The sequence below is a fragment of the Mustela erminea genome, chromosome 20 (assembly GCF_009829155.1).
Source record: "Mustela erminea isolate mMusErm1 chromosome 20, mMusErm1.Pri, whole genome shotgun sequence".
Taxonomy (NCBI): Eukaryota; Metazoa; Chordata; class Mammalia; order Carnivora; family Mustelidae; genus Mustela; species Mustela erminea.
In genome coordinates, this window is record NC_045633.1 from 24,677,824 (window position 1) to 24,747,278 (window position 69,455).

Consider the following 69,455-nt stretch of genomic DNA (forward strand, 5'->3'; position numbering starts at 1 on the left):
CAGAGAGAGATCACAAGTAGACAGAGAGGCAGGCAGAGAGAGAGAGGGAAGCAGGCTCCCTGCTGAGTAGAGAGCCCGATGTGGGACTCGATCCCAGGACCCTGAGATCATAACCTGAGCCGAAGGCAGAGGCTTAACCCACTGAGCCACCCAGGCACCCACTTGCTTTTATTTTTAAAGAGTGTAATTTCCCTTCTGGTTTCCTTCATGACCCCCCAAATTATACATACGAGTTTTTATTTGTAGTCTTAATCTCCAGGTAGAAAAATTTTTAAAGCTTAGCTCTTGTTTCTGTGAAGCTGCGTTGTGTTCAATGAAGGGACCACAGGTCGTGTGTATCTGCGTTTCTCTGTCAGTGTGTCCATGCACACACACTGTGAACAGACGGTAGACATTTGCCTTTGCAGTTTCTTAACATTTTCCTTATGGTCAACAGATGGTCAGTTTTCATGGCTATTCCATGTATGCTAGAATATAAATCACGTATTTGAACAATCCAAAATCTCCAAAGTAAAGTCAAGCTTTTTTATGGTTTTATTTGTTCATTTTTGGCTTCTTGACCTGTTGCTTTAAATTAGAACAAAGAAGCTCTCTTTTCCAAAGACCCCTCAGGCGATGGCCTGGTGGCTGCGGAATGAATGAGCCAGAGGCCCCGCCTTGTGCCCCTGCTCCAAGCCACCCCAGGAGTGGCTCAAAGCCAGCACAGAGGACGCTGGTGTCAGCTCACCGTCTCCTGCGGGGGCATTTCTCCCGGTGGTGGGCCTTCCCTGTGTAAGTTCTGCTGCCCAGGCCCATGAGCCTGTCCCCCTGCCCACCAAGTCCAGTTCCATGTTGCCTGGTGCCAGTGGACAAGGGTTAGAACCACACACCCCATGACGCCTGGACACGGGTCCCAGGTGAAGACCATGACCTTCTCCCTGCTGCCTGCCTGCCCCCAGCTCCCAGAATAGCCTGTGGCCAGGACTGGCCTGTGGTCAACAGCCCCAGAAGCCTCCCTGCTGGGTCCTGGATGAGTAATCCTTAGGAAAACATCAAGGGACTGAGACATGTCGGTGCCAGGACCTTGTGGGTGGGTCCTCTGGGCCTCCCTCCTGGGCCCTTCTGGAATGTTCTCCAGCCATTTGGGCAGGAAAACCAGTCATCCTCCGCTGCTGGGCCTGCAGCTTCCAGGACAGTCTTTCCCCAGCAGCTCTGCTTTGTCACCTGTTACACCAACCCCAAAGTGTCCTTGTGGTGGGGGTCCCACATCACAGATGACCACTGTTCTGGTTCCCCCGTCCCTCACTCCACAGCCAGCACTGTGTATCTCCTACACTGGCACTCTTCCCTGGCCTCACCTCTGCTCTCCTAAAGGGGCCCTGTATTCAGGGCACCTCCTCGACCAGCCCAGCTGGGGGCTTCGCACACCCAGGGGAGGTTCAGGGTGGGAGGCTCGCCTCCTTTGTGCTTTAACCAAGACCAAGGAGTGACTGGCAGACTTCTGGGTTATCCTAAGCACTTTAGAGCAAGCGGCATCTCCCCGTGCTGCCTGTCCCCAGGGACCAGCCACAAAGAACCTGAAGGCCTTACATCTACATCCAGGCCCCAGGCTGCTTGCCCCCGCCCCTGGAAAACCCCTCCCTCCACAGTCCTCTGGGACACCATCCCCCTCCCTAGCAGATTGCCTCAGATGGCACCCTGGGGACCACACTCCCGCTGGGGCGTCATCAGAGAACCCAGGGGCCCTGAGCACCTGCTCTGCTCCAGGGCAGAGCTGTGAGCAAGGCATGTTGGGAGGCTCCTACATAGTGAGGCCCATGCATTTTAGGGGAGACCAGCCATAGACAAGAACAGAAGATGTTACTTTCAGGTAGTGGTGGATGTTGCTAGGAAAACAGACTAGTGGGTCATTGAAACTATCTGGTCAGCAAGACAATGCCTCTTCAAGGTTATAGTTAAGGTGAACCAAGAACTAGGCAAGGGAGCCATCCAGTGGTGAACAGAAGTCCAACTAACACCTCAGCTCTCTTAAGAATCCATGGGGGGGGGGTTGGGCATGAGACCCCGGGAGGCCCCCTACATGCTGTCCATGATTCATGGGGTCAGGCCTCCCCACGGCCACCCTGAGGCCACGTCCAGGGGAGGGCTGAGGGGGCCAGAGGCTGCAGAACCCCAAGGCCAAGGGACACACTGTGGGGCTCATGGCTCTGCTCTCCCAGTGTAAGGGGGAGGGGCTCTTTCACCAACCTCCATCTCATCTTGGACATCACCTCCTTGGCCTGTCCAGGTAACCTTGCCCAAACTTACCTCTTCCGCATACAAATGGTGCAGTGTGGGAGGGAGGAGGAGCTCTTGCCAGGTCAGATCCGCCTTCCCTTCCGGCCCCCTCCCACCTCCAGCTCTACCTTCAGCTCCGGATGGGGCCCAGTGACCTTTCCACTTAATTCGAATGGCTTCAGAGATCTTCACTTCGCTGGCCAGCTGGGCTGGGACACCTCTCCGTCACCAGCATCTGGTGGGTGCCTACTGCATGCAGGGTAGGGACAGGGCCAGACACGGAGAGTCCGTGAGTCCCAGGGGAGAAGCACCCTGAATGCAGGTAAGAGGAAACTGGCGTCCAGAGAGGGCAGCACAGCAAGTGGACAGGAAAGAGGGGCTCACTCCCATGCCCCCCCCCCAACTCAGTCCTGCCAGAGAGGCTGAACATTGGCCGGGCCTCCAGGGCATGGGGCAGACCGACAGCCTGTTTGCTGGGCCGTGGATCTGTTTGGACTGCCTTCGCTGGCCAGGGTCACCTACCCTCCTCACCAGAACTTTAGACTGACATTCACATTAATATTCTCTACTGGGGGCTGGGGGCCCAGAAGAGGCCACGTAGAAGTGCCACGCCCCTAGGCCTGGGTGGCTGATTTTGGCACCTAGCCAAGCAAATGAGACACACACACACACACACACACATACACACACACACACACAGGCCAGCGAGGTGCGGCCTCCGCAAACACCAGGTACCTCTCCGTGCCAAGCGAATCCTAGCGCGGGGGCGCCCGCGCCACCAGAGTCAAGGCGCAGGCGTGTCCCCTTGGTGGGGTGGGGCCCCAGCCTGGAGCAGGAGCCGCTCGGCATCCCCTCCGGATTTGCTGTTTGAGCGAAATACCGAGTTCCTCTGGTCTCTCCGGCGGCGCGGTGGCGGCCGGTCGTCCCCTCCTCCCCTACGCCCGGTGCGGGGCGCGCAGGGGGCCTCCCGGGGTGGGGGGCACAAGGTCGCCTCCCGGCAGGGAGCTCATCCGGCAGCGCAGACGCCCAGCTGCTCCGGGGAGGGACTTGGCCTGGGCTCCGGCCCTCGGCTCATCTGGGGAGGAGCCCCGAGGCTGCAGCTGGCGGCGGCCGGCCCCAGGCGGGCGGAGGTCCCGCGCCCCGGGGCCTGGCCGGAGAGGCCCCCTCGACAGCGTCCGCGCGCGCTCCCCGTCCTGCCGGAGCCGGCTCGCCGCACCCGAGCCCTCCGGCCTTTGTCTCTTGGGTCTCTCCGTCTTCTCTCGGCCACCAAGGGAAGAAGGCGCCCTCTCTTTAGCCGGCCGGGAGCTGCAGAGGCAACGCGGGGCGCGGCCGAGGGGAGGAGAAAGGAGAGGGAGCGGAGTCGGCTCAGGCCTGGCCGTGACTCGCGGGGCTGCGTCTCCGCCAATCTGCGGGCGCTGACGCGGGGGGCGGCTCCGCGGCTCTCGGATATCTGCCGGCCGGGGCGCGGGGCGCCGAGAGGCTCGGCCGCGCGGGCACTGCGCTCCGGGGACGGCCGCTGCACCTGCCCGGGGACCTCCCCGGCCGTTCCGAGCGCCCCCCAGACCCGTGCCTACCACCTCCTTGTCCCCGCGGCTCTGCGCCCTGCTCCCCCTCCAGGTCCCAGCCTCCGGACCGCTGCGTGAGAGAAACGAGCCTTGCCCGAAGGAGCCGCCCCTTCTCCGCCTGGCCGGCCCGGCGCCTGGCGTGGCCCACGGAGCCGCGGAGGGGACTGCACCGCGCCATCTCCACCGCCACCCACAGGCCGCCGCGCCCTGGCCTAGATGGGCCGCCGCGTCAGGCCCCAGCGCGCCGGATGAGCGCAGAGACCCCAAGCCGGCCGCTGAGTGCGCGGGGCCTCACCCGGCTGCGCACCCAGCTCCGTGGACCAGGGCCTCTGGGCCCGGCCGCTGAGGGCGCGGCCACTCCGAAGAGACGAGAGGGTACGGCCAGAGATGGCCGGGCGAGCGGGCTCTTTGGAGGTGGGCGCCCTACACGTGGTGTGGGCGGGGGGACAACCCTGGAGCTGGTAGCTGTCCGACGCCAGATGGACCTTGACCTGTGCCTCGGCACTGCGTTCGTGCCAAGCCGAGGCTAGTTGGGGCACCGGTGGAGCGCGCTCTGGGAGGGCGCCCGGAGTCCCAGGCCGCGCTCTCCGGCGCGGCCATGAAGATGATCCTGGTGCGCAGGTTCCGCGTGCTCATCCTGATGGTGTTCCTGGTGGCCTGCGCGCTGCACATCGTGCTGGACTTGCTACCCAAACTGGAGCGGCGCGCCGTGCGGCCCTCGGGGGAGCCCGGCTGCTCGTGCGCGCAACCCGCGGTCGAGGCGGCGGCGCCTGCCTGGGCCAAGGCGCGGGGCCGCCCGGGGGAGCCCCCTGCCGCCTCCTCCGCAGCCGGCGACGCGGGCTGGCCCAACAAACACACGCTGCGGATCCTGCAGGACTTCAGCTCCGACCCTTCCTCCAATCTCACATCCCACTCGCTGGAGAAACTGCCCGCGGCAGCCGAACCCGCCGAAAGCGCCTTGCAGGGGCAGAATTCCGGCGGTTCCCGGCCCCGCGATCCAGCCCACCGGCCGCTGCTCCGAGACCCCGGACTCCGTCGGTCGGCGCCGCCCCCTGGCCCCAGCGGGGACAGCTCTCTCCTGGCCCGGCTGTTTGAACACCCACTCTACCAGGTGCCGGTTCCACCGCTAACGGAGGACGACGTCCTCTTCAATGTGAACAGCGACATCAGGTTCAACCCCAAGGCTGCCGCGGAGAATCCTGACTGGTGAGTGAGGCGGAGGGCAGCTCAGGGTGGGTGCTGGCAGGCCCCACACCGTCAAGCAGCTGTTAATCTGTGCTCCCCTTCCCAGGAAATGGCCTTGCACATCCCAGGCCTCGTTTAAAGAGGCCCAGGGGCTCGGGAACCCCCAGGGGGCAGGAACCCCCCTGGCAGAGTGCTCAGCCCCCACCCCAGCACCCCTCTCCAGCAAGGGAGGTTTGTGGAGCAGGAGAGCATGCTGCCTCTTGCTCAGGGCAGTGCCTTTGTCTCCAGAACGACTGCCTCCTTGAGAAGGGCTGCTGGGTGGTTTGGGAGCCGCTCCCTGCGGAGTCCAGGGAGGGTCGGTGCTGACTCTGCGGGAGGGCAGGGTGGCCTGCGGAGTCCCTGCGGGGTCCTGGCTCCCGAAACTAAGTCAGGCAGTGCATGCACAAGCTGGCAAGGGAGTGAATGGGAGGGCCTGTCCCTAACCTTACCCTGGGGAGCTGCTGGCGCCAAGCTTTCAGATGCTCGGGGACATTACTCTGGTGGACACGTCAGGAGAGTCTGCAGAAGCCTAATGAGTCTTGTAAGCTGGTGGCTGAGAACAAAATTAGCAGAGGGGCGTGCTGGCCCCAGTGAGGCATAACAAAAGGGTTCTCCCAACCGGGGTGCCCAAAACAGCTGCCCTTGGAACCCTGCCAGCTGTGTTGGGTGACATCTTCATAAAAGGGGAGAAGCATCCTCAGGAGCATCTCTTTAAACTGTCCTGGCTTAAACCCTTCCCCCTGGCCCTCCTCAGCCACACAGACCAGCATGAGCCCATGCTGCAGCCCGGAGTGAAATATTAACTAGCAGCAAGGCCAGAACAAATACCTGCTGCAGGTAGATATCACCCCTGCCATGCAGGGGGAAGGCCATCGCATAAAAATCCTTTCTACCCTGAAATTTGACCAGGCCCAGGCTTTTCCATCTAAATACACCAAAGTGTCTGGTGGCCTCTGAGCTTTGTGTGCTGGCCAGGTTCAAGGAAATGCTCAGAAACTTGAGAATCAGAGCAGTGGCCCAGGCTCAGGGCTCCTCACAGGAGAGACAGAGCCCAGGACTGGGGGTCCAGGATGTGGCCCCTGTGGGAGAGGACTTGGGGCCAGAAGGATCTCGTCTGCAGGTGGGTTGGAGCTAAGACAAGTTCCACTTTCCGTTTGGCTCAGCAGCAAATAGGCTCTGTCTTCCCCCAGATGGGCCCGTTGCCTCCAGAGATGTCAGGGCCATGTGGGCGGCAGGTCCTGACTTCGGGTCTCAGCTGGAGTGAGTGCCTACCTCTTTCCTCGCTCCCCACCCAAGATTGCTCTCGTTAAAATCAAATTTAGCTTCTTGCATCATTTCTCCCTTTGGTTGTTGGAAGCAAAACAGAGCGCCTGGGGAAGGTTTCTGACAGGCGGGGTGTGTCTCCGGCGTGCACACGGTTCGTGGTCAAAGATGGCTCGCTCATCTGTCCCCAGGAAGAGCTGACAGCCTCTCACACCCCAAGCTGACATCACACTTGTTGGGCTGTTTCGTGACCCCAGGGCAGACGCGGTAGGGCCTGGCACGGACGCTCTGGGCTCGGTCTTGATTTTAGTTATAGCTGTCTGGACGTCTCCTGACGGTAAGTGAGAATTACAGTTTAGATATGTTATTAGTTAGTAGAACAACAGCCGCAGAAAAAGTAGGGACGTTCGCAAGGTCCTGTTTGGGCAGAGGCATCTGTGAACACATCAACGTTTGTCTGGATCCACAGTTAGAACCTTGGCTTTGGAACGACTCCGTTCTTTCCCCGCTGATTCCGGGTCCTCTGCATGTCCTGTAGGCCACGTGAAGGCACTGAAAATGGAGACTTCTTGCCCACGGGGGAAGCGGCTGTAGACTCCTACCCCAACTGGCTCAAGTTCCACATCGGCATTAACCGGTATGAACTCTACTCCAGGCATAACCCAGCCATCGAAGCCCTCCTGCGCGACCTCGGTGCTCAGAAGATAACCAGTGTGGGTAGGTGCCCTCCCTGAGCTTCCCGAGGGCGTCAGGGTGCTGGGGGCTGGCTGTCCTTTGCAGGGCAGCTGGGGAGCCATTGCACCTTGATGGAACGTTATCTCTGGAGTGACCAAAACGGGCATTCTTCTAGAGGGACACGCCTGCAGGGCCTCGAAGGGAGGGGAGGGACACCCTCGATGCTGTCCGTGTGGTCCAGGGGCTACCGCTGCCCTCGCTAGGCCAGTGAGGGAGGGACAGATGCCGCACAGCCCTTCCTGCTACGTTCTGCTTATCCACCCGAGGACAGGCACTTTCCGGAGGACAGGTCTCCCCGCTCCCGGGGTGAAAAGGGGGCTTGTGTCCCTGGAGGCTGGGGCCACTCCCTCAGCACAGCAGGGAGACAGGGCAGAGCTCCACCAGCGGCTCCTTCAACTTACTGAGCACTGGCAGGGATCAGGGCTCAGCTCTGTCTCAGGCGGAGGCCTGTTCGCTTAGTAATTCAGAGGCCACATTGCTGAGCACTTTGAGATCTGCTGAACTGGACAGAAAAAAGGCATCCAATTACTGATTTCAGGGAAATGTGTCCCCAGTGGTTTCAGAGCGTGGAGGTTCGGTGCCATTGTTCCTGGGCCTGTAGGCGATTGCCTGTGAAGGTCCGCATTAGTCACCGGTGGCTTGAGGAGGCAGTGAGGGACGGGCTGTGGAAAGAACAGTCCTGGGGGCTTTGCAGGAAGCTGGCCTAGGGACACACAGCCAGGAGTGGGGTGGACGGAGGCCAGCCGGGGTAACGTGAGGGTAGATCCTGTCCCCTCCCAATGTGTAGAACGGGCAGTCAGACTCCATCTCCTTGGTATTCCTCTAAACAACACTGATGCCGCACGGGTCCCCGTGTCCTGGGGCTTCGTCCACTCGCTGAGACAGGGGAGTGCAGCTGGCAAGTGGGTTTTCCAGACGTCTCTCAGCACTATTTTTGGCTCTTTCTGCCCAGTACTGAGCTGTCTCTGGGGCACCTGCCTGGCTATGTGGCTTCTGTCTAGCGCGTGATCACCCCCCTTCGTGAAGGGGAGTGCGCAGGAATAAGCCGGGGTATCCTTTCTTAGCTGATGCACAGGAGGGGTCTGAGCACCTCCCCAGAGCCCAGGCATCCCCGGCCCTCCCCGTGTGAAGACCAGACTCCCTCCTGGGAGACGCCAGGACGCCACAGCCTTCTGGGGGTGCTGGGAAGCAGTCCGTGTGCACGACAGAGATTGTCCCATGGACAGGCACGGCCGGGGTGCCCCCCTTCACTCCTGAGGGTAGACAGGGCCATTAGAGAAGTATCCAGGGACTTGACCGACTCGTTCACCCGTTCAGCAGCTTTCCTCGGACACCCCTGGCCTTGGAGACCCCTTTCTGGGTGGTGGGTACGAGCATGAATGAGCCTCAGTAAGACGTCTCTGCTGACCTGAGAGGCCCGGGCGGGGGGACAGGAAACAGAGACGCGGTAAGGAAGACTAAATGCCTTGAACACAATTCACGTGGCTCTGGGAGAGGTATGGAGCCCCTTGTCTAAGAAAAGATGTCTGACCGGGGCTTAAACAAAGTGTAGGCGTTAGTCATGCAAGGCAGCAGGGCGGGGCTGGGCTTTCTGGGAAAACGAGAGCAATGTTTGAAACTTTAGAAATGGTTTTCAGGGAAGTACAATGTTACAAGATCCCGCTCCACAGCTGTCCGTGGCTCCCCTCTCTGCCTCGGTTTCCCTATCTGTCAAGTGGGCTTGTGGCTGCTCAGGTACCTTGCATTTGTTCTGATAAGACGATGCCCGTGACCAAGCTTATAAGTAGTAACTAGATCTTTGCACCCTGTGCATGCCGGGTCCCCACTCAAGGGCAGGGTCTGGGGTGGACACGGGGCTGCGGGGATTCCCAAACGCGGCCAAGTTCACCGTAGCGCTCAGGGAACAAACAACCTGCAGCTGTTTGGAAGGTGAAAACAGAGCCCAAGGAGCATCCCTGCCAGTAGGTGTCGGTGTGCGGGGAGGGTGGAGGGTTTCGGGGGGCAGGCCAGGGCCTCCTTGACCGCAGCAGCCTGTGCGGACGAGCCTGTGGAGGCCTTTACCCCGCTCTCCCTGCTGTTTCGGTGAGCTCCCCAATGAGTTTGCGCTTGTGAAAAGGCCGTGGTCCACAGGGAGCAGCAGGGGAGGGGCCAGCCTTGGGCTGGGCTGCGGGCATCTCTTCGCGATGCACGCTTTCTAGGCTGTGTCTGCCTCCGCGTCCAGTCGGATGTTTGACCCAAGCCCCTGCTGGAGACAGCAGCCCCTAGTGGGCCCTTCCAGTTTGGAAAGGGAGGCCCTGCTCCCAGCTCAGGTCTCTGTCCCCTTACCGTCCAGCTGCAGTGGTCCCTAGGAGGGGCGAGCCCAGAAACTCCGTTGGGACCGGGAACGGCGCCTGCAAGTTTTCCAGAGCTTCCTGCCGGAAGAGTCCCACTCACTCTCCCCATTCAGAGCCACTGGATCCGCGTGGCGAAGCCCGTGTGGCCTCCGGTACAGCAGCCGCTGCGGGCAGGTTTATTTATAGCCGGGCTCCTGGCTGCTCTGTAATGGCCGTTCACTGCCTTTAAACAGGCTCGGGACGTTATCTACCTCTGTTCAGCCTGACATCAGGCACGCGGCACCTTCGGCTCCGGCCGGGCATCATTAAGTAGCTCTCGTGCACAATTACGGGTGCAAAGGATAAATGACACAATTAACTGCTTTGTAGCAGGGATTGCTGGAAAGGGAAAAGAAGTCACACCGACTCGGAGAGGACTCAGACGGCCTCTGGCTGAGAGATGCCACCGTTGTTCCCCCCGGGGTTGGGACACAGCTGTGGCGGGGCCTGAACAAAGAAGCTGTGGTCCCCAGGACCCGAGTCCTGGGCGCTCACCCATCTAGCTAGCATCCAGGACTGACGGTCACGAGCTCCCGGGGACAGAGGCTGCGGCTGGGGCAGCCCAGGGTGGGCAGTTCCAGCCCCAGAGAGCTCACAGTCCCCCTCCCACCCTGGGTGGTGGCAGTGGGTCCCAGTCTCCAGGTCCTGGCTCTCCCGCATGGAGGGGGGGGCGACAACTGAAAATGCTCAGTTTGCCGGGAGGAAGGACACAGACCACCCCAGACCGACAGGAGGGAAGACTGCAGGCAGGGCAGGCGGAAGGTGGCAAATAGCTGGGCCCCTCCTCAGTTTTCCCTGCAACCGTCTAGTCTAAGATCGAGAACAAAAGCCCAGTCAAGGGCCCTGGGCACCTGCTTTCTCCATCTCCAGCAGACAACAGCTGGGCTCTGCTGGGTGTGTTCCCATGGTGTTCCTTCTAGCTCCAGGGAGGGTGCCGGATGCCTGCTGGGGCAGTGCCCTCTTTTCTCCCTTAAGTCAGTTTAATTATCATGATAAAAGTGAGCGGCCACACAGCAGTCTTGAGAGGGGCGGGGGGTGGGGGTGGGGGGGGGGGGCAGTGCAGTTACTGCTCCAGCATCCTGGGCGTGCATGTGAGGGACTGACGTCTGGTGGAGGCCTGACAAGGTCTCACAGCAGGCCGAGCAGGAGGACCCCAGCCCTCAGAGTCTCCTCCAGTCCCTGGCTCGTAGCAACCCCCTCAAGGCCAGCCCCGGGTTGTCCCCCGATGATGGACAGATAGACACACACTGTGCTGCTCTCTGAGGGCCCATGTCCCTCAAGGCCCAGGGGCAGGAGAAGGGGCTCTGCATGGTACCCAGGGCTCTAGAACACCGTGATCGGGGGAGGCGTCTGGGGTGGGCAAGGAAGACCACGGCTGACCTAAGGGCTCCTGGCATCACATCCCCCAGATCTGAGCCATCCTGGGCCTGGAGACAAGGCAGGGCTGGGAAAAAATTCAGACCACTTGCCTGGCCATGATCCCTGAGGACAGGCATGGCTCACACTTCTCAGAGGAGGTGACAGAAGCCCCCACGGGTGGCCTGGCAGTGCCTTACACGTGGGCGTGTTTGCGTGGGCCACCAGTCTCTTAAGCAGATTTCTTTCCTTTAAAAGAGGTGGCTCACCAAAACATGGGTTGGGGGTTCCTGTTAGAAATGGGGAGCCTGGCGATGCTGATCCTGGCTTCCACGGGAAACCAGTTGCTGAGTGATTCAAGTGACTTGTCCCTTCCAGCACCGAGGTGTGCAACGCAGGATGAACTAAGGACAGAGCCCAGCGTCCCGTGTCTCCCAGTGCTCACGCCTCCTTGGTGTGGTGCCATCAAGTTCCCCGGCCAGGATGGCACCCCTTTTCCTTTGGGGTCTGTCTCTCTTCTCCTGGGGCTGCTCTTGGTGCTTGGTTTACTCGACCCTTCCTAGGAGGACCCTAAGAAATGCAGTTCCCATTCTGGGTCTTCTGAGGGGAGCTGTGTTCTGGGGAAAGACAGCAAACTCTCCGGTGTCCAGATGTCTTAGTGCTCATGGCATACAAATATGCAAACATTAGCATATTAGTTCTGTTAGTGTGTGTGAGCGTGTGTAACTACTGGTGCATGTCATTAATGATCGGTAGTCCGTGCTAATTGATACCATATATGAACGCGTAGCTGGCAGATATGGCTCTGGAGGGACAGCAGGAAAGACAGAGCTGACATCCGTGGTCTGGATGGTGGGATGTGCCTGCAGGAGGCAAGCAGGGGAGGGGAGAGCGTATATGACAGGTGCCCTCCATGGGGCTTGAGGGAACCAGACCCCCAGTTAGGTGCCCCTCGTGGGTGCTGGTGATTTGAGGACAGTGAGGCCCAGATTTGGGTGGGGCCGTGGAGATGGAGAGAAGTTGGCTGATGGGGCTTGTTTGGGGTGAGTGTCTTCTGGGGACGTGGCCACTGGAGGCCTTAGCGCGTCCTCGAGCCCACAGTGGGCTCACTGCTCAGTCAGGTGCCCCCCAGGGCGGAGGTTAGCCAGGTTTCAACAGGCCTCTGTCCCCTGAGAAACATGGAGACCCAACCAGGTGAGGGAACATCCACCAGCTCTCACACAGGGCCCCTGCCGCACACCTGGCTTCTCCCAGAAGTTGGCCTCCGCTTCCATGGCCTCTCTCCGACACGGGTGCAGGCCAGATTTCTCAAGTCTGACTTCAGGAAGAAACCCCAAACTCACACCCTCCTTCTCAAGGGCTGGTTAGGGTCCAGGCTCTGCCACGGGGCCCTTGGCCCTGACCCTCTCCCCAGGCCCATTGGTGACAGCAGAGCCAGGACATTCACCCCAAGCACAGACCTGTGGGGGCATCTGCCTCCCACCCATCCCAGAGGAACACTTGGCCTTTGCCATGACTGCTGGCCATTTGCATGTGGGCTTTGCCTGTACCTGATTTTCAAATGGAATTCCAGGTGTCTCCAAGTTGTCAACCCCAGCTTGGCAGAGTGAATAGTGGCCCCGAGTGGGAAGGCACATGTCCCCAGACAAGAGAAAGGTGGTGTCCAGGGCCAGTAGCAAAAGCCTGGCCTTTGCAGATGCTAAGGCCCATTAATTTCTAGTTACTTGCTTGGTCCGTGGAGAGGAACTGGTAATGCAGCAGAAAACACAGGTCAGCAGGGCACTCAGATCTGCTTCCAGAACAAGAATGACTCAACCGACCAGATTTGCATAATAATTTATTATTCAAGAAAACCAGGATTGCAGGCCCTGGAGAGAGCTGATGTGCTGTCCCCGACAGCACATGTGTGACCCCAGTTATTACATGGAAATGGGGACATCGAATGGGGCTTAATCAGGCCACTAATTTTCTTAATGATCACTTCTGTTTTCATCTTATTAAAAAACGTAATAAATGTTCATTGTTGAAATTTAGAAAGCACAGATAAGGGAAAAAAGGAAATTAGAACCCTCTGTGGTTCTGCCCGTGGGGGGTGAGCACTGGGCTGCGGCTGGGGCTTCTTAATTTTCTCACGTGCTTGCATACACACCTTCCAGAAAGGGCAGCTCACACAGCACACACGCTTCCTAAGCTGCTCTGCTTAATGATAAGATAAGGAGCAGTTTGCCACATCGTTCAAGAGTCTCTGGTACCGTTACGAGGACTACGTAGCATTCCCTCCGTGGGATTTCCCGTGCATTGTACTTCTCCGTGGGATCCCCCCGCCCCAAGAGCTGCGCCTTTTTACCTTATTTCCAGTGTTCTGGAGCAAAGTGGAATTTGTCGGGGGTTGGGGGTTGGGGGTTGTTTTCTGAGGCTGCAAGAGCCTCCCACAGACCCAAGTCACACACTGGTCTAGGGCACCGGTGCCCTCAGCTCCACCTGCTGGACCCCGAGACCAGGGCGCGTCCGAGGCAGCCAGGCTGTCCCGGCCACAGACGTTGCAGAGGAAGGAATGAGCAAGTGGCTGGGTCGGGAGCGCAGGAGTGGGGCTGGGCCTTGGCCCTCCCAGAGGCCACGAGAGCCACCCAAGATGCTCAGGGAGCTCAGGACGCCTGGTCCTCCTTTGCAGTCCCGTGACAGTCTTGAACAGGCCATGGGCCCTGCCCCATGCCCCATTCTAGATGCTTCACGAGCATTACCCGCTTGCTGGCGGTAGCAGCCGCTCGAGGTAAATGGGATGGTCCCCCTACCCCAACTCCGCTTGCTCTAGCTGCGTATGGTCGACCTGCAGAACTGACAGATTAAGTCATGCATTATCCTTACGTGTCTTGACATTCACCACGGCGCCACGAAGGGGGCCGGGCAGGCACCCACCCCGATGTGGCTCCCGCAGCATGGCGCCCCTCATTCATCGCTCCCTACCTGGCCTCATCTTCACTTCCACGCACGTTCCTCCCCATCTGTCACTGCTCTGGCTGGAGTCCACCCATGTTCCTCTCTTCCCTCCGCACCCCACACCTACCCCCACATGGTTCCTGGACCCCCTGGTATTTCTTTAGTTTTTCCATTTCCCCCATCTCTGCCATCCAAGCCACCGGTGTCCACTCTGGCTGCCTTAGCCTCCTTCCCCGGCTTCCACCTTCCATCCTCGCGGCCAGCCCCCTCTGTGGTGGGGGACGGCATGGGCCTGGTTCCTGGCCGTTCTGCTGCCCAGCGCCGACCACTCCCTCCCTGCGGGAAGGACCCACTTCCTTCCTACCCACTGGGCCGGGTGGACCTCAGGACCTTCCTCCAGGCTGTGAATGTGCCTGGCTCCCTCCTTCTTCAAATCCTGTGTGTTCGGGCCAGCCTCTGTCCTCGCTGAGAGCGGCGTAAGTGTCACCTCCCCAGAGCGGCCTTTCCGAGGGCCCCTCGAGCCTGCTGCCCTCTTGCACAGAAGCCTGAGGTCATCTCCATGTTTACACTTTACAGTCTGTCCTGCCACACGGACGCAGACTCTGGTGGGGATACCTTGCCTGTCCCTTGTTCCTCTGGCAACAGTGGCACAGCTGGTGCCTGGCATGGAGGCAACAGGCCGTGTGGCCCATTTCCCACGGTCTGGAGCCCTCATCATGTGGAGGTGCGGCAGGCGAGCCAGCTCGGCTCCTGAGGGGGCCACAGTCCAGGCCCAACCTCTCACCCCACGGTTCATGGAAACCCTTGAGTGTGCTCCTTCCTTCAGCTCCATCAGCATAAAGGAGAGCCACAGTCTGGGGGGAAGAGCAGACATTTTCAGGAATTCTTTAGCCTCTGAGCTGGCGTGGCAGGTGAGAAGCCACCATGATGCTTCTGGAGTCCTCCACCCCCCAGAGCATCCATGTGGAGCTCCCTGTGACGAGTGGGGGCTTTGGTCTCCTCAGACTAACCCCACTCAGGCTTCCTGTAGAACCCCAGAAACTCAGACTGGGCAAGCAGTGGTGTGGGGTGGGGCAGGTGGGTGAGTAGGTCATGCAGGTGTCTGGGCAGGGGAGGTGTTGCCGGTAGGCGCATGTACGGGGCCAGCCTTCCCAGAGGCTGCCCTCTGGCCGTGGCTCAGACCGTCTGAGAGATTCTGCCCCAGCACCTGATGTCAGGTGGGAGTGTGTATCCGCATTATTGCAGGAAACCCCAAACTTTCCAGGCAGTATGGGGGCCCTCAGGCACACCCAGAGGCCCAGGTGGGGCTGTGGGACCAGGGTGGGAGCTGGTCTCACTTGCCCACAGAGGGGGGAGTCTGCACGCAGCAAGTGACCCCGTGTCTCTTTCCCTCTCCCTTGCAGCCATGAAGTCGGGGGGCACGCAGCTCAAACTCATCATGACATTCCAGAATTATGGGCAGGCGCTGTTCAAACCCATGAAGTAAGTGCTGGGGACCAGTTGGGACGGGGGTGCCTGGTGCCGAGACGGGTCTGTGCTGGAGGGAGCAGCACCAGGTTTCTGGCGGAAAATGCAGCGTTTCCTCCCAGAGGTGTTGTGGGCTGAACTGTGGGGGACTGCTCTGGGCTTTCTCCCCATCGAGGCAAGTGAGCAACCCAGGGGTCCGGCCCCCCAGCCCCTCCTCTCCCTGGTGTCCCCAGTCCTCCCCCTCCCAACCCTCATCAGATCATTCCTACCCCGGTGAGCTTTAGTGTTCTAGAAATACAGACACCAAAGAATGCTCCTAAAGAAGGTGACTTTGGCCTCTCCTGCGTGGCTCAGGGATCAGGCGACTTTTTCTATAAAAGGCCCGCCGATAGGTATTTTAAGTCTTGTGGGCCTTATGGTCTGTGTCTCAGCTCCTTGGGTCTGCTCTCCGAGCCCAGAAGCAGCCAAACAATGGCTGTCAGTAAAGCTTTATTTATAAAACTAGCAGGAGCTGGATTGACCACCGCCCCCCCACCGACTGTAGTTTCCTGTTGCATAAAGTAGAGACCATGCTACCAAAATAATTAAGGCCTTCAGTGGCACATGAAAATCTGTTCCTGGTGGAGGAGTATTTGAAAGCCAGGCTACCTCAAGAAAATTCACGAGGAACATCCATGTTCTTCTTCTTTTTTTTTTTTTTTTTAAAGATTTTATTTATTTATTTGACAGAGAGGTTACAAGTAGACAGACACAGAGAGAGAGAGAGAGAGAGAAGCAGGCTCCCTACTGAGCAGAGAGCTTGATGTGGGGCTCGATCCCAGGACCCTGAGATGATGACCTGAGCCGAAGGCAGAGGCTTAACCCACTGAGCCACCCAGGTGCCCAGCATCCACGTTCTTGATGACCATCCTGATGATGCCAGGGCTCGGGTATCCCATTGGGGCCCAGGTTGCTCCACCATCTCCTGGGAGGGCCAACAAAGCCATTTGTGTGCTGGCTAGAGGGAGTTCATTGCATTTAAAGTGTGGGTTGCACCCTCAAGTGCCCACAAGGACCATGCAAGTTGTGTGAGCCTGCTGGCGGGGGGCCGGCAATCTGCCAGGCACGGACTCCACCGGAAGGGGCAGCTGCCTGTGTTCACCAGATCTTGACCATCTGTCCTAATATGCAATTTTCAGGATAAGCTCTCTTTTCATAATAATGGCTCTCTTTTTCTGCTTAACTTTCAAATTTCAAAAATGGTGGTAACTAATTGAGAAGCATCCCAAATGCCTTGGAGGCCACACAGAATACAACTGCTAGTTGGTAACTTGTGACCGAAGGTATGATCTTGGGTCCAGGGTGTTTCTGGGACTCTTGCTCCCTTTCCTTGGGACCGACGTCCTGCCAGGGTCTTCCCTGAGGATCCTGTCTGGGATTGGGGCTGCCTGGAGTCTGGAGCAGGTGGGGGTGAGAACATCATTCACACAGGCGAGAGGAAGGACAGCAAGACAGGTTGGAAGCCCAGGACTGTGGGAATCTGAGGCAGATGCCCGACGCCAGGGTGCGGTGAAGCCACCCTTGCTACTATCAGGGGTCTGTGAGCACAGGCACCTCCTTCCCCTTGTACATGCAGAAAGGGAGGTTCCCATCTCCTCCAGGAGAATTAGTAGAGAAAAGGGAGCTGCGATGGGCTTGGCGGTCGCAGGAAGACGGCTGGATGCAGGAGTGTGGTCAACCAGCCCTCCTCAGGAGAGATGATTGGGGCGGGGTCCACACAACTGGAGGGTATGCAACCTAGGGCTGGGTGTGGGTTCCTCGTGGAATATTCTGGAAGGAAACAAGGCCTGGGACGGGCATGGGCTCTTTGTAGAACTTTCCAGCTTCCTTGGGCTTCTTTGTGGTTTTGGCCCCACTGTTGAGGGGAGACTGTTGGGAGGCTGCGGCCTCTCACAGGGGGGCTGAGGCAGGAGGGCTGCATCCCTGCCGTGGGATGACCTGTGTGGGCAACCATTACCAGCGGTACTGGTAACGCTGCCGAGAGAGCAGCAGGGACAGTGTTCACGGGCGGCGGCAGCAGTTTCCAACAGGCCCCGCAGAGGCCGGTGCACCCCGTGTCTTCACGACTGGCCTAGGTTCTTGTTGTAAGCGTCACACCTCCAGATTCTTGTGGAACAGGTGTGCTTTCTAGGGCTGAGGGCATGTGAGTGTGTTACACAGGGTCTCCCAGCCCCATGACGACTCTACCAGGGCCTCCCCACTCTTCTAGGCCTTTCTGTGGCCCTCACTCTCAAAGTTTCTCTGGTGTGCATGTGCCACGGGTGTGGTGAGCACTGATGGGGGGAGTGGCCATGCCCCCTTTGCTGCCACAGAGCCCCACAGAGGCTGCTGCAGCTCCAGCAACATGGGTCAGATCCAGAGAGTCTGGGTAGAAGAACATATGCCAGAGGATCTGAATACGATGAGCGTGTTTTACTAAACAGACAGACCCCCCACACCCACACGGGGCCAGAATTAGCAGGAAATACTCAGTGGGCCTTACAGCTGAAAGGTCATGCTAAAGTAGCTGCCAGGGACAGGCCTCTCTCTCTCCCCTTCTAGAACATCTGCCAGCCGAAAACCTGATATTAAACAGCTTAATATATCTCCTTGATGGCAAGGTGGTTGTTTTCTGCTGTGTGAGTGATGGGAAAATTACCCAGGATGGAAGGGCTAATTTTTGCTTCTGTGCCTTCATTTGGTGAGTCAGGGATCTGCTGTGTTCAGGAGGAAAAGGGAAAGCGTTCACCTTGTCTGGTGCTTTGCCTCCCCGAGGTTATCCCTGGAAATGGGAACCAGGGCCCCCAGGATATCGGACCCTGGTCCCAGGAACCTGGGTTAGCCTGAATGCAGCCTTGTGTGTCCTTGTAAGAGGGGAGCAGGGATTTGTCCCAACACCCGCAGCTGGCCAGCTCCTGCCTCAGCCTGTGAGTGGGGCCAAGTCTGTCCTTTAGAGTAGATGGTCAATGGTCAGAGCATTCCAGGGATAACAGTTACATGTAAAGGGCCTGGGGCACCAAAACAGGCTCCCTCAAGTTCTGCCGACTCTCATCACAGTGGACAGATGGTAGAAGTGGGACTTGGGTGGCAGCGGGTGGGGGGGAAATCGTGATCCGAGGTGCGTTGGGGTGCCGTGGGGTGCCCTCAGGGCGAGCAGGAGTGACGTGAGCCACGTTGTTCCTGGTGATCAGGGAAGAGACACTGGTGGGTCGTGCTTGTGGACGTGCCCTGGATGGGATCCCCTTAGGCAGGAGGTCCGGGGGGTTGGGGATCACCCAAGCAGCCACACTAGGTCCTCATCTGGGGAGGTTGTTGGTGGGGAGCCCTGGTGAGCAGGGGGCCCGGCACAAGGGAGCCGTGGCTGCCTGCCGCGTGTGCCAGCACGGACACGCGTGTTTCCCGCTGAGGGTGCTTGCCCGGACACCTGCAGATGGGCTTCCTGGGAGCTCCTCCCGAGCGTTCCCTTCTCTCTGCTTCTGTCCTGCAGGGTTTGGGGGGCAGTGCTGTTCCCTGATACACACAAAGTTTAGGTGTGGCCCTCCTCTGTCTGGGCCTCAGTTTCCCATCTGCAGGGAACTCAGGGGGCCCCTAGCTCTGCCTAAGATGCCTGAAACAGCTGTGTGACAGCTGTCTGTGCCCCGAGCAGTCCCCCAGGGGCCCCTTCCCCAGAGTCCGACCCGGCAGTTGGCTGTCGCTTCTGTTCTGGCTCTGCGTTTGCCTGGTCTCAGTCCCCGTGCTTGCCGTGTGGCACCCACTGACTGGGCCAGCGTTCAGCACCCTCCCACCCCTCCCAGGACTGCACGCCTCCTTCCCTCTCAGTCAGCCCAGAGGTGTGGTAGTGGCAGCGGCAGCAGCAAGGGGGAAGGACCACGGGTCCTTGCTGCTCCCCGAGGCATCTCCCCTGAGCCGCCTCCCCTGCCACGCTGCTCCAAGGGGGCTGGGGGCGCACCTGCTTCCGGCCAGCCTAGAGAGGGCACGCAGGGCTTGCCGACCCCTCTCCACCAGCTGTTCTCAGGCGTCAGTGGAGAGAATGGGGCCCAGCCCACACCCCACGCAGCCTCCCACATCAGAGCCTTTCTGGGGCGCCATGGGGCTGATTCAGGCCCGTGGACCCGAGTGCACAGCCTGAACCAGGCCTCCCACTTGCAGGCTGAGACCTCTCTGACTGGCTGGGATCTGGGGGGGACGGGGACACTTCGCAGGCTGTCATGAAGGTGGAGGGAGTGACTCCGCACACACAGCTTAGATCATAGTAGGAGCTGGATACGGTTGGCTTTGCCTCCCCCGCAGGCTTCGGTAAAAAGCTGCCAATTTCCTCTATTTTTAACCAAGTCCAAGCTTTCTGTTTTCCCACAACTTAAAGAACACTGAGATGTTAATAGTGACGGGGGAACTGGGCGGGGGTGGGGAGCCTGCTTGTAAAGGAGGAAGGGAGGGGTTCTGCTGTGTTGAGGACGAACTTGAGCGTGGAAGTCACAGCTGTTGGGAGCCAGGACCTTTCTGGGGCCCGGGGGACTGTTCCTGCAGCCAGACCTCCAAGCCTGCACACAGCCTCCCCAAGTCCCCAAGAAGCTGGGCACCCGACTGGCTCCGAGTCCCTGGGGCCGTCCCAGTACCCAGAGCTGGAGCCGTGTCTGACCTTGGGAGGGGGAATCCCTTAAGAAAGAACCCAGCGCTGGCCATTTCTACCTGTGTGATTCTGCACCTGCCTTTTCCCCTTGGCTGACCTCAGACTTCCTTGTCATTAAAATGGGGACAGGGATGGGAACCTGGGGCAGGGTGTGGGGGACTCGCCTGCGACTTACTGGATTCCACCTCTCTTTGGCTTCTGGGAAAAGAGAGGCACCTTCTCCCCAAATGTTCTGCGTCAGTTCCTCAAAGTCTCAGAAATATCGCGGGGATGGCATGACCAAATCTGAGGAAACAGACCGGATTTCATAACTGTTCCAAGGTTGCTAAATCCCATGTCCTTCCTGCTGCTTCAGGGCTGCCAACGGCTCCGTATCAGTTCCCTGTGCTTCTGCGGCAGGTTACTGCAAATGCAGGGGTGTGAAGCCACCTGAACCGTCCTCCCGCAGGCTCGGAGGTCAGAAATCTCAACGGGATCTGCCAGCTGTGTTCCTTCTGGAGGCTCCGGGAGATCATGTGTTTCATTGCAAAGGAAGGCCTTAGGCAGCCTCTTGAAGCTGGAGGAGGGGAGGAAACAGCGTGTCTCCCAGAGCCTCTCTTGGAAGCCACCGCTGTGGCCTCTTCAGCCATTAGACCTCCCTCTGCTTCCTTCTTATAAGAACCCTCCAGATGACATTACCCACCCTCCACCCCAGACAGTACAGGATCGTCTCCCCATCTCTAGATCCCAGACATAATTCCATCTGCAAAATTCCTTCTGCCCTTTAAGGAAATTCAGACCAGAGATTTCCTGGGAGAGTCCAACATCGCAGTCATTCTCACTTAAGTATAAAAATGCATGATCAGCTTTATGGTGCTTCCTTCCCAGCAAAGGGACGGAGTTTGGGTGTGGTCAGCTCTGGAGACGGGGAGAGAAGGAATGTGGAAGTCTGGGAGGCCCCCAAAACTGGCCCTGAGCAGCTCCTTGACAGGTTTAGCAGGCCTGGCATAGGGTGCTCTAAGTACCCCTGGGGGCTGCCTCCACTGCCTGCTTTCTCGTGGCCTGTGCGACCCAGTACGCTCGTCTGCCTGGGTGGAGGTGTGAGGTTTTGGGAACTTCCTAGAGAGCAGGACTGAGACCTTCCCGGGATCCAGGCCTCCGGAATTCGCCAGGCTCTGCCCGTCTTTCCACCCTGACCCTCCATCGCTGCTGCCAAGGCTTTTCCCTGAAACCGTGCGCTTGGCTGTGGTTTGTGCCTGAGTCCTTAGCCGCTGTTTTCCGAGGAAAGTGAGTGTACACTTTTCCGTTTCCCCGCTGCTCAGGTCTGCCCGAGGCCGGGGCGGGGCGGGGTGGGGGGCTCACTCTGACCTCAGCAGCTGTCGGGGTGGTGGGTGGCTCCCAGGTTCTGACTGCTCCATGTATGGGGGCAGTGACCCCCAGGAGGGTGACCAGACTGGGAGGCTCCTCCTGCCCCTGGGCCCGTTGGAGAGGCTGCCGCCCGCCCCCCAGCCCTCTCAGTCCGCAGGAAAGGACGGCGACTTGCTGGCTCTGTGCTCCCAGGTACCCAGTGTTCTAGGAAACGCTCGTCCTCAGCCCGGTCTCCCCACCCCTCGCCAGGGCAGGCACATGCTCTGGGTGCCTAGCCAACCCCGGGGTGTCTGATAGCATCTTCTTTCCACATTTCCATGCCCCACACTCCAGGAAGAAGCCCGGTGCCCCAGGCAGGCCACGCCCTTCATCTGCCCTGCACCGCGGCTGGCTTCCTCCACGACACCTGGAGGAAGGAGAGGCTGCCGGGTAACTGGGTTCAGCTGAGTGCAGTCTCCTGCCCGTGCAGCGAGCTCAGTACTTTTCCAAAGGGTTTTCCCTAAAAGGCCAGTCGGCCGCAGCCCCTTCAGCTCTCCAGCACCGCCCGGCATGTGGCAGGAAGCGGGCGGACCTAGCCACCGAGGGCGCCATGTCCCATCTCCTCCTGGTCCCCACTCCACACAGATGCCCCCATGCTGTCCCCTGCTCCGTGGCCCGGGCCTGAGAAGAGTCCCCATGCCCCCTGCCCCATGCCCCCAGCTCTCAGACCCCCCGAGTTCTCCTCTCTGGCTGGTCGGGGCTCCCTGCAGGAGTCCTGCTGATGGCCCATGTCTCGGCACCCGAACATGCAGGTGGCAACCAGCTGGGTGGATCCTGCGCGCCTCCTTCTGTCGCCGGGGGTGCAGAGCTGGCAGATTTCCACTCCCCTTGTTGATCTGGGCATGGACACTCAGCAGGAAGACTAGCAGGGAGCCAGCCTCGTCCTCCCTGAGCACCCCACCTGCCCGTCCCGGGCCTCTTCTGGCCATTGTTCCTACTTCAAGCTCCCCCGTGTGTGGGAGTCCTGACCACTCTGAGGACAGGAGCGGGGTCCGCTGGCCACGCCCAGAGCACGGAACCCCCTCCCAGGCTGGGGAAGCTGAGGGTCGGGGCTGAGCACAGTCCCTCACCACCCCCGGTGGCCTTGGGGAGCCGGGTCTGCATGGGGCTGACCTAGCCCTTTGCTCCGGCCCACAGGCACCGTGTCTGCAACAAGCAAGCGGGGAGGCCCATGCTGGAGCCCACCCTCCCCTTCAGGTGTCTCCTGAGTTCCCTGCTCCATCCTTACCAGCACTGATTAAGCGGGGCCCCTGCCCAAGTTGCTCACAGCCTGAAGGAGCCTTAAAGCCACTCACAGGCGTGTCACACATCTGGAGACGCGCCCAAAGAACACAGAGGCCCCGGGAGCACCTCGGAGCCTCTAGGAGGGGAGACGAGCCCTGAGCGCACAGACAAAGAGCACTTCATCTCCACTTCTCCACCCTTCCGGGTCGTTCTGGGGAGGGGCATTGGGAAGCTAAGACGGCCAAGCCGAGGCCTGTGTGTGGCCTCGGGGCGGAAGACAGAGCTGCTCCTGGTGTGAACAGCTGGAACGCAGAGGGCAGAGGTCGCTGGAAAGCCCTGAGGTGGGAGATGTGAGGGCACCAGAAACTGTTCTGGAACCTGGTCACAGAGCCTCTGGGCTTGGCTCTTCCCATAGCGGCAGGGCCCAGAGCCACCTGCTTTCCAGGTGTGTGACCTGATCGGAGGGGTGGGCTGGCGTGAGGGAGAAGGAAGCAAAAGCCAGAGTTGGCAAATAGAAGTGCTTCCTCTTTAGCCTCACAGCTAACGCCACTGCACGTGGTGCTGGTGGTGGTGCTGCAGGTAGAAACTGAAGACGTGGGGGTGGGAGAGCTCGGGGCCGCAGACCGATTTGTGTCCATTCCCTGTTCTTCCCCTACCTGTTCCTTTGTTCACGTCCGCCTGTTCTGAAGCAGGCACGTGGCTCGGCCCTCCTGCCCCAGGCCCTGCAGACCGTAATTTAAGGTAGCAGTGCCCTGTTCTTCCGCAGAAGGCCCCAGGGGGGGAAGCCCTGCCGGGCTGCCCGGGGAAAGCCCGCGGGGGCTGAGGCCGATCTTGGGGAGCATGGGGGAAGCAAGCCCAGGCGCAGAGCCCCGCACAGGCAAAGGTGCAGAGATGGAGAAGTCCTGAGTGCTGGGTCTGGGAGAGGTTTGTTGATGCTGGAGGCGGCAGGGGTGAGGAGAGAGGAGGGCAGAGCCGAGGAGGGGGCCAGGAGGTGTCTGGTGGCAATAGTCGGCGTAGGGAGTAGGCACCAAGGAGATGGGGAGATGAGGCGTGTGTTGGGGTGAGCCTGGCCAGCACCCTGGGGCTGCCTGCTCCCCCCACCCCCGCCCCCTCGGGGCTGCTTCCTCTGCTTCCCTCCTGCACGGGCCCTCAGCAGGCTGATCTGGCTAGGAGGCCGTGGGACTGAGCATTCAGGAGCCGAGGTCCGGCCACAGAGTGTGCAGTGGGGCTGCCCCCAAAGGCCTGCCTGCCTCTAGGCCAGGAGCGGGGCAGGGGGCGGGGGGATGGGCCAGTCCCGTTCCTCCAGCTTGAGCCTGGAGTCTCTTCCCCCACAAGGAAATGAAAAGATTGCTTCCCGCCCCCAGAGGCTTCTTCATGGGAGGCTGGCTGTGCCAGAGAAAAGGCAGTGGACAGGGTCCTAGTTCTCTCTGAGACCCTTCTGACAGCCTGCGCCGGTGAGGGGGCCCGCACGTGTGTGTGCACGTGTGTGCACATGTGCACATGTGGTCTGCAGCAGGCCCCACCCACAGTGACCCTCAGCGTCATCACTAAGCCCGCTGCTCCCTGGGTCTCGGTGGCCCACATACGAGGACAAGGCTTTGGGGGCCCTACCGGTGTGTGCCTGACTGGGCCTGAGGACCCTAGTTACGTGTGTGTGTGTCCCCACACTGACGGCTGGCAGTGGACCTCTGCCTACAGAGCCCCAAGAAGCAGCTGTTCCCACTCCCCCATTCGGGTATAGAGCTGGGCCTGGGGACACGCCTCTTCTGTGGGGCAGCTGGGGGAGCGGGGATGTGGATGCGCGGTGCCCTGTGGGGCCACACAGGCACAGGTAGGGAGAGGCCTCTGGAAGGACAGAACTATTCCAGAGGGCCTTCCTGGAGGCGGTGGCCACAGATTGACCTGACTGAGAAGGTGGAGGGAGGGATGTCCAACCTGTAGAGCAGGCAGAGCCACATCAGGCCAGGGGACCCCCAGGGTCAAGTGCATGGCCCTGGAGAGGCGAAGCAGAGAGACGGGCCAGCAGAGAAGGATCTGGGCCCAGAGTCCTACTCAGGTGATGACAGACACACACAGAGGGACAGAGGCACTAGAGAGGCCTCATCTGCTCGAGCTGCCTGCCCGGGACAGCGGACAGAGCCAGGCTGGCCTCTTTGCGTTCAGTCAGAACGGAGCACACACTTGGGCACATTTCAAGTCCCTCGTGACCACATGTGGGCTGGTGAGATGGAGAACATGCCCATCCCCACAGAACGTGCTTGGACAGTGCTGGGCAGGGGCCAGGGACAGAGGCCGCATCAAGAAGTAGGCTCAGCCCCGCAGGACGGTACCCGCAAGGTGGGGAGGTCCACGAGGATAGCTGAGCCCACAAGGTGGGGAGGTCTGTGCTGCCCAGCAAGGCCAGCCGCAGGGCCTGAGTGGGCATCATTCAAGCCCCCATCTTGTGGGCTGCGTCCCATGTGAGGCCCTTGGTTGTCCCCATCCTGTGTTTGCAGAGCAGGGAGGATCCCTGGCATTTGGTAAATCCTTACCAGCTCGAGGCTGAGCTGTATCCATGGCCCAGCCTAGAAAGTGCCTCCTGTGGACACTGCCCCCACAAGTGCAGGCGGGGGCACAGAACACACCTGGATTTTGTGCCAGGAGCGTGTTCGCCCTGACACGATTTTGCACATCCCTGGATTGCTGAGGTCCAGCACTTGCTGTCGTCATGGGTCCCTGCTGCTCGGGTGTCTGCTAAGTACCTGTGTTTACAGAATGATAGTCCCCCTTCCAGAGAGTCCTGTCCGGTGGCCAGGGCAGAGGGCCACGTGTTAATCCTGTGGGAGGGGCTGTCTGCAGCTCACTGTGGGGCACAGATGTCAGACTCACGGGGGTCCTAGAGTTCGTTTGTCTCCTGAGGGGGAGACCTGGAGGCAGGGAGGTCGTGGGTCGTGCCAGGGCTGCACACAGAGCCAGCCTGAGGAGACTCGGCTGTGCTCACTGCCCCCCACCTGCAACGTGCTACAGGGGCGTGGGGCAGCGGCTGGGGCTAGGCTCTGGGTTTGTGGTGGGCCATCGTGGGCTGGAGCACAGCGTTGCTCTAGACAGAGCCCTCCTGTCTGCTTGCCGGTCCAGGAGGGTCCAGGATGAGCCTGGACATCTTTGCTGTGGCATCAGGAAAAGTAGTATGAAAGAGTTTGCCTTTGAGCAGGAGCCAGAAATGTGGCCAACCAGCAGTTCTCGAAAGTTCAGTGTGATAATGTGGTTCAAACAAAATGGGTTACTGTAGTCAGTATATAGCTGCAGGCCTTGTCAAGGCCTTTACAGTGCTACTGGGCACTGTTGAGGCCCCAGAAGGTGCTCCAGTATGCACGTTACCCAAACTCCAACCTCTCTGAGGACTCCTTTTGTGCTACAAGTCCCTGGGCAGGTGAGACACACAATTGGGAATGCTGACTTATCCACTGGGAGACACGAGGGGAAGATGGTTCCAGGAAGGTGGAACAGTCGAGCAAAGGCAGTGGGTGTGGGAGAGCAGGAGACAGCAGATGGTGCTCCCTCAAGCTCAGGGGAAGGGGAAGGGGCAGAGGGAGCTGACTGCGGTCCTAACCAGCGGGGGCCCTGATGGAACTTTGGAAAATGGATCACCTCCTGTAGGGCTCAGAAGTGGCCCCAAGAGAGCCTCCCTCGCACCCTCGCAGGGGGGGGCTGTCTGGGCAGGTGGACTGCTAGATGGCTGAGAGTGGGCTGAGGGAGCCTCTGTGCAGCCTGAACCTGGCCCCCAGCTCACGCCCCAGGAAAGTCCCCTCATTCTGTGTGAGGTGGTTCCTGGCTGCCTCAACTCCCTGGGTTCGGGAGCCAGGGGCTGCCTTCAGCCTCTGCCTTCCCGGAGAGCCTGCATCTGGCTGGCGGTGGGGACCTGGTGGGTGGGGGGCTGCGCAGTGTTCAGTAGCCTGCTCCTTCCTAAGGGGAAGCCTGGCCGGAAGAGTTGGCCCATCCCCATCCCGGGGTCCAGATACTTCCTCGCTGGCTGATTTCAAGCTGGTGTGGGGGACACGCATCCCCTCCCTCTATGCTGTTGGCACCTGCAGAGGCGACAGGTGTCAGCAGCCCTAAGAGCACTCAGTAGGGTGTCGTAAAGTAAGCGGGAAGTGATGAGGTTTCAACGTTTATTGCTTTTTTAGGCTGACTTACGTAGTTGTGTGTTTATACAGATTGGTCTTCAAGGATGACTTGGACAGCGGGCTCACAGCACTCTTGGAAGCATGACAGCCTGTTTTCGCTGGCGGCACAAGCCACCAGAACCCGCCTGCTGGAGGGTTTTGACAGTGATCAACCTTTTGTTTCGTCCCGTTTTCTCTAGGCAAACGAGGGAGCAGGAGACGCCCCCTGACTTCTTTTATTTCTCGGACTATGAGAGGCACAACGCCGAGATCGCTGCCTTCCACCTGGACAGGTGAGCCCTCCCGCCTGCGCCCTGGGTCTGAGCACCGTACGTTGGGGGGGGACACCCCGCCGGGAGGGTCCTGTCATTACCCCGTTGTGCAGAGTAGAAACTGAGGCAGGCCGTGCTGGTAACCATTGCCCTGCAGCGCAGAGGTGGGTCTGTCCTGTGATGGCCTAAGCCAGAGAGTCATGCTGCGTACCCCACACCAAGGACGGTGCCGGGCGGGAGAGGACCCAGAGCAGCCAGTGGCCTGGGCGGGCATGGCCCACCAGGGAGAGGGGGAGGAGTACGAGTGCTGGGAGTTTTAAGGCAGGGTGTTTCGGGATGTCAGCCCTGGGGCCACGTGAGACCAGGGGACACGAGTCTCACACCCGCTCCCCCACCACCCGTCACCCATCTCCTAGGACAGCCCTACCAAGCCACATGTGAATGCCCTTTCGGGGTCCACACCACCTCTCACTGCTGGGGAGCTGGGCAGGGGGTGGTGGCTGGCCGTGTCGTGAGCCTCTCAGCAGCCCCCCTGCCTGCCCAGAGCTGTGCACCCTCCAGGGGCGGTCATGGGCCTGGCTCCAGGGTCAGTTCCCAGAGTCCAGGGGATGGGGGACCCCACCTTGGAACGCAGAGAAAGGGGTTTTCATTCCTCACCAGCCCAGAGCTGGCCGGGGCACGGAGGTGAGACCCTCTCCCCGTCCCTTTCCTGCCAGGATCCTGGACTTCCGCCGGGTCCCGCCCGTGGCCGGCAGGATGGTCAACATGACAAAGGAGATCCGGGATGTGACGAGGGACAAGAAGCTGTGGAGGACCTTCTTCATCTCCCCAGGTAAGCTGCCCCTCGCCAGGCTTCCCACACACGTCACCACGAGCCTGCTTCCCTTTCCAAGATGGAGGAGAGAAACTGGGAAGAACTCTTGTGTGACCGAGCCCTCATCCTGACCCTGAGCGTGGTGCGCCCCCTGGGGGCTGGGCCACGCCACAGGACCCCGGGCTGCGTCGCCACTACCATGTCAGCCATTTCTGCAGGTTCTAGTGCACGCTTTCTGGGGATGTTGCTCAGTGTTCAGAAGTTAAGATAAAACATGACCATGTCCCCACACTCACCCCCGGGTTACCTGTCACCAGCATCCTTCCGCATGAGACGGCTGCTCTCCGGCTCTGTCTTGGACTAGTTCAGAGGCTCACTGAGGGACTGGTGTAGGGCCGGCAGAAAGGGCCGGCCTGTAGCTGCCAAGAGCATGTCGTGCCTATGGCCACTCGGGCTGGAGAGCGTCTCTGTAGCCAGAAACGAGCCCATTCCGTGTGGGTCGCCCCCATATCCCGCGGATGGGGCCTGCCCGGAGGTCCCACACACAGGGCACCCTGGGCACTGTGTCATCCCATGGCGGGCAGGCTCTGGGCCATGCTACCACAGCAAAGGGACATACACATTAGTGAGCGCCAGCTGCATACCAGGCTCTACCACGTACCTGCTAGAGGGTTCCCCATTCGATTCCTAGGCAGGAGTGCGGGGGCACACTGTCTCCTCATCCCCCCTTGTGCGTGATTCTGTGGAGGCATGGCTGACACGCCGTCACTAGTAGCCAAGGGCAGAGTTCTGTGAATTTTGATGAGCAGAGAAGCCCCGGTCCCGTCCTGCCCCATCTCTCCAACGATGCGGTCTGTTCCCGGTCTCTGAGGGTTACTGAGCCTTTCCTACCGTTGTGCATAAGTGGGGGTGGCACCCGGGTGTAACTTTGTCTCCCGGTGCCCAACAGCACCATGTCAAGAGTCCCCCGGGTCGTTGCTTGGTGTCCCGCGTGCTCGCTGGAGTCCTGTTGTTGTGGACGGACTCACCGCGTTGGCTTATCCCGTCGTCTGCTGATGGGCCCTGGATACACGGGACTCAGTGACTTGCCCAAATGAAGGGGAGGAGCTGGACTCTGAGTATCAAGCAAGACAAACAAACCAAGAAGCTTCTCTATCTTGCTTTCTTGGTGTAGAGGGAGCTCCCCTCGGGCACCTGCCTCTGGGTCCAGAGGTGCTCACCCAGGCGCGTGGCCGCCTCGCTGGGGGTTCACAGAGAAGGGGCTGTGCACCCTGCAGCGTCCAGAACCCCACGACTGATGTCCCACAGGGGCAGCTGAAGGCTCGTGGATTCCTTCTTAGACACAAACCACAGAGCTGGTTCTCAGTCTGAGCGGGTGACGGCACGGGCCTGTCCCACTCCGGCGGTGTGCCGTTCCATGTGCTGCAGCTGTCATGTTCCAGGTGCCACACGACAATCGCAGGGATGTGTGGTTTTCTTTAAAGCAGCAGAGTGGCAGGAGCTAGCTTTGACCTCGTTCTAGAAAACAAAGTCTGTTCAGACTCACTGGTAGCCTTGGTGCTTTGCCTGCCCTTCTAGAACCCTCCATTGCCACATTGCCCACAGAGCTTTGCTCAAGAACCAGGCGCATGTTGGAGACATTATTCGGCGGCGGACATCCCCTCCACCTCCAGAGGCCCGAGTGGTTCTGTCTAGGGTCAGTCAGGAAAAGGAAACGTGCCAGCAGCTGACAGGGGAGCTTGGCACCGGCCGGGAGCTAGATGGGCGTGTGCAAGGTAGAGATGGCTTGACCCTCAGGCCTCACGGGTGGAGGGTTCTGGTGCAGAGTCACCAGTTTCCTGGGTCCTTGGCCCGTCTTCCCCCGAGGTCTCAGGTGTTGGAGGAGCTGGCCTTGGGGTGTGGGGAAGGCAGATTTTCCCAGCCAACCACCTCAGTTGTCGTCACTGAGATGAAAAAGGGCTCACATTCCTTCCTCCTGCTCTCCCGCTTCTGCCCAAGTGCAGGGCTGAGCCAATGACCGCCCCCTGCACCAGCCTCTGACTCGCTTGCTAGACCGGTGTCGACCCGGTCACCATATTCAACATTCGACCCACGAGCATGTGCTGCTGGGGCCCTGGGTCAGGTGGGGACACTGAGGCACGAGGAGGGGAAGCCCCACACCAAGGTCATACCCCTGGGAAGCTCTTGGGGCCCTGCCCTGGCCGTTCCTTTAAAATCTTTTTTTTTTTTTTTAAGATTTTATTTATTTGACAGACAGAGATCACAAGTAGGCAGAGAGACAGGCAGAGAGGGAGAGGGAAGCAGGCTCCCCGCCGAGCAGAGAGCCTGACGCGGGGCTCCATCTCAGGACCCTGGGATCATGACCTAAGCCAAAGGCAGAGGCTTTAACCCACTGAGCCACCCAGGCGCCCCCTGGCCGTTCCTTTAGAACAAGGCTTGGCTCTCTGGTGAGGACGCTATGCCCTCACAAAGCACCTTTCTGTCCGAGCATTAACCTGTCTCACAGCAGCTTCTGCCCTTAGATGGCAGAGCCCAGGGCTCCAGCCCAGGGGATCAGATAAAGGTTACCCTCCTGAACAAGGAGCCGCCGCCTGGCCTGAGGCTTATGGTGCGTCAGTGGGATGTGGACGAACGTGTCGACACAGGCGAGCTTGTAGACGGGTCCGTCCCACATTGTCCTGCTGCACTGGTTCTGGGATCACGAGGTCCCAGGGAGGCAGAAAGGCCGGTGATGCAGGCAGGGGCTCACTGTGCGCAGGCAGCATGGTGGGAGCCCCTGAGCTGCCTTCCCGTGTTCCCCAGTTGTCTGCTCACCAGCCACAGAGACCCTGCGTGGTCCAGAGAAGAGACCCCTCGTCTGGGAAGCTGGCCGTTTGCACCGCTGGGAAGGGGCCTGAGCGTGGTGGCCACCGCTCTGACCGCCGTGTCCCTACACACTTCAGGCTCTTGAGGGCTCCCCCACGCACCACAATCACAGAGTCACTGACCATGAGGACGTGAACCTCACCACTGTGTGCACACAAGTGCCATAGCGTCCTGGACAAGTACGGGACACCTGGCCAGGCGTCTGGCAACAAATCAGCAAACTAGGCAGCGGGAGATGCACACTAACCCTAAATGACCCATGTTCCCTGCAATCTGAGTCCCGTACCGTAACGTTCACCCTCTTTTTGCGGCAACTAAATGACCAAGGCATTTTTTTCTTGTTTTTTAAGTAACGTGTCCATACCGCGTGCGTGGTTAAATTGAGTAACATTTGTTCTGCTTTATTTATTTTTTTTTTGAAGATTTTTATTTATTTATTTTACAGGCAGAGATTACAAGCAGGCAGAGAGGCAGGCAGAGAGAGAGGGAGGAAGCAGGCTCCCTGCTGAGCAGAGAGCCTGATGCGGGGCTCCATCCCAGGACCCTGAAATCATGACCTGAGCCAAAGGCAGAGGCTTTAACCCACTGAGCCACCCAGGCGCCCCTCTGCTTTATTTTTTTTATGAAGTTCATCATTTTGGAGGGTGTGGTTCTGCAGCTTCTAGTGCATTCACGACATGCCACATCAGCACCCGTTCCAGTACGTTCTGTTCACCCCTGTTTGCCATCACCCCCCCGCCCCCCCACCCCTGAACCCCCAGGGTTTCTGTGTGCCATTGCCTATCTGGACGTTTCACACACACAATGCGACAGCGTGTGGCGTCTGTCACCGAGTGTCACGTTCACATGGATTGTCCCCGGTGGAGGCTTCCTCCTGGGTAAACAGTGCACCCTGGTCTATGGAGGGACAGCCCCAGGGGGACAGCGGGGGGCCCCGCAGCTCTGTTCCCACGGGCCCTCGGTGCTGGGCGCTGCATGCACGCGTGCTCGCTTCCCTCGAGGGCAGCATTGCTCTGTCGTGGGTCCTTCCACACTAGCTTTCAGACAGGCCACCAGCCTGGCTTCCACAGCAGCCACACCGTGTCCAGCCCAGTGGTACTGAAGCAGCTCCCGTGTCCCCATGCCCTCAGCAATACCCTTTAGTGTCTATTCTCCCGACTGAAACTGGCTGGGGGCGTAGGAAACGGGGTCTCACCGTGGTCCCCGCGGCACTCCCCTAATGACCAAGATGGGGTCATGTCCGTGTTGGCTGTTTCTGTAGTTTCTTTAGGGGAAAATCTGCAGAACTCCTTGGCCCATTTACAAGTGGGGCTATTTATCTTAGTGGGTCGTAGGAGTTCTTCATGTGGGCTGCGTGCTAGACCCTTGTCAGAGCGGAGACTGGCAAGCGTTCTCTCCCGCCAGGAGCGTTATACTTTTTTCATGGGGAGAATGCCTCTTTTAAGCCACTGAGCATGGACTCTAGAATTTCGGTAGGTGTCAGTCCGAGATCCTAGTGCCAGCTCCCCCAGTTGTGTGGCCTCGGGCAGGTCAGCGCCCCTCTCTGGGCCTTAGCGTTCGTACCACAGGCAGCACTGATTTGTGAGATCCGGTGGGAGAAATTCAGGGAGCCTGGCTGGTCAGGTGGACGGTGTGGACTGGGCCTGGCCCACTGGGTGGATGGTGTGGACAGGGGCTTATCGGACAGACAGTGCAGACAGGGGCCCAGCCCATTGGGTGGACAGTGTGGACAGGGGTCCGTCAGACAGATGACGTAGTCAGGGCCCGGCCTATCAGATGGATGGTGTGGACAGGGGCCCATCAGGTGGATCGTGTGAATGGAGGCCCAGCCCGTTGGATGGATGGTGTAGACAGGAGCCCACCCCACTAGGCAGATGGTGTGGATGGGGGCCCAGGCCATTGGGCAGACGGTGTGGATGAGGGTCCAACCCAGCGTGGATGGTGTGGATAGAGGCCCGTGGACAGACAGTGTAGACCGGGGACCATCAGATGGACGGTGTGGATGGGGGCCCATTGCACAGATGGTGTGAATGGGGGCCTGTGGGGCAAACGCTGTGGATGGGGGCCCAGCCTGTCAGGCAGACAGTGGACAGGCCCAGTCTGTCAGGCAGACAGTGTGGACAGGGGCCCATTGGGCGGATGGTGTGGACGGGGGCCCGTGGGACCGATGGTGTTGAGGAGGGTCTAGCCCGGATGGGTGGTGTGGAGGGAGGCCTGTGGGGCGGATGGTTGGATGTGGCCCATGGGGTGGATGGTGTGGACGGGGGCCCATGGGATGGACGCCTGTGGGACAGATGCCCGTGGGACAGATGGCCGTGCGACAGATGGTGTGAACATGGCCCATGGGACGGACGGTGTGGACGGGAGCCCATGGGACAGACAGTGTGGATGTGACCCATGGGACGGACGGTGTGGACGGGAGCCCATGGGACGGACAGTGTGGATGTGACCCGTGGGACAGACGGTGTGGACTGGAGCCTGTGGGACAGACGGTATGGACGGAGGAGGTCTGGCCTAGGACGGAGAGTATGGATGGGATGGGAGTTCGGCCCCAAATGGACTGTGTAGACAGGGGCCCGTGGACAAATGGTATGGAGGGGGACCATGGGACGGACAGTGTGGACAGGTGTATGGCCCAGGATGGATGGTGCGGACGGGGGCCTGTAGGACCAATGGTGTGGACAGGGGCCCAGCCCAGGATGGATGGGGGGGGCCTGTGGGACGGATGGTGTGGACATGGCCCGTAGGATGGACAGTGTGAACAGAGGCCTTTGGGACCGATGCCTGTGGGACAGATGGTGTGGACGGGGGCCCATGGGACAGATGGCATGGATGTGGCCAGTGGGGCAAACAGGGGCCTATAAGACAGATGGTGTGGATGGCGGTCTAGCCCAGGATGGACGGTGTAGATGGGGACCTGTGGGACAGACAGTGTGGACTGGGGCCCAGCCTGTCAGATGGATGGTGTGGATGGGGACCCATCGGGCAGACGGTGTAGACAGGGGCCTGGCCTGTTGGACGGACGCTGTGGACGGACACTGTGGATGGGGGCCCGTGGGGCAGATAGTGTAGACAGGGGGTTGTAGGACAGACAGTGTAGACGTGCCTCATGGGACAGACTGTAGACAGGGTTGGCAATAGGGCATTGCCCCCCTCACCTGTGTGCCTGTGTGTCCCCAGCCAACAACATCTGCTTCTACGGGGAGTGCTCCTACTACTGCTCCACGGAACACGCCCTGTGCGGGAAGCCGGACCAGATTGAGGGCTCACTGGCAGCCTTCCTGCCTGACCTGTCCCTGGCCAAGAGGAAGACGTGGCGGAACCCCTGGAGGCGCTCGTACCACAAACGGAAGAAAGCAGAGTGAGTGTCAGGCAGGCCCTGCCATGCGGGGCCCCATTCTTTTGCTGGCATCGCGGGGGTCTTGGAGGCTTCTGCCCACTGTGCTCAGACGGGCCTCGGGCCTGCTGCCAGCCTCAGGCTGGAGGGAGTATCAGGAAAGGGGGGCACACGCAGCTCTGCCTGCCCCCAGTGGGCGACACCGCCCCTCATGCATAGAAGGCAGGAAGGGCGGCCTCATTCTGGGAACCAGACGCATCCCCCACATGGTGCCGGCCGGCCCAGTGCAGGCTGGAAACACAGCCTCTCAGGACTGGAACTCTGCATTCGCTCCGTGCTTTTCTTGTCCCTGAAGAGATGGCTGTGAAGGGGTCTCTGGGGTGCGGTGTCCAGGTCCTAACCCTCCAGAACCCTGGCATCTGGAGCGAACAGCAGCCTCCAGACATGGCTTGATCACCTCCCAACCCCCTGCTCCTGTTAATGCGGCCTCAGCTGGCAGCCCTGCTCTGTCACCACAGAGCAGGGCTGCCAGCTGAGGCCGCATTAACAGGAGCAGGGGGTTGGGAGGTGATCACCTCTCTCCACCCCAATTCCTCACTGCAATAATCCCGCTGTGCTGAGCTGGTCTGGGCCTCCCTGTCCACCCAGAGGAGGAAACTGACCTTCTCACATGGGCTCCCCCACAGGTGGGAAGTGGACCCCGACTACTGTGAGGAGGTGAAGCAGACGCCCCCCTATGACAGCAGCCACCGTGTTCTGGACATCATGGACATGACCATTTTTGACTTCCTCATGGGTAAGTCGGCAGCCCGGGCTTCCACCGGGAGCGCCCACCCTGCGTGTGACCCAGCAGCGGCCAAGCCCCTGCTTTGCTCTGTCCCTCGGGCTCCGGGCTCAGAGGTAGGGAGTCGGCTCCTGAGTTTTCAGCTTGCTTCTCTCCACAGGAAACATGGACCGCCATCACTATGAGACTTTTGAGAAGTTTGGGAACGAGACGTTTATTATCCACTTGGACAATGGAAGAGGGTGAGCCGCGTTCTGACTCCTCCAGACCCAGGAGGACCAGGCTCTGAGTGAGGGATGGCGGCCGTCCCCCACAGATGCTGTGTGTGTGATGCAGGGTGCTGGCCCTGGGTCTCCAGCTCCTGACGGCAGGAAGCATTGGTAGTGTTACTCCTCCTGGTCCCCAGGGTCACCCCTGTGTGCTGAGTCCTGTGATGTTCTCATGTTGCCCAGGAGAAACTGAGGCCCAGAGAGGCTGCTTGCCCAGAAAGGCCGTGAGGAGCACTTTGCCCATCACATAGTCACATGGGATTGGCTAGCTGGGACATGTGGCCCTGCCTACCCCACAAAGAGGGCCTGTGGCCACTGCAGGCTGGGCCCTGGGCTGTCCTGGGCCACCAAGAGAGCCGTCTGCTGGGTGGATGTGGGTACAGGGACCTGTCTTTCCCAAATGGTTACTAGTGCTGGTGCTAGGACAAGTTGGCACCTGGCACCTGGACAGTTGGGTGTGGGGGCTGCGGACACCCAACTGCCAAGGACAGTACCGTGGCCAGACCCTGGGGGCACCTTCTCTGCTTAGCCTGTTTCAGACCCCAGTACAGCAGCCAGAACACTAGGGTACTTTCAGGGACATGCCTCATCCCAGGGCCTGTGTCTGGTGCTGGGCACAGCAAAGACAAGACCACACAGCCCAGGTGCTAGGGACACAGTGCCGGAGTGCTGGTGACAGCCGGGGGTGCTAGGGATCTAGTGTTGGTGTGCTAGGGAGAGCCAGCCGGAGTGCTGGGGACACTCAGCCGGGGATGCTGGGGCACAGTGCCGGGGTGATGGGGATAGTCAGCCAGGGGTACTGGGAACTCAGTGCTGGGATGCTGGGGACATTCAGCCAGGGGTACTGGGGACACTCAGCCGGGGATGCTGGAACACAGTGCTGGGGTGATGAGGAGAGTCAGCCAGGGGCACTGTGGACACGGTGCTGGGATGTTGAGGACACTAAGCCAGAGGTGCTTGGGACAATCAGCCAGGGGCGTTGGGGATACAGTGCTGGGGTGCTGGGGACACTCAGCCAGGGATCCTGGGGCATAGTGCCGGGGTGATGAGCACAGTCAACCAGGGGTGCTGGGGACACAGTGCTAGGGACAGTCAGTTGTGGGAGCTGGGAACACATTGCTGGTGATAGCTGGAGGTGCTGGGGACAGTCAGCAGGGGGCACTAGGGATATAGTTCTTGGGTACTAGGGACACTCAGTAGGGGTGCTGGGGCCATTCAGCCAGGGGTCTGGGGACAGTCAATCCAAAGTGCTGGGGCACAGTGCCAGGGGCACTGGGGACACAGTGCTGGGGACACTCCACTGGGCATACTGGGGGCACTCACCCAGGGGTGCTGGGGATAGTCAGTTATGGGAGCTGGGAACCCCGTACTGGTGCCAGTCAGCCAAGGGGTGCTGGGGCACAGTGCCAGGTTGCGGAGGACACTCAGCCGGTGGCGCTGGGGACAGTGTTGGGATGTTGGGGACACTCAGCCAGGTGTGCTAGGGAGAGTCAGTTGGGGGTGCTAGGGACACAGTGCCAGGGTGCTGGGGCAAGTGCCAGAAGTACTGGGGACAGTCAGCCAGGGACTCTAGGACACAGTGCTGGGTGCTGAGGACAGTCAGCCAGTGGCACTGGGGACACAGTGCTGGGATGCTGGGGACTCAGCTGGGGTGCTGGAGACACAGGGCTGGGTGCTGGGGACAGACAGCCAGGGGCACTGAGGACATATTGCTAGGGTGTTGGGGACACTCAGCCAGGGGTGCTGGAGAGACCGTGTCAGGGTGATGGGGATAGTCATCTGTGGGTTCTGGGAACACAGTGCTGGGGACAGTCTGGTGAGGGTGCTGGGGACACTCAGCCAGAGGTGCTGGGTTACAGTGCCAGGGTGCTGGGGCACAGTGCCAGTGGTACTTGGGATACTCAGCTGGGGGTGCTGGGCATAGTATTGGGGATGTTGGGACACTTAGCCACAGTGCTGGGGATAGTCAGCCTGGGGCAATGGGGACACAATGCTGGGATGCGAGGAACACTCAGCCAGGGGTGCTAGGTTATAGTGCCAGGTTATAGTTGGGGTCACTCAGCTGGGGGCACTAGGGACACAGTGCTGGGTGTGTTGCGACCCTAACCCAGGGGTGCTGGGCACAGTCAGGTGTCCTAGGGACACCCAGCTTTGGTGCTGGGGTCATAGTGCTAGGGACACTCCACTGGGGGGTGTGGGGACACTCAGCTGGGGTGCTAGGTTACAGTGCCGGGGGTGCTGGGACACTTAGCCATGGCACCGGGGACACAATGCTGCGATATTGGGGACACTCAGCCAGGGGTGTTGGTGACAGCTGGTGGTGCTGGGGACACAGTGCTGGGGTGCTACGGACAGTGAGCTGAGGGTGATGGGCACAGGGCTGGGTGCTGGGGACATTCAGCCAGGGGATATGGGGCACAATGCCAGGATGGTGGGGAAAAAGTGCCAGCATGCTGGGGACACTCAGGAATGCTGGGGCACAGTGCTGAGGTGCTGGAGTCAGCCAGGGGTGCTGGGGACACAGTGCTAGGGACATTCCACAAGGGGGCGCTTGGGACAATCAGCCATGGGCATTGGGGACGCAACGCCAGGGTGCTGGGGAGTCAGCTGGGAGGGGTGGGGGACACTCAGCCGGGGATGCTGGGGCACGGTGCCAGGGCTGCTGGGGAGAGTCAGCTGTGGGCGCTGGGAACACAGTGCTGGTGACGGTCAGCTGAGGGCACTGGGGACCTAGTACTTGGTACTGGGGACAGTCAGCTGGAGGCACTGGTGTCAAAGGGCTGGTGGGCTGGGAACAGTCAGCCCAGGATGCTGGGCATATAGTTCTGGGGTACTGGGGACACTCAGCCAAGGGTGCTAGGAACAGTCAGTTGTGGGTACTGGGGCCATCAGCCAGGGGCACTGAGGACACGGTGCTGGGGTGATACAGGCAGTCAGCCAGGGGTGCAGGGGACACAGGACACAGTGCTAGGGTGGTGGAGATAGCCGGGGCACTGGGGATACAGTGCTGGGATCCTGTGAATACTCAGCTGGGGGCGCTGGGGAGAATCAGCCAGGGATGCTGGGGACACTCAGCTGGGGGTGCTGGGGATCTAGTGCTGGGTTCTGGGGACAGTCAGCTGGGGACACTGGGGTCAAAGTGCTGGGGACAGTCAGCCAAAGGTGCTGGGCATATAGTTCTGGGGTACTGAGGACACTTAACCAGGGTGCTAGAGACAGTCAGCTGGGGGTGCTGGGGCCACTCAGCCTGGGGCACTGGGGACAGTCGGGCAGGGGCACTGAGGACACGTGCTGGGGTGATGCAGTCAGCCGGGGGTGCAGGACACTCAGCTGTGGGTGCTGGGGACATGGGCGGGGTGGTAGAGACAGCTGGGGGTGCTGGGGACACAGTGCTGGGATCCTGGGGACACTCAGCCAGGGTCACTGGGGAAAGTCAGCCAGGGAAGCTGGGGACACTCAGCCAGGGATAGTAGGGACAGTCAGCTGGGGGTGCGGGACACAGTGCTGGGGATACTCGCCGGATGGTGATGGGGGCACTCAGCCAGGAGTGCTGGGGCACAGTGCCAGGGGTACTGTGACACTAAGTCAAGGTGCTGGGGATACAGTGCAGGGGGTGTTTGAGACAGCCAGCTGTGGGAGCTAGGAACACAGTGCTGGTGACAGCCAGCGGGTGCTGGGGACACTCAGCCAGGGGTGCTAGTTACAGTGCCGGGGTGGGGGACAGGCAACCGAGGGTGCTGGGACACTCAGCCAGGGTGATGGGGAAAGTCAGCTGGGGGTTCTAGGGACACAGTGCTGGGGTGCTGGTGATAGGCAACGGTGTTGGGGACACTCAGCTGCAGGTGTGGGGGACACTCAGCCTATGTTGCTGGGGACACAGTGCTGGGGTGGTGGAGACAGCCAGAGGCACTGGGGACACAGTGCTGGGATGCTGGGTACACTCAACTGAGAGCACTGGGGACACTCACCAAGTGTGCTGGGACACAGTGCTGAGGACAGTCCACTGGGGGTGCTGGGGACACTCAGCCAGGGGACTGGGGCACAGTCCTGGGTAATGGGTACAGTTAGCTGGGGCGTTGTGGACACAAAGCCGGGACTTGGGGGACAGCAGTGTCTTGGGGACACACTGCCCCATCTCCATGGTTGTGGCTCTTCAGTAGGGCACACAAGGCGCTGCCCGCTGCAGGGCTGGGGTCCCCCATGGAGTGCCCTGTTGCAGGCTCTGCACACAGGTGTCCTGCATGTCGTGTCCCCAATAATTCTGTGCTTCCTCGGCAGGTTTGGGAAGTATTCCCATGATGAGCTGTCCATTCTGGTGCCTTTACAGCAGTGCTGCAGGTATGGCGCCCCACTCTGCGTCCCCCCCGCCTCCTGGGGAGCCCTCAGTCCAGCCACAGATTGGGCAGAGGCCCCCAGCCCCACTCCCACGGCCTGGCAGCATGCAGCCCAGCACCCAGAGCCCGAGTTTTGGCATCCCCAGCCCCTCCCGGCGCATGTCTCAGGCCAGCCGTGATGGCCCCCATCACAGATGAAGACACTAGGGCTCAGACTGGCGTCCTGCCCCCCCAGCACTCCGTGCCCCTCGCTGCCACCCTCTTTGGGGCTCCCCCCCATACCTCTTCCCTTTACGGGTAGGGAACCAAGCCATGGGGCAGAACCAGGAGCTCCCTGCCCTGGGAAGGTGTGTGGGGCTGAGCTGGGCTCAGTCTCCCGGATGCATGGGCCATCCTCCCCGCCCTGCATCTGCCTGGAGTGTCGGGTCCCTGCGGGCACTGCCAGGCCTCCCGTGGCCACCTGCTCTGCCAGGCAGGACCCTTACTGCAGCGCCTCCGGGAGGCAGGGACCCTCCTGGGACTGCCCCTGGCTTGGTGCCGGTGTCCCCTGTGCCCAGGCCCCAGAGGCTGGGGCCTGATCTGTCTCTCCCCGGCAGGGTCAGGAAGTCCACCTACCTTCGGCTGCAGCTCCTGGCCAAAGAGGAGTACCGGCTGAGCCTGCTGATGGCAGAGTCCCTGCGCAAGGACCGCGTGGCCCCCGTCCTGTACCGGCCGCACCTGGAGGCGCTGGACCGGCGGCTGCGCATCGTGCTGCGGGCCATTGGGGACTGCGTGGAGAAGGACGGGCCGCACAGCGTGCTGGAAGACGACCTGGATGCCGAGCACAGAGTGCCCCCCGGCAGGTAGTGACCGAGAGCCGCCGGCCTGCCGTGGAGGAGGGACACGCGTGTCCACGCTGTGATTCGGAGACTGCGGGAACAGATGGACTGCTCCGTGGGTCAGGCACCGCAGGCCCGACGGGACTCACGGTGTCCGCTTTGAGACCGGAGAAGGCTGGGGAGGGGGCGCTCTGTGCTCATGGACAAGGCGGCCTGGCGGCGGGGGCCACCCACCCTTCTATATGGGAAGGAAGCCTTTACTGACTGTTTTGTATTTATACTTGGTGTCTATGTATATAAATAGAGCGACACCTTGCAGACCCCAGACCACCCACCAAATGCACACGTTGGGGCCGCGCCCCCTGGGGCCAGCCTCTCCTGCCAGGTGTGCTCCCACTCTGGACCTAACTTGAAACGGACTCCCACCTGTCCTCCCTCCCGGGAGGCCCGCGGCCAGACGGCTCACGGTCTCGGCCCGGTGCACAGCGGGGCTCCCGACGGCGCCATAGGCTGGTCGGCGGGCAGACTCCCAGTTTCAGAGTGACGTCAGTGACCACGTCTTCCGTTTCTCAGAGCCACCCAGCAGCGCCTGGGACCTCCCTTGGCGGCCCAGGGTGCTGCCCGTCTCCTGACTTCGCTTTGATCATTGGTGCAAAGACATCACCCGGGCTCCTTCAAGGGCCTCGGCAACAGGCTGAATTTTGCAACATTTTTGTGGAATAGTTTGCAATGTGGTAAAAGTGCAATAAAAATAGAGCAAATGTATGCTGGGGTCTGGGCCCCTCACGCCCTGAGCTCAGCAGCCACCCAGCCTCCCTCCACATAGGTCAGGCCTGGAAGAGGGCAGAGCCAGGCTCAGCTTCCAAGGTCCAAGGGGCTGTGGCTGGGAGGCAGGAGGTGGGGGAAGCCCCCTGTCCCACTCCTGGTGTGGCTGACCAAGCTGGGCAGGGGGGTCCCTGAAGACATGGGCCAGTCCCAGAGGGCAGCATCACATCTACACAGCCCAGGTGTGCCCAGTGGAGCCAGGAGAAGTCCGGCCCTGTAGGCCGCAGGGCCTGAATCTTGCTGGGAGGCCTGCCTGGGGGCTCCCCGAGATTGTTGCCTACAGGGGCTCAGTGTGGGCACGGGGCACCGCGACAGGCCAGCCCCAGGGGTTCCAAGGGGAGGACACTGATGAGCACTGACATAAACCCCAGAGAGTCCCAGGGAGCAGAGAGTCCTGGGTATCAGAGCCCTGGCCACCTCCAGGGCTCCCAGCCCCTCTGGTGCCCCAGGACCACTGGTTTCTGTGCACCTGGCTCCACGCAAAGCTGCCACCACAAATTATTCCTGGTCTCTAAGGCAAAACAGCAAGGTTCATCTTGTTTTCCTCATTTCACAGGTGGGGACACGGAGGCTCAGGGAGGGGCTGACATACAGCACAAAAGTCAGTTTAGGTTTCCAGAATGGCCAGGCCGTTGCCTGCCAGGCGGAGGGGGTACGGCCCACAGCAGAACCACAAAGGGACCTCAGGCTACAAAGGAAGTAAATGGGGGGATGATAAAGTGAACCCCAAAGGCAGCCCCCATCAGTAACCCACCTGGCACTCGCTTCCCACCCAGCACTCCCCTGGTAACACCACTGGCTCAGGCGTCCCTGCCCCTTCCTGCCTGTGGCTGTACCTGCGTACCTGTGGCCTCACCCACCCCACCCCCAGCCTCCTGCTGGGCCCCTGTCCCTGCTGCACGGGGAACAGGTAAGTGCCTGGAGGAGGACCTGACGAGGTCCCACGATCAGAAGCCGCCAGTTCTGCTGCCGGGAGAGCGTACCCGCCAGCCTCCTCCCAGGCCGCCCCAAGAGAACAGAGGGACTCTGAAGCCAGGGCTGCTGTCCTTACCCCCCAGGCCCCGGGTCCATGTGCCACGGGTCCAATGGTGCTCACTGGGTGGCTGGGCTGCTGGAGGCAGGCCGGAGGGCCCACTGTTGACCTCGACGGACCCTGGAGGTTTGCAGGGTGGTGAGGGGGACACACGGCCAACCCCCATGTGCGGCTCCAAATAACAAGGATGGCAAAGGGACAGAGGAGATGGAAATCCTGGGGCAGGGCCATGTGCAAAGACAGGTCTCCCGAGCTCCTGAGTGGAGGCCCGACCTCCAATGTGCCAGCATTCACAGGCGGACCTTCAAGGAGGCAATTCAAGTTGAAGGTGGGGCAATCCCCCAGGACTGACGTCCTTGCAGGAGGAGGAAGCCCCCCTGCAGATCGCCCCCGGCACACGCAGGGGCAGGCCACACGGGCCGGGCCACGTGGGGACAAGCAGGAGACCTCACCAGGAGCCAGCGCGGCCCCTGGTCTTCAGAGTCCGGCCTGCGGACAGTGAGAGAACGTGACGCCCGTGTGTCCGCGGCCCCGCGCAGGAGCAGCAGCGCCCGCGGCACGGTGGGACATCCACATCTGGGCTTTTCCCTCGGGTCCCAGCACAGGACTCCCAGGTCTTTGGGAGCTGCCTGAGCAAAGGGAGGAGGAGGAAAGCAGGGGGAGGCCAGTGACGGGGCTGGCCAGGAAGAGCGTCGCAAGCAAGCACGCAGTGGTCACCCAGATTCACGTCAGAACCTGTCTCTGGGACCTGGAGTCAAATCAAACTAAGCCATTCCCCGGCGCACCCACGGCTGTGGGAGAGAACTCAGAACCAACACCCAGACCAGCCTTCCACCCGGGACTCCAGTGAAAGCTCGTGGGGTGCCAAGAGGCCAGAGCGGAGGGAGCAGGTCCCGAGCAAGCAGGAGAAAAAAGGGCTTCCCATTCAACTCCTCGTGGTGCAAGTCAGCTTTCCCGGGACCCTTACCCACCGTCCGGCCCTCAGACCAGACAGCATCTCACCAGAGGTGGCTAGGGGAAAGTGCGGGCAAGAACTCAAACAAAACCCCCCTCAGTCGGCCTGGGAACTCCTTCTGGAGACTCGAGGGGCAGGGAGGGGGGCAGGCCATGGGGGACAACATGCATGCAGAGAGGCAATGCAGGTGGGTGGGCACCCCCTCATTTCCCAGCCCCTCCCCAGGAGTCTGAGATGCACGAAGGACAAAGGACACCCCCCATAGCTCAAGAGAAGGATGACAAAGGTGCCTCACAAACCACAGGCCCTCCCGGGTGCACCCTCTGGCTCCCCGGGCCAGCTGGGAGGAACCTGAATGCACAGACCACGGGGGCCAGAGCCTCAGAGGCCAAGCGCCCGGGCAGAGCCTTCGGCAGGCTCCCAGGCGGTCCAGCCGCAAAGCCTCACCCCAGCGGCTTCCACTGTCACCCAGATCACAGAGCCACCCCCACGCATCCATCCCAAATCCTGACCAGTTTCCGAGGAACATTCCGCTCCTCCCAGCACCCCACCCAGAGGGACCTTAACAGAAGAGGCGAGCAAAGGAGGTTGCAAGCAACCTCTGCCTGGGTGTGGTGTGTGGGGAGTGAAGGAAGACAAAAGAGCAGAATCCCAAAGCCCCCCCACGTGGGGAGGAGCTGCCCATATGCACGGAGGGAACTTTCTTACTCTTCCCGGCATTTGGAAGGAAGGGTTCAGAGCTGGCTGGGACCTGCCCACCTGGGAAGTGGGAACAGCGTCCACTCTATCTCACAGGGTAAGGACGGCTCCTGGCCTGCTGGTTTTAAAGGGTCAAATGGGGTGAAGCTGTGAAAGGGGTCAGCTGCCGGGTGGGGTCTGGTGCGGTCCACACTGGGGCCTCGGCCCAGATCAGGCTAGGCTGCTGTGCCCACCTGAGGCCCCTGGTGTGGCCATCCCTGTGGGTCGCAGGGCTTTAAGAGGCAACTTCTCTTCACCAGGCTGACTGCTGTAGCCAAATAGGTCCTGTGGCCACCATCAGCCAGGAAAGGCCCCCCACCCAACCCCACCCCACCCCGGGGTGGGATGGGCACCAGAAACACTGCCCAAGACTGGTCCACTTGCACCACCTAGAGGAGAGCCCCAGAAAAGCAAGAGCCACACTGCAGGGCCCAAGGACCACCCCCAAATTCAACTCTCGGAAAGTCGGTCCAGACCGTAAATGTCTGCTCTTAGCCTAAGCCACTAGTTTGGAGTGGCTTGTTATGCAGCACACGAAACAAAATGCACCTGTCAAGACTTTTGCATGAACTTCAAGAACATCTCCATCCATTCACAGTTGCTCCAAGCTCACTTGCTAGGAGCAGAAGATCAGCCTGACTCCATTTCTGTATACTAGCTATTCCTGTTTCTACTGAGCTACTGCACAGGTCCTTGCAATGAGCAAAACACAGGACGGTTTGCTCTCCTATGCTGTTTGTGAGACAGACTGCACACTCTGCTATATGCCTGCTGCCCGTGGCCTGCCTCCCCTCGAGAAGCAGGCCTTCCTCTTACTAGGACCTTGGCCCCGCTATAGAGGGTCCCAAGCCCTTGTGAGCCTCAGTCATTAGCTTGATCCACGGGATCTCCATGGGTAGGAGTGAGTGTGAGGCAGGGACAGAGTGCAAGGGGGCAGTCTCCCCACCCCATCTGGGGGCAGGATTTACATAATTAGCTTTGTTCTTTCCTTGGTCATTCATCACACTAAATTGTAGGGTTCTGGAAAGGCATGTTTAAATATTTGTGAATGCCCTGTTTTGCTTCTGATTTTAAAAGAGTCATGATTGCTGGTCAAGAAGAAATCCCAAGATACTAATTGTCTCCATTTACCTTGGCTGCCAAGAGCACACACTCAGCCACAGCCATCAGAAGCTTATTCTAATGCCTATGGTGTTGGTTTGGAAAAGTGACATGGATGTGATTTTTAGATTTCTTCTTTATTCTCCCCATGCGTCACTCATGGAAAGTTTGGGAGCAAAAGAACCAAATTTCCCCTCGGAGCTCCAAGGGAGCTCCAGCCAAATCACTGTGGGAAAAGACTAGGACCTTTCCTCTGTGGGAGCTGCTGCACACTTGCCCAGCTGGAGAACTTCTCACAAGGTCTGGAACACTGTGCGTTCCACCAACGCCAGCCCAGCACAAGCAAGCCTTGGAGGCCTCTGCTCTTTAAGGTTCTGGTTTGATTTTTAAGGAAACTGGGCATTAATAAATCTATATGCCCCAATTAGCAAATGATTATCCACATAAGGAGTTTCCTGAAAGTATTTACATTTAAAAGACGACTTATAAATGAGTTCTGATTCGTTCAATATCCTGTAAGGTTAAAAATCAAGTTCTTGAAGAATGTTCTATGTTAGCCGTTTTGCGAACAGTTCCCACTTTCAGAAATCGAAACTGAATATTCAGCGTGTGGACAGAGGCTGCTTCTGAACGACTGAATTACCGGTGGTTTCTATTTTCATACCTTTCTCTGTTTTATACACTTTCTGGAACAGACACAGCCTTTAATTAAACAACACAGCAGGGTCCAAGCAAGCTGTGACTTGGCGTAACAGAGAGTGTCTGAAGGTCCCTGTGTCCCCTTCCTTTCCCCATCCTCTTTCCCGCTGCTCCAAACATAAAAACAGATTGTTTATCAAGACCAGAATTTTCTTCTTGCCATTTAGGAAAGCATCCCAACCGGTAGGAGTCACCGCTGCCCTTTGATATCTGTGAGTGGCACCGCATGGCCAGTTTGGGTGGGCAGGTGAGAACCACCGATGGGCTGGCGTGGAGACCCTTCCCGAGGGCTGGTGGCCCCGGGGATCTCCTCCATGTGCCTGTGCCACGTCTCCGCCCCGCCTCCCGGCCACACATTCGGACATCCGGAGTCTCCATCACCTTCCTGGAGGGTCTGAGTTCGAATCCTCTCCCTGCCACACACAGGAGGCGTCACACAGGCGAGACCCCGTGGAATGGAATCACCAGGCGTGTCCAACTCGAGGGACCGTCCCGAGAGGAGAACCAGTCGGTGTATGTAAAAACATCTCAGAACCTTCCTGACTCTATTTGCTACTGACACCACTGTGTTCAGTAGAATTTCAAGGACGTTTCTACCTAAAAATCAGAGAAGCCTTCTCACTTGCCAGGCCCCATATTAATAAGTTCATTTTAAAGTAATTCAGATAAATGTTCCAGAAGTCTAAGGAACTAAAATTCATTAGGCTTGTTTCCGAACCGACCAACCGGTACTTCCTCCTGACCCGACGGAACCGTGTGGAGGTCCCGTCCTTTCACGCTTTACTCGCCCGCCCACCCCCTGCGACCTCACTGGGAGAGTCCAGGACGGGCCCAACCGAAACCTCAGAGGGGGTGAGGGACCCGGCCTGCACTCCCCTGCCCAGGTGGCCCGACCAGACTGTCCCCTGCTGCCACCCCCCCCCCAATCCCTGCCAGGACGCCAAGGCCCCTGCTGACCTCTCCCGGGGGCTGTGCCCTCTCCTGCCCGTCCGTGTCTGGCTTCAGCATCTCCTCCTCCTTGGCCACGTGCCACACTGGCCACAGGCAGCTCTTGTCAGCTCAGACAGGCTGCTTGTCCTCTTGGTGGGTATCAAAGCAGCTGGCAGGTGCCTCGTGCTGGGTTCCGGGTCCAGAGATCAGCCCACGGATCAGCCAGAACCAGGCTAGGGACCCGGCACCCAGACAAGGTCTCAGACCCAGCGGCTCTGAAGGTGATCGGCTTGCACCCACAACACAGACTCCAGCAGAACCAGCCATGTGGTTGTGAATGTGAATGTGTCTACTGGCTTTACACAGAAGCAAGATTCCACCAGGGGTCACAAAATGCATCACAGGATTTGGGACCAAATGCCCACCCCAGCAGAGGAGCCCAGCTGCAGCTGGGAGAAAAGGTCGCCTCCTTATCATGCTGTCACAACATTCAGGGTTTTCCATCGGCCCCCAGAAGTGACACCTGGGGGAGGAGAGTTTTCGGTAAGGAGAGCTCGTCATTGGAAGTGGTCTTTGGCTCTGATCATCACCACCAGTGGGGCGCAGGGCCCGGGATTATTGTCATCTGCTTCTCCATGGGCTGGTATGTGGCCTTTCCAAGGGAAGGGACCATTTTCAGGGGCTGGGCCAGCTCACATGATGTGTAAGGTGCTGAATGGGCCAGGCGTGACCCAGGCCTGGAGGTGACAGCTCCCCTGAGAGGTGCATCTCTGGGCTACTCTAGCTCAGGGCTCCCTCCTCGTGAGGTTCAGGGTTAAGGGGCCATAGGAGCCATTCGCCAAGGGGTGGAAGGTTGGAGTGAAGCCACCATGTGGTTTCCCGCTTGTCCATCATCTGTGTGACAGAGGCTTCAAGGTCCTTCTCGTAGCCCGGTGCACAGGGTCCCCTGATGCCGACTGACCTCGCTGGCCAGGACAGGGCTCCGGCCCATCCTACCTGCTCCCACTACATCTGTCTGACCATGCAGCTCCTGCGGAGGCCAAGCCTCAGAACCCAGACTCTCCGAGAAGGCGGCTGGAGCTGGACAGAAAGATGTGGAGGGAAGGGGGAGGACATGAACAGGATCCGGCAGAGGAAGCCCCCGTGGAGCCGAGGGGATGGGATTCCCTCTTCAGCACAGACGGCCTGTCTCCAATCTCGTTCCCAAAGCCTGGCATCTGGGGTCTCCAAGCTGCAGGGTCATCTAATTAACCTTTTCATTTTGAGATAATCGTAGATTCCATGCAGCTGTGAGAAATGAAACCGAGATCCTAGGGACGCTTTACCCAGTCCCCTCTTGGGGACATCTTGCAACACTCCAACGCACAATCCCACGACCAAGACCTTGACCCTGATGCAGCACACGCAGAGCGTGGCAAGGCCACAAGGGCCCCTCGCGTTGCCCTGTTACCACTGCAACCATCCCTCCTGCCCGGACCGCCTCCTCACCCTGGAAACTGCTCCTCTGTTCTGCATTTTACCATTCTGTCTTTTCAAGAAGGTCCGTAAATGGCAGCATGTAGTAGGTAACCCTTTGAAGCTGGCTTTTGCCCTCAGTGGAAGTTCCGTCCAGGCTTCCAGGGTATCGGTGGGTGGTAGCTTTGCGTCACTGAGGTATCCCTCGACGTGGAGGGGACCGAAGCTTGCTCTGCCATTTCCCTGGGGAAGGGCATCTGGGCAAGATCCAGTTTGGGGATGAGAGCAGAAAGGCGTGCGTGCAGGCATCTGGTGACTTCACTTCTCCGCTTCTCTGGGATAAATGGCCCAGAGGGCAGTTGCTGGTCAACACTCTGGCCACCTGTTTAGTTTTTAAAGGAGCCGCGAGAATGTTTTCCATGGGGGCTGCACCGTGTTATGTTCCCACAGCCCAGCTCATCTGATTTTGGCATATGACAGAGGGGACAACATGGAGCTTCTGAATGTCTTTGAGCCCAGTGGGGTTGTCGGACTGTCAGCAGAAACTGGCCTCCCAGGTGGTGCTGGGGGAACCTGGAGGCACCAAGTCAGGCCTGTCCACCCTTCTCCGCCAGCGGCAATGGGCAGCATCAAGCTCTCGTGAGGCCAGCTGGCTGAATGGAACATAGCTCATTTCTGACCTAAAGGTCGTGCTTTGAAAGCAGAATTTTCTGGCACTGGACCAGAGCGGGGTCAGAGGGAAAGGGTCCAGCATTTCCTCCAAGGCCCTGGGACCCAGCCACACTGTCTCTCACTGCACAGAGGGGTGCCTCCTCCAGATCCCACGAGGGGCTCGGGAGCCTGCTCACTCAGCGAGCCCCTGAGTGCAAGGGGCACCGAGCTCCCTGTCCTGGGAGCACACTCAATGTTTCCAAACTCTCTGGCCTGGACCCTGCTGCTCCAGGGCAGGAGGTGGGGCTGAGCCTGGTGGTGGAGGAGGCCACAGTCCTGGCCCGGCCTGTGGCCTGGCAACCCTAGGGTCCACTCTGGAATCCAGGGCGCGGGAGAAGCTAGTGGCTCCCTGCGCGTCCAGGGCGCACGGACCCGCGAGCTCCGAGGAAACATCCGCCAGGCCAGGGAGCCCAGGAGGAGCCCCAGCTCTGGCTCGGGGGCTGGGGGTGGGAGGGATACCCAGCTGCTCTGCCTCGAAATCTGGGGCCCGCGCAGGGAGCGCGGCAACGCGCACCCTGGGGGGAGCGGGAGGCGGGGGTGGCGTCCCGCCTGTCGGACCACCCAGAGCGGCATTCCCTCCTCCCTGGGTCCGCGGCGGTCAGAGGGTCACCAAGAGCCCCGCTCGGCTCCCCTCAGCCGCTTTACTAGTGGCTGGGGCCTCCCCCGCGCTGGGATTGGATGCGAGAACCGGGTGGGCGCGGGCGGGGGGGACCCCAGAAGCCCAGGTTCCCAGTTCGGGGGTAGAGCAGCCCGCAGTGCAGACGCTGCCGGCCCACGCTAGGGAAACCTCACACCGACCTGGCGGGCTGGCGGGCGGCGCGGAGGCGGCGGCAACGACAGAGGCGGCCCCCGCAGGCGCCGGGCGCGCCAAGATGTTTGACAGCTCGCAGTATCCCTACAATTGCTTCAATTACGACGCGGACGACTACCCAGCAGGCAGCTCCGACGAGGAGAAGCGACTCACGCGGCCCGCCTACAGGTGACCTCAGGGCGCGTGGTCAGAGCCTCCCCGCCAGCGACCCTCCTCCTCAAGGGCTGACCTGGGATGGAGGGAGGGCTTGCTTCCCTGGGGGGCGGGGGCTGGGGCGGTGGGGGGATTCAGAGGAGGAGACGCGTCCCCTCAGCAAAGTCCCAAGAGTGAAGATGAGCTTCCTGGGTCCGAGCAGAAGCGGGAGCGGGGCCCTCCAGGGTTCATGCTCCCCAGCAGCCCCTTCCTGTCTGCACCTCCCACACACCACGGAGCCCTGGGGGCGGAGAAGCCCTGCACTCCTAGAGGGGCTCCTGGCTGGAGGGGATTCCAAACTCCGGGGTGTCCCCTCCTCCGCCCCGCATGGCCCTATGCGCCCCTATTTGCAGCTACATCGCGCTGATCGCCATGGCCATTCAGCAGAGCCCCTCGGGCAGGGTCACCCTGTCCGGTATCTACGACTTCATCATGCGCAAGTTCCCCTACTACCGAGCCAACCAGCGCGCCTGGCAGAACTCCATCCGCCACAACCTGTCCCTGAACAGCTGTTTTGTCAAGGTGAGCCCTGGCCCCAGCCCGCCGCCCTGCTCCCTGGAAAGGCCCCTGAGTGTCCCGGGCTTGAGGGCTCCCTGATTCGGGGTGGGGGCAGGTTTTGCAGCAACAGCTGCTGGAAAGTTCGTTTTTGGCAAATCGGAGTGCCTCCGATTTGCTCCATGACCAACGCCATGCACCGCAAGGACAGGGACCTCTCCAGCACTTGCCCAGAGGCGGAGAAGGGTGGGCGGCGCGCACCGGGGGCCAGACCCTCTTGGAGCCCCTCCCTCTCCCGCAGGTGCCCCGAACAGAGGGCCACGAGAAGGGAAAGGGCAACTACTGGACGTTCGCGGGTGGCTGCGAGTCGCTGCTGGACCTCTTCGAGAACGGCAACTACCGGCGGAGGCGCCGTCGCCGCGGCCCCAAGCGCGAGGGGGCAGGGGAGGCGCGCACAGGGGCTGCGGAGGGGCCTCCGGGGCCGCCTGAGCCAACCCCCCACCGCCAGCCCCCTGCCCCCACCAGTCCCGCTGCCTTGCGGAAGGAGGAGCCCAGGGGCATCAAGTTCAGCATTGACTACATCCTGTCCTCACCCGACCCTTTTCCGGGGCTCAAATGTTCCTGCAGCCCCCAGGAGGGCAGAAACCCCCAGCCGGGGACCCAGCCAATGAACCTCCACCTTTGGACAGCATAAGGCAGGGCTGGCATCCAGGCAGCCTGGGGTCTTCCAGGGGATTTCAGCCCCCGCTCAAGCCAAGAAGCAAGGTTTTGCCACATCCTACTAACTTCCACAGACTCCTGCTCCAGGCTGAAAACCACCCTGTGCTGCAGAGATGGGAGGTCAGTCTTCTGGCTTCACTGCTCCAAGTCCCCTTTGCAAGAAGACCCATGGGGTCCTACCTGACTAAAGCGTTTGCTCTAGATTCACTGAATAACCCTCCTCTGAGGACTAGGAACATGGGTTCAGGGCCACGTCCGCTTAGATCCGGGGCACATTTCACCCCTCCATCATCTGAGAGTTTGCTGCATAGACAGCCACGCCCGGGAAGGAGCCAGGGTGTCAGTGTTCAGTTGGTGAAGCGGGTGGGCATCCTCCCTCGAGCTAAAAGGGCTAAAAGAGAAGTCAGGTATCAGCTGAACCCACGGACGTCGCCCCAGAGTTTTTGACTGTGGCCCTGTTACAGATGATGGGCTCAAACATGTAAGTGCATCTTGTGCTGTGGCAAAATATTCCATTCGATTTGATTTGATTGCTTGAGAAATCCTGTGTACTTATTTATAGAGGAAAGAAGGCAGGAAGAAGGGAGGAGCGAGAGGGAGGAGGAAAAAGTCCAAATTTGGGACAACATGGGGCAAAGCACACTTTTCTTGGTCCCTCTGAGCCAGGCACACATTGGGGCACGCGGAGCCCAGCTGGCTTCCCGGGGAAGCAGACATTCTGTAGCAGCGGCTGATAGATCCCTGCTACCCGGAGAGGTGTGCAATTAGGGAGTGTGCAATCACCAGCGTTGGAGGTGCGTGCACTCCATCTGAAATGTAAATGATTTAATTACTGCACGGAGACGGGCATTTTAAAAAACACCATTATGCACAGTGAAACTATTTGACCAACCTTATCATTTTTCACCAGCCCATTTTTGCGGCGTTAATTGCTTTCCATGACTTAATTTGAACATTAGTATGGATTACACCTAATCTGATCCACTAGGTGACAATGATTGGCTAATTTTATAAACAACAAAAACACACCCGAGGAGGCTGACTGTCTCGACTGGGAATTACACGGTCGTGCTTTCTCGGACTCTGACAAACCCAGGCCGGTAAAGGAAGGCGGGCAGGAGGTAGAGACAGAGCCTTCCAAGAGACTCGCTCAGACTGGTTCGCTTCTGATTCAGACAACCTGACCTTTCCAGAAACTGCCACCCTGGAGAGGCTCCTTGGGTTGATGTAATCGTTTTGAGAAGAGGGGAGAAGGCTGTTCCTTAGCGATGTGCTGAGACGCCTGATCCCCGAGTCCAGAGAGGAATCCTGGTGGTAGTGTGCCCACCTCCTGCCCACCAGCGCTCTCTTGGTCTGGCCAGGCCCTGCCAATGGGGCAACCTGTCAGCCTCATGGCAGGAGGCAAGCCCTGCCTCTAACAGCCCTCTGGAAAGCAGGACTAAGTCTGCAACAAAGATGACATCTCTCCTTCGCAAATGCCGGCCTCCAGAACCCTTTACTGGGAAAGCGCCCGACCCCAGTGGGCCCTCACCGACCGCCATCGAGCAGGGCAAAGTTGCCTGTGCCCAGGCTGAGCCATTCCTCACCCAGACTCTGCGGGAGGGTACCCTCCTCACAGCAGCTGACCGGGCCTGGGCGCCCCGCCCCAGCCAGAGACCCGTGATGACCATGTTTGGGTAGGTGGGAGACAGGGTCTGTCTCCTTGGCTGCAACACCAGCCCTGGTGAACGGCTGCATTACTTCTCATTCCCATTTTACAGATGTGGACCTGCACGCAGGTGGACCCAGGCCCACGGCCCAGGCATGTGGCTTTGGGGCTGGGCTGCTAACATGCCCTCCAAGCCGTGGCTCATGCAGACTCCGAGTGTCCGTATGCATGTATGTGCGTGTGTGTGTCGTAGCTGTGATGTCTGTGTGCATCCCCGTTATTTACATCCCTTTGCCAGTTGTGTTGAAAGCATTGTTTTAAACGATAGGAGATAAGACATAGGTGGTACAATGCAGGTTGTACTGCTATATGTAAGTAGATGGCACACAGAGTCGCTGGAGATCTATTTTTCTGCTACCCATCATGCAAATACAATTTGCGTTTTATCTTTTGGGTTCTGGCCGTGTTCCTGCGTTGTGTTCCGGTGAGCAAAGCCTGATGGAACAGAAAGTTCCATGTCGTAAAGAGGGCGGTTTTGGAAGCCCCGGCCTTGGAGGACGAGAGGGGGCCTGGTGACCAGCACGTCCTCCCTGGGTACAGAGTCTGGGCCAGGTGACCACAGCTGCTGGGGAGCGAAGGGGTGCCAGGCAGGCGAGCTCTGGGTACTCAGAGGTCTAACATTTGCTTTGCAAAGGATATCAATCATGTTTGTAAAAGCAAAGGGACATTTTCAATTTGCCAGCGTGTGATAGCCCACAACTCAGGCAGGTCTTCTAGTCTTTTGAGTGAGTGGCATTTCATACCAAACAACATTGCAGGGGTGAGGGCCGGCTCTGACCTATTCAAATACCAGCAGCATGCAGACTCGCCCGGCGCACGTCTAATTAAATACTTTATGCCTCTCTTGCAAATCCGCTGATTGATCACCGATACGTACATTACCCGCGCGTTACCCCCGAGCAGATGTCTGCCACATGGTTACGGATCACCGCGTTTCCATTAACAAAGCTGGGAGGCGCTGCCGTGCGGGACTTAGGGGAGGCCCGTGCAAGCCGCCATCGTGCAGAGCGAAGTTGCCAGCGCCCAGGCTGAGCCGTTCCTCACCCAGACTCTGCGGGAGGGTGCCCTCCTCACAGCAGCCGGCCGGGCCTGGGTGCTCAGCCCCAGCCAGAGACCCATGATGACCACTTTTGGGTAGGTGGGAGACAGCCCTGGGATGGGAGCACGAGCAGGTCTATGGGTGCAAAGCAGCTCTGGACGGTGCCCTCCCCCTGCATATCCGACCTCGGGGTCTGGCATCGCCGTGTATCCCCACAGAGGCCTCCCTCAGCCAACAGTGTCCTCCCTATCAAGCTACCCTTTGGCCCCTGGTGTGCCCCTGGGGAAGCAGAGAAAAAGCCTCCCTTCTCTTCGAATGCCTCCCTCCTTGACTGAGTGGTTCTGGGACTCTGTGTTCATTCATTCCACAAACATCTATGAGCCCTGTGCTAGGTGCTGTGGGGCAATCATGGACCAGCCTGTGTCCCCCCAGCGTGTCTGGAGTGCTCACACCTCAGGAGGCCGGGAAGGAAGCCTGTGCCCAGCAAGCCAAGAGAGCAGGTGGCTCGGAGGACAACCACCAGCTCAGACAGGGTGGCTGGACAGGGCCCTCCGGGGGCCACCTTCAAGCTGAGGCCCTAAGGACTGGCAGGTGCCCACGTGCCAAGAGGAAAGGGCATTCTGGGTGGGAGGTGGTAAGCTGAGCCCCTGAGCGGGGAAGGAGTTGGGGTGGTGTCTTGCAGAAGGCCACTGAGGCTGGAGGAAGGCACTGGGAGGGGGAAACACTCTCCCAGTTCCCAAGTCCATGACAAACACCATGTCTTGAGCCTTTGAGGTTTGAAGTGCATCTCCTGCATTTTCCTCAGTCTGTCCCTGTCCTTTCTGACACATGGAACTCCTACAGGACAATCACCTCCCTGGTTCTGGGCACTTCACCTTGGTTAATGTGGCCTCCATGCTGGACGCTGCGTGTCTCTTACTCTTGTCCTCAAGCCCCTCTTCCTGAACCATCCCATCCTGTGCTCAGGAAACCAAGACACAGGTCCTAGCTGGGTAGGTCCTAGCTGGGTGGGTCCTGGCTGGGCGGGTGATGCCAGAGAAGACAGTGCGCACAGCTGAGAGGGGTCTTCTAGAGCTCCTCTTGGCACCAGACCTCCTTGGCATCTTCTACGCCTCAGTCAGCTGCCCCAGATTGACCTCAGAGGTCGTTGGGCCCATGGTCCCAGCCTCCCAGGCAGGGCAGGGAGCAGCCCCAGGTTGGGAGCCTTGCAGGTGCGTGTCCTTGGACAGGCCATCTGCCCACCTGAGCCCCAGGTTCTTCATCTGTAGGATGGGCCCCACACAGAACCCCTGGGGACTTAGCTGAGGCAGACTGCGTCTCCCCTCTCATGTCTGCCACCTGCCCCCAATTCTCTGCTCAGCCCATGCCCAGCAAGGGAGGCAGGGAAGGGCCTGACTTGCTGGGCTATGACGGGCCTCACAGAAACCAGCTCCCCCAAGCTGGGCAAGTCCTCAGAGCACCTTCCTTTCCTGAAGCAGCCCCCAGGGCCCCTGCTCCTTCTCTAGGGTCTCGCATCTGCCCTGGGCACTGCCAGCTTCCTGTCTCCCCACCAGGCGGGCTGGGATGGGGCCATCTGCAGCCTCCGGGGTGGGAGGGATGCTGTGGGGGGCTCTCCTCCTCCATGTACAGCTTCCTCAGCATATCTATTCTGGTTCTGAGGATCCTCAGGTCACAGGGGTCCAACCGCACCAGTCAACAGTCTGTCTAGAGGGTCCCAGGGTCATTGGCCTGGCAGCAGCGTGACACTGGGGGTCCCTCTGGGAGGTGCGAGAGGGCAGGGCCGGGGCTTCCCACACTCCCTGGGCACCTGCCTCCACCTGCCTCTTCTCGGGGCTCTTCAGCTCCATGCCCTGGACAAGAGGCTACTATAGTGACAGCCAAGGACACGGACACACACCCCAGCACCTGCTGCACCCCCATGTATGGGGGTCACACACAGATCCATTCCACAGGGGAGGAGACTGAGGCTCTGAGAGGCTGCCCAGAAGCTCATGGGAGCAGAGGCAGGTGCTTGGCCCATCCTGTCCCCCCAGGTGCCAGGACGTCAGGCTGAAGATGGAAGGACACCTTCTCGGCTGGTGGTCGAATGGAACTGGGCCACCGAGGGGTCCGGGCTCTCTGTCACCTGGAACCTGACTTTGCATTCAGCCAAATGAGCGACCCATAAACATTTGCAATAATGAATGTTTCGTCCCGTTAAAAATACCCAGCCCGTCTAATGCAGGCAAGCCGGGCGCCTGCCGTCCCAGAGAAACGGGCTCCTGGAAGGAAAGGTGCTGCCCGTCAGGCCTCACCGCAGTCGACTGCAAACTCCCAGCCCCTGCGCTCCTGCAGGGCCGCGTCTCCCCAGCTTTAGGCCACATCCGACCCCATCCACGTCGACGCAAGCTCGCTCAACTGTGACAGCGGAATTAGATTTATAATGAAGCACGGTCACACAGTCACACCGGTTCCGAAGGAAAGGAGATTGAGGGGGAGCGTCGGAACCGATGAAACTTCGCTGGGCACTGAGTCACCGCAGGAAAGTCACTCATCCTGTACAGAGGATGAGCTGTCACCTCATCCCAGCGGCCGCCGTGAGGTCTCTCATGCTCCGCCCACACCTGCTGGTCCCTGGGTCCCTGTGAGCTCAGGACGCACCTGAATCGCCCACCATCACCCCTCAGTCACTCGACTTCTGGCTTTGACAGACACCATGGTGTCTGCACCAAGTGTGGAGCCAGAGGAAGAGAGTTAAACCAGCTCTCTCTGGATCTAGTTGTAGACAGCGTGTCACACGCATTCCTGACTTGAGCTGTGTCACCGCCCCCATCCCACCGGGGCTGCCCCGTGTGTTGGAGCCCCGTGCTGCGCTCAGCGAACGTGGATGACCTTAGAGCCGGGGCCCCTGGTGGCTCCTGGTCTAGAACCCCTTCTTAAGGACCACGGATGCCATTGGCCACCAGGGACAGGAACCCTGCAGGACAGAGAGCAGGAAGTTCTGTTCCCCAGTGAGGAGGCAGGTGGCAGGGCCGTGCCTGTGCTGAACCCAGTGGGCCACAGAGCCCGGGCAGTGGTGCCCCCCACTGCCTCCCCTGGTGACACAGGTGCAGGCTGAGGGCTCCTGTGCAGCAGGGGTGCCGGAAGTCCAGGAGAAGCCACTTTGTCTCTGTAGGGCAAGCAGGTGCAATGAGACAAAAGCCAGAGCCACCGAGACCTGGGGAGGTCTGCTCAAGGAAAATTCTGGTACTGGGTTAGGGTGGGGACCCATGCGCAGCCTGGCCTCCTGTGCATCTCCACACCTGAGGGAGATTCACCCATCAGATGTGCCCGTGCCAGATCCTGCGGAAGGAGGGGAGCTTTCCTCGGTGGCCTCTGACAGTCACCATCTTAGCATCCTCAGAGGGGTGGGCAGAGGACACTCTGGCCTGATAAAGGGGGACCCTGAGCTCAGAGAGAGGTCACAGCTTGGAGCAGCCATGGCCATGTATAAATCTGGGGCCTCAGATTCCCACCCCAGACATTCACAGATGGAAGGAGCAGAGAGGGCCATCGTGCTTGCATGTACTCACACAGGCACACTCTCACAGACACACGCACATTCACAGGTGCTGGCACACGTGCATGCTCTTGGACATACAGGCACACTTTCACAGACACACACACATTCACAGGTGCCGGCACACGTCCATAGGAACAATCACGGACACTGGCACACGTGCACACTCATGGGCACACAGGCACACTCTCACAGACACATGCACACTCACAGGCACACAGGCACACTCTCACGGACACACACACTCCCGGGTGCTGCACACGTGCATACTCATGGGCACACAGGCACACTCTCACAGACACACACACACTCACTGGCACTGACACACGTGCACACTCTTGGAAACACAAGCACACCCTCACAGACACATGCACACTCTCATGGACACATGCACACTCATGGGCAAACAGGCGCACTCTCACGGACACATGCACGCTCACGGGCACACAGGCACACTCTCACAGACACATGCACACTCACAGGCACACAGGCACAATCTCACGGACCCACACACACACACTCCCGGGTGCTGCACACGTGCATACTCATGGGCACACAGGCACACTCTCACAGACACACACACACACTCACTGGCACTGACACAAGTGCACACTCTTGGACACACAAGCACACGCTCACAGACACATGCACACTCACGGGCACTGGCACACTCAAAGATACACATACACTCACAGGCACTGGCACACATGCACACTCACGGACACATGCACACTCATGGGCACACAGGCACACACTCTTGGACACATGCACACTCACAGATACTGGCACACATGCACACTCATGGGCAAACAGGCACACTCTCATGGACACACACACACTCCCGGGTGCTGCACACGTGCATACTCATGGGCATACAGGCACACTCTCACAGACACACACACACACTCACTGGCACTGACACCAGTGAACACTCTTGGGCACACAGGCACACTCTCACAGACACATGCATTCACAGGCACTGGCACACATGCACACTTACGGACACATGCACACTCATGGGCACACAGGCACACTCTCACAGACACATACATTCACAGGCACTGGCACACATGCACACTCACAGACACACACATTCACAGGCACTGGAACACATGCACACTCATGGGCAAACAGGCACACTCTCATGGACACATGCCCACAGCATGTGAAATGCACACTCTCACATCATTCACATCAGCAAGGAAACGGGAGTCTCACTGGGCGCTGCTGGCTGGACCTACTGGCCGCTCCCACAATGCCTTTTCCATCTTCATGACCTCATAAAAATCTATCTGGCTTTCAAATCATGGTGCAAAATTCCCACCTCTGTCCAGGCTCCCGGTGTCCACGGGCAGACACAGCTATCTAGTCCAGGCTCAGTTGGAGGCCATGGAATAATCAGCATCTAATGGGGGCACAGAGGTGGGAGCTGGGCCTTGGACAGACGTGCCGGGACCGCATGGCTCGGAGAGGGTCGTGTGGGCTCCCAGGGTCCCTGGCATCGCCCACCCCAGAGAGGCAGGGACATGATGGAGCAGAGAAGGCGGGAGCTCCCCGCCCACACTGCCCCTGGCCCCGCCCCCTGTGCTCCTCTGACTTCTGGCAATCCCACACCCTGCAGGCACCCCGGTAGGTGCATCTCAGATATGTCCTTGTCTCCAAGGGAAGTGGGGCCCACGGAGCAAGACGTTCCAGTCATGGAGACAAGCAAGCCCCACGTATCTGCAGTTTCTGAAAAGCTGGCAACAATTTTTCCCCACTGTTTTCTGTTTAGAATCACTGACTTAGCCGGATGTTGTCCAAAAACCTGGCCAGAGTGTCTCACATCAGCCCAGAGAAGCAGAGAGGCAGACCTCCAGCTCCCCAGGCACAAAGGGCAGCCATTGTGCCCCTGTAGGTGGTAGTCTGGGCTGGGCTGGGGGTCTGAGCCAGGCCCAGCCGAAGGAGCGCAGTGCCCTAAACATGGGATGTGGACACGTCCGGCACTGACTGGGCTCCCGAGGATGCCTGCCTTCCACCTTCTGCCGCCCCCATCAGGGTCAGCACACAGGGATCCCACAGTCCAGTCCTAGAGCCAAGGGACCCTCCCAGGCACTATCCACAGCACTCGAAGCAAAAAAAATGATGGAGCGAGGGATGGATCCCCATTCCACAGATGAGAGATGGAAGCCAAGAGAAAAGATGGGCCTCCATGGCTCTGTGTCCCCATCAACAGCCCTCAGAGGGTCTCACATCACAGTCAATGAGACAAGCGTTGGCTGGACGTGTCTGTGGGTTTAGGCGATGCTTCTGGACTACCCTGGGTTGGAGCCTTCACATCTTGTGTTGGTTCATTCTGGGTCTTGCCTCTGGAGCTTTTCCCCAATACCTGGGCTTCAGTAAGAGGAGTAGACCGAGGGGCACGGGACCTTCCCCCACTGAAGCCAGCATAAGAACAACCAGAGGAGCTCCCTCCCCCACCCCCCATCCCCCCACCCACAATGGAATAGTGTCTTTCTGCCCAGGGAATCACATGGGATCAGTGGCTGCAGCTGTCCCCACCCAATTGTTCCCTTGAGGACAGACCCTCCCACCCAGGGCCACCTGGCATAACCCTCATCCTTGAAAGGATTCAAACCTCCCCAGTCAGATTACTCCTTGCCCTTGGCCACAGACACTGGGGCAGGGAGGGTCATGTGACCCCCAAACAACTGAATAAACCCCAGCCCCAGGGTCTCCACTGGAACAGGGGGAAAAGAGCACTCTCTGGCTGGTGGAATGGAAATTTGGGACTGTAGGTGGCCATCTTGCGACTGCCTAAGAAAAGCCTGTTGGAGAATAAGTAGCACAGCCAGACATAGACCCAAAAGGTGGGGAGAGACAGATTCTTGAAAGTACAATAACACCTAGATCCAGCCATGCCTGAAGCCAATACTTTCCAGTTACCAATGCCAGTACTACTCCACTGAGCTCAAGGCAGTATGACTTACGGTTCTAAGACTCCCAACTAAAAGAATCTTGTTTATACAAAAGTGTTTCGGCATTTGTTCCACAATGGAGGATAAATGCTTTCACCCAAGAAATATATCCCTAATGGTGGACTCATGACCAGTAAAACAGACATAACAGCTTAAAGGCCCCCTGCTCAAGCTCAACATGGAAACCTGGTCCACAGGTTTGGACCTGGTCTGAACCCCCTAGGAAAAAAATGCAGGGTCTTCTATAAGTCCTGAGATGACACAGCTGAGGAGGACACTGGAATCTGCATTCTTTTTTTTTTTTTAAGATTTTATTTATTTATTTGACAGAAAGAGAGACAACGAGAGAGAGAACAGAAGCAGAGGGAGTGGGAGAGGGAGAAGCAGGCTTCCCACTGAGCAGGGAGCCTGATGCGGGGCTCGATCCCAGGACCCTGGGATCATGACCTGAGCCGAAGGCAGAAGCTTAAGGGCTGAGCCCCCACCCCAGGCGCTCCTGGAATCCGCATTCTCATACACCTTCTGATGCATCAGAGTTTGGGAACTATAGTGTGGGTCTCTCTGCTGCTGGGGCAGTTGTGAGAGGGCACACAGGCAGGTAGTCAAGGCCCCCATGTGGCCCGCCCCAGGCTGGGGGCTTGGTCTGCAGACTCCCAACTCCAGGGAAAGGCCCAAACAACGCTCCCACACCTTCTGTCCCAGAGGGGGCAGAACAGAACCCTGCTGCTGAGGTCAGGACCATATGGACCCCGGCAGCCAGCTGGGAGGGGCAGGGCCAGAAGGGGGGGCCAGTGGCTCAGAACCAGCCCAGCAGGGGCCCGCTGGGACAGGCACAGCCGGGGGGGGGGGGGGCGGGGGGGGCAGGGAACTGGGCACTGCGTCCTGGGTGTCCCCACACATTGGCAGCTCTCCACCCTCCGCCCAGCTCAGCCTCCTGCCCCTCCAGCCCCATGTCTGAGCTGAGACAGTCCTGACTCTCTGGTGCTCTTGAACTCGCACTCCCTGCCCACCCTCCCCGCCCCCCGGGTGCCCTCTGAGGCACTTGCTGCACCGAGTCTGGCTCAGGCCACCTATGCAAGTCCAGCTGCAGACCCCCCCCCCGGCTGGCAGTGGCACCTGTTTGGGCCCAGACCTTGTGGGAACGTCTCTTCCCTGGGCAGGTGGCGGCTGAGGTCTCGCCAAGGGTTCCTGCCGTGAGCCCGCTCAGGGAGCCCCCAAGCCCTGAGAAGCTCCCGGAGGAGCCGCCGCCACGCAGCCGGGGAAAGCAATCAGTGCAACCGTGGCTGGATGGAAAGGTTAGTACATAAATCAAGGGAAATGTCAAGTGCCGTTTTACACTGATTGAGATGTAATTTGGGGCGGGGCAATGCCGGTCGCTTGCACTCAGGGAACCGGGAAGGAATCATGTCCATAATCACACGGAGACTGATGGCCCCTCACCCTGAAGGAGGCTCTGCAGCCTCCCCAGACAGAGCAAGTGTGGCCTGCACTGGTCCTCTGTCCATAGTATTGACCAGAACCCAGGACTTGTCACACACATGGAATCATCCATGAGGGGCCAGGGACATGAGGCTCAGCCCTGGGCCTCTGACAGCCAGACCCAGGCCAGGGACATGAGGCTCAGCCCCAGGCCCCTGACAACCAGAACTGGGCCAGGGACACGAGGCTCAGCCCTGGGCCTCCAATGGGAAGACCAGGCCCCGGATGGTCAAACCTGGGCCCCTGAAGGCCAGAAGTGGGTCAGGGACATGAGGCTCAGCTCTGGGCCTCTTATGGACAGATCAGAGCCACAGACGGCCAGAAGAGGGCCCTCGATGGCCAGAACTGGGCCAGGTTCAGCCCCAGACCTCGAAAGGCCAGACCCAGGCTCAGTCACACACGTGGGCCAGTCACACACATGGGCCAGGCCGTGAGAATTTCCAAATGCCCCAAGATAGCACACATCCTGGAATCATCCATAAGGGGCCAAGGACACGAGGCTCAGCCCTGGGCCTCCAACAGCCAGACCCAGGCCCCGACAGTCAGAATCAGGTCCAGGGCCACAAGGCTCAGCCCTGGGCCTCTGACGGCTAGAATTAGGCCCCTGATGGCCAGAACCAGGCCAGGGACAGGAAGCTCAGCCCCCAGCTTCCAACGTCCAGACCCGGGCCCCCGATGGCTAGAACTGGGCCTCTGACAATCAGAACCAGGGCCTCAACAGCCAGAACCAGGCCAGGGACATGAGGTTCAGCCCCGGGCCCCCGATGGCCAGAACCAGGCCAGGGACACGAGGCTCAGCCCCCAGCCTCCAACAGCCAGAACCCAGGGCAGGGCCCGAATGGCCCGTGAAGGGTGGTGTCACGCAAGGTGGGCACGAAAGCAAACAACTTCTCCAGAGGTTAAGAGGGGCAGTTGAGAGTGACAGACCCTCACCTGGCCTGCGAGACGCACGCAACACCACCCCGGAAGGGAACAGTAGACAGACGCACAGCGGCGGGGCGGAGACTGGAGGCCGTCCCTTTCCGAAGCTGAGGAGGTCCGCAGACGGGAACCCGAGCTCCAAGAGGACCCGAACGGCACCGTCCGGCCACACCAAGAGGAAAACAGTACATTCGAACAACAGACGCACCCGGACGGTGTCCTGCAGGCATCACACAGACAGAGGGCGTTAGCGACATGCTGGGGCCCCTCACTCAGACCAGCAGGGAGGCTCCCCACCTGGGCTGTGAGCAGGACGTGGGCGCCAGCCACCATCCAGGGGGACAAAGCCAGGAGAGCAACTAAGAGCCACACGAACAGGAACGGAAGGGACAGACAGAAATTCACCTCTGTTCCTAATTTGCCCAGAGTTTATATTGGAAGCAGATAGTAGTTTCTGTCAGATTCTTCTCTGGCACTAACTGAGAAACTATGTGGCTGTTCTTTGCTGCTTTGTTCATATGGTCAACTACACTGATCGATTCGCAAACATTACATCACACTACCTACAAGGGAATATTATTTGGCCATAAAAAGTGACACAGTGCCGGCACCTGCTAAGACATGGACGAGGCTGGAAAGTGCTAAGTGAAAGGAGCCCATGATCACAGCCCACGTGCTGGAGGTCTGCTTCCATGAAGGACCTCGGCAAACGTGTACAGACAAGAAGCAAATCCACAGCTGCCAAGGGAAGGGGAGGGAGGGGAGATTGGGGAGCGGCTGCTAACGGGAAAGGGATGTCTTTTTGAAGTGATGAAAAAGTTCTGGGTTTAGATATGCTGCTCAACAGTGTGAATATACTAAAAACCACTGAGTTGTATAAGTTAAAATAGTGACTTTTATGCTATGTGAATTATATTTCAGTTTTAAAATTGCACACACACACACACACACACACACACACACACACCCAGCCTTGGTGAGAGCCCAGCTCAGCCCTTCACCGCAATAGAAACTGGGAGCACGTCCCTCTCAGGCTTTTGCTTCCTTGTGCTTGAAATGGGGGCAATAACCCTGACTCACGAGGTACTTGTGCCAATCAAGTCAGATAAGGCGCGGAACGCCCTGGGCTATTGTGCTAAATAATGAGATAATGCATGCAATGTCACCATTTACAAAACGTCACCTGGCCCCATTCCCACCACACCTGTGGGTAATTTGGGCCTGACACCTGGGTTCAGCCCTCCCCCACAGCAACTCCTCCAGGCTTTACCTTCAGCCTTCTCCGCGAGCCCTGAAGGCAGCAAGTGCCCCCACCTGCTCCCTGCCCGTGCTGGCCAGAGTGGGACTTCCGGAATCACACCATGCCCACCCCTTTCCCTGCCACAGTCTGGGTCCCTGCCAGGCTTCTCACGCACCTAGAATAAGTCCACCTCTGTGCCATGGCCCGAGGCCTGGGAGTCTCTTCCTCTTCACCCCACTTTCTCCTCCATGCTCCCTGGGCTCCCACAGCCACTCCAGCGATGGCCTCCCAGTGGCTCCCGCCCCAGGGCCTTTGAACCCCATCTCCTGGCCTGGAGTGATCTCCACTCTTTGTCCTCCCTCAGATGTCCATGAAAACGCCACCCCATCCAAGCCAGCGGCCCCCCAGTCCCTGACCTCTCCCTTGGCTTTGTTAGTAACCACACTTTCCGCGGCTAAAGAACGATTAACTCCTCACTACTGTGGTGTGTTCACTGTTAACAACTGTTGGCATTCGTTTCCTTTTTTATTCGCCTTTCACACTGGGGTACAGGCTCCATCTACAGACCAGACCTTTGTTTGGGGCTCTCCCTAGGCTGAGAGTGACCCGCGGGCCCCAGGACCTGAACAAGAGAAGCCTCTGGAGCCTCAGTTTCCCCAGCAGGACAGTGAGGAGAGCAGCTCGTGAACGCACAGCCATTCCTAGCCCCCCAGGTGCAGAGCCCCTGGTTCCACGTCACAGGTGGCAGTGCACTTGTCAGGGACCCCTTTAGGCACAAAAGCTGAGTCCAGAGGCTGGAGCAGCTTCCCCTTCACCCCCACCCTCTCCCCATCACGCGTCAGGGTGCCTGGAAGCTCCTCCGCGGGTCTGGCCTCCCAGGAACACTCACCGCTCCTGCAAGTCCCACAGGTGAGGGCCAGAGGGTGCACGCCCGCGCGGTGACACCGGGTGGCAGCAGAACGCCAGCGACGCGCCGGCCCAGGGCGCCCGGAGCCTGGCGGCTGGAGCAAGCGCAGAGAGTGGCGGTCTGGCCCCATCCCCGCATCAGGCCCCGCCCCTGTCCCGCCCCCAGTCCGCGGCCCAGGCCCCGCCCCCGACCCCCCCCACCCCCCGCCCCGACAGAAAGTACCCAGGTTTGGGGTACAGTCTCCCAGGGTGACTTCCTGAAAAGGAATGTGTGCCCTGGGTGATGGAGCTGGGGAGTGGGGGCAGCAGGCAGATTCTGCCTGCAGAGCCGATTAAACCGCCAGGCCTTTCCAAGCCCCTGACACCCATGTAATCATTACCAGGACCTGGTGCACAGAGGAGACACTGACAGGGAGATCCCAGCCGTCTGCCATCCTGGCCATGCTGGTGCCCTGGTGTGAGCTGGCCCCTCACCAACACCCCCACGGAGACACTGCTGGTCCCTCCCACAGCCCATTCAGCTCCAGCCTAAGCAGAGACACAAGAACCACCTGGGCCCAGATAGGCTCTGACCTCCAGCCCTGGTGGGTTTCTTGGCGCAGCAAAGCTCTTCACCACTTCTTCCCACTGCCCCCCACTGTGCTCTGGTGGGGGTGGGCCTGGAGAACAGCTGTCCAGTGGGATTCACAATGGGACCAACCATGAGAAGACACGGGAATTAGACCCAGATCTCCAGGTCTGTTTGCCCTCATGTCCCTTTTCCCCTGTCCATTCCCAAATGCCCTTTCAGGGGCAAACTCAAAGCTAGTTTGCTCAAAACTCTGAGCAAACTCAAAGCCTAGTCTCTGGAGTTACTCCCAACCAGACTGGGAAAGCATCTTTTGTTCTTCTTAGCTGTGGCCAGAAGGGACCCCTGAGGTATCACCCTTGAGGGGGACCCTAGGAAGGTCTCTCAAAGTGATGCCATCAGTCACCCCTCTGAGGGCACCATGGGGTTTAGAAATCCACATGTTGATTCTAACCTGTTCCCGTAGTGTTTTTGTACTAAGATAAACACAGATGTCCTCTGGCATAGAATTCAGATTTTCCATTAAATCCTATTTTAAAAAAACAGGAATGTTGAAGAAGTTCTGAATCTGGATAGGGCTGATCCGGGGCAAGGGCACACTTTGCGTGCCCTCCAGTTTTAAAAGTGTGCCCACAGATATGTTAGAGAACATCCATGGAAAGCCACCATCAGCCCTAACACCCTAGTAAGAGTAAAAGTGAATTCGCTGGGAGCCTGGAGGGTCAGCAGCACCTATAGGAGCCGGACACCGACAGCTTGGGTTGGGGAGGAGGGGCGCTGTGTGCTGGGCTGTGACACAGCAGTCCTGGGTGCTGGGGAGGCCTCAGGGAGGGGTACTTTCAGGAGGGAGAGGCCAGGCAGGGCAGCCATGCTTGCAAACCCATCCCCCAGGTGGCATCTCCGTCTTCCCTGGAGGCTTCCCAGGCTCTCCAGGCGCTCCCGCCCCTGAGCCCCAGAGCACACCTCAGATGACCAGGGGCTGTTAAACGTTGTTTTTAAAAGGTAAAATCAGGACTATCATACAAGCATAAAATGTTTCGAAGACTTTATTGAACTTATGAATTAATGAGGAAACCAGTAGCATGTTAGAACCAGCTGGCAGGAGAATTCAAAACACCAAATTAAACAGGAAATTGGGAAGGCTGCAGGGAATTTATAAATGATGGATGGCAGGTCTCCCCGCTGGGCAGTGATCGATCAGATTCTCTAAACAAACCCAACTTCATTTCTAGGGCTGTGCACCAGTTTTCTGTAACAGAGTGCACCCACGAGACGGGAAGGGCCCAGCAGGGTGTGCTAGACAGGGCCCCTGCAGAGCCCCCCCCCCAAAATGCCCCTGCATAGCCAGTTACCGGCTTGCTCTCTTGTCGCAGACCTCACAAGTCTGAAAGCCCAGCTGTGGGCTCGCTGGAGCCAGGCTCCCCACCCACTGGACCCCCTTGCCTCCCTCTCCGAACCTGTCATCCTGCCAGCCCTCTCTGGGTTTAGGTAGCTTGGACGGGCCCTTCTGTTCTTGTAGAGCCCAGTGCTCTCCCACGGACATCCCTTCCCTCTGCCACAGCTGTGATCCTGTTTCCCGGGATGCTCTGGGCAGCGGGTATGCTCAGCTCACAAGCCAGCGGGCGCTTTGAGCCAAGCTCCCGACGACTCCACAGAAACAAGGCTTGTTCAGAGCAAGGCATGCACGTGTTCCTGTGTGGGGATCTGAGGGGGCCTGGCAGTTGTCACACGGCTTTGGAGAGGACAGAGCAGATTGGCACAGATGTCAGGGACGCGGGGGTCTCCACAGGCTTGGAAGCCTTTGGAATTTTCTCTGTCATTATTCCCTCCTTACCAAACCTCCAAGACATACAGACTAACCCTCCAGGCCTCCAGGCCAGAGACGCACGGAGAAAGGGGCTGGCCCCACCAGCTGGCCCTCGTGCTCCTGAGTCCGTGTCTCAGTCAGCAAGAGCTCACCAGCCCGGGAGCACTGGGCATGCTGGCCTGGGTCCCGTGTTTTGCAAATACCCTGAAATGCACTTCACGATTCCAGAAGCTTCCACCAGCCTGCCATTACAAGGCACCCTAACTAACAGTCCGCTCAGCCTCCCCTATCACACAAGATTAATCAGTAACAAGCTGTAATGTTATGAGGTCATTTCCCTGCATGCAGTAACTCCAGGGTGACCCTATCTGATTGGCCAACGTGTAAAGCCTGGGGACCTGGCCCGCCTCTACCTGGGCACCGTGAGCCTTGCACGAGGTGTTTGCCTTTGGTGGATTTAGAGTGGGCGTTGTATCTCAGGGTAGGTGTATCCCACGGGGCCTACGCCACACAGACGGTCATCTCGTTCAGGCTGGGACCACGGCCCCGTGAAGGGGAGGACCTCACCCTCACAGCTGAGGTGGGGTCCTGACTGTGGGCTGCATCTGCCCGGGTACCGCTCTCTGTGAAGCCACCAGAGTGCGTCCTCGTGCGTTCCCCGGATCCCACCATTCACTGATTTCTGATATTTGCTCTCAGTGGGTCTCATCATGCTCGTCCTGGCCCAGCCCGTGAGGCCCGCCACCCAGCACGGCTGGCAGCCGGGAACACAGCGGGGGCTGCCGGGGTCCAAGCCCGGCTCCGTGGCCTGGGTGGGGACGAAGGGGCTGCTTTGTAGTTATGTGGCCTTTTACAGGAACAGAAGGGCAGTTCTCCCTCTAAAGTGGTTTCTGCCTCTCCATTTCTTACTCCATCCTACACACACACACTTCTCCGTGTATGTACACACGCATATATACATCTCTCTCCATATCTGTAGGTGTCTTTACGACCTCATCTGAGGTCATAAATGCCATTAAATGTTCTTAAATATCACTTGGAAAGCTGCCCGGAGTCCCATCGAGTGGATGGCATAACTCACTGGCTGGTCCCCGATCCTGAGACAGGTGGCAGGCCCGCTGCCGGTGCTCTCCTGAGAAGAACGCCCAGAGCAGGATGTGCCCTGAGGCTCTCCTGTGGGTCATCCAGTTGTCCTCGAGAAAGCCCATCTGGAGACAGGCGTGCAAACACACGGTCTCTCCCATGGAACGGGATTTCCTCTGACTCTGGCTTTCGTCACTCGAAGAAACCTCTGCCACCTGGTGGGCAAATAAAGGGCCACTTTGCAGGCACGGGTGAGAAGGGCTCTCTCCATGTGCACGATGTGTGTTCCTTTGTCCTGTGGAGACGGCCGGGTTCCCACCACGCGGCAATGCTGCCCCATCTAGCCTGTGGCTCCCGGGGCGGCCTGACCTCTCAGGAGCCTGAGCGCCCAGCACAGTCCACCTGTGACCACGTGGTCCTGACTGCTTGCCTGGAGCCACACACCCGTCACCAACGGGGGTGCGTTTTTGTGTCCTGTCTTTTTCAGTAGATTCCGAACAATTTCCAAGGACTCAGTCTTCAATCCCCATGTCTCCCAGTGAAGCCTCTTCACTCAGAAAATATTTTAAACACTAGCTAGGTGCTCAATAGCCATTTGCCATTTGTCTACCTGGTTGGGTTGACTTTATTTAATGTTGCCAAGAGTGTCGGCCTCAGTGACCAGCAGAGAGATTAAGCAGCATATTTTAGCAACAAAAGAGCAAATTCCTAGGAATAAACATAACAAGAAACTGCAGGATATACATAAAGAAAACAGTAAGATGCTATCAGCAATGTAGAAAGATAGTCAACCAACTGGGGAAAAGACATTAGCAACGATAAAATAAACCATGAGCTACTCTCCAAAATATGTAAAGATCTCCTACAAAACAATAAGATAAAGGCTGGTCGTGGTGGAAAGGGAAAAAGATACAAAGAAACAAGTGGCTTTGTAATATCCGGAGAGATGCTCAGTCACACTCAGTGAGAGAAAATCCAGATCAGACTAAGGGGGATTCTGTTTTATTATCCAGATTGGGAAAGAGCAAAGTGCTAGCCAGCGTTCCCTATCGACAACCTCATACCAGCTGACAGAAAAGTTAGCACAGCCACACGTGGTGTCAGTGTCCCTGAGGGATCCTGCCACCCCCGGCTGTGTAACTCACTGACCCCGTGCAGGCAGCGCACATAGGCAGACGGTTTCCACGCATTTTTATAACCTAAAAGCCCATTAATAGCAAACTGTTAAATAAATCCTAACGGGCCCATAAAATAAACAGTTTTTAAACAGAATGAAGACCCAGATTTTGGCTTTGGTCGGCCAGGTGGGAGAAAGCCCCAGGGCAGTCCACATCAGAGCGGCTGCGTGGCCAGTGAGGCCCGGGACATCGCAGAGAAGGGACGCCCTGAACTCAGTGCTTCTCGCTCAAAGCAGGGGCAGCTGTCTGGTGGTTGGGGGAGGGGCGCCGCAAAGATGCCTAGAGACCGGGGGAGGCC

General features: G+C 59.2%; 2 protein-coding genes across 2 annotated transcripts; both read left to right on the forward strand.

The window, feature by feature from the left end:
- Window positions 1-4,390: 4,390 nt before the first annotated feature.
- On the forward strand, window positions 4,391-40,833 carry FAM20C (FAM20C golgi associated secretory pathway kinase). Its single transcript, XM_032327696.1, has 10 exons — window positions 4,391-5,027; window positions 6,847-7,025; window positions 15,112-15,190; window positions 26,776-26,868; window positions 27,564-27,679; window positions 33,707-33,887; window positions 34,550-34,659; window positions 34,808-34,889; window positions 39,195-39,254; window positions 39,847-40,833. Exons 1-10 carry the CDS (start codon window positions 4,420-4,422, stop codon window positions 40,094-40,096), a joined length of 1,758 nt encoding a protein of 585 aa, XP_032183587.1. The 5' UTR covers window positions 4,391-4,419; the 3' UTR covers window positions 40,097-40,833.
- Window positions 40,834-49,387: 8,554 nt separating this feature from the next.
- FOXL3 (forkhead box L3) lies at window positions 49,388-51,164 on the forward strand. The gene is made up of 3 exons (XM_032328674.1): window positions 49,388-49,494; window positions 49,872-50,040; window positions 50,315-51,164. Exons 1-3 carry the CDS (start codon window positions 49,388-49,390, stop codon window positions 50,705-50,707), a joined length of 669 nt encoding a protein of 222 aa, XP_032184565.1. The 3' UTR covers window positions 50,708-51,164.
- Window positions 51,165-69,455: the final 18,291 nt, after the last annotated feature.

Bases quoted from the DNA above. Each gene is read 5' to 3' on its own strand.
- FAM20C (XM_032327696.1), top strand. From the start codon at position 4,420: ATGAAGATGATCCTGGTGCGCAGGTTCCGCGTGCTCATCCTGATGGTG. The intron at 5,028-6,846 runs GTGAGTGAGGCG...CATGTCCTGTAG, and splicing joins GCCGCGGAGAATCCTGACTG to GCCACGTGAAGGCACTGAAA. The intron at 34,660-34,807 runs GTAAGTCGGCAG...TTCTCTCCACAG, and splicing joins CATTTTTGACTTCCTCATGG to GAAACATGGACCGCCATCAC.
- FOXL3 (XM_032328674.1), top strand. From the start codon at position 49,388: ATGTTTGACAGCTCGCAGTATCCCTACAATTGCTTCAATTACGACGCG. The intron at 49,495-49,871 runs GTGACCTCAGGG...CCCTATTTGCAG, and splicing joins CTCACGCGGCCCGCCTACAG to CTACATCGCGCTGATCGCCA. The intron at 50,041-50,314 runs GTGAGCCCTGGC...CCTCTCCCGCAG, and splicing joins TGAACAGCTGTTTTGTCAAG to GTGCCCCGAACAGAGGGCCA.